Source organism: Barbatula barbatula (genome assembly GCF_947034865.1).
Source record: "Barbatula barbatula genome assembly, chromosome: 20".
Lineage (NCBI taxonomy): Eukaryota > Metazoa > Chordata > Actinopteri > Cypriniformes > Nemacheilidae > Barbatula > Barbatula barbatula.
The window spans coordinates 151,239-223,327 of record NC_136783.1 but is presented as its reverse complement, the minus strand read 5'-3'; the positions used below and the strand labels follow the sequence as shown (position 1 = coordinate 223,327).

The 72,089-nt window shown below is 40.9% G+C and overlaps 1 protein-coding gene across 4 annotated transcripts; it reads right to left on the bottom strand.

The window, feature by feature from the left end:
- Positions 1 to 29,860: 29,860 nt before the first annotated feature.
- sp1 (sp1 transcription factor) lies at positions 29,861 to 57,500 on the bottom strand. 4 transcript variants are annotated; one of them, XM_079482814.1, is made up of 7 exons: positions 57,384 to 57,493; positions 56,716 to 56,798; positions 55,524 to 55,606; positions 45,504 to 46,713; positions 35,294 to 35,432; positions 34,895 to 35,088; positions 29,861 to 30,893 (listed from the first exon to the last, which is right to left on the bottom strand). In XM_079482814.1, exons 3-7 carry the CDS (start codon positions 55,590 to 55,592, stop codon positions 30,604 to 30,606), a joined length of 1,902 nt encoding a protein of 633 aa, XP_079338940.1. In that variant the 5' UTR covers positions 55,593 to 55,606; positions 56,716 to 56,798; positions 57,384 to 57,493; the 3' UTR covers positions 29,861 to 30,603. The 4 variants fall into 4 exon arrangements, with proteins under 4 accessions (XP_079338940.1, XP_079338941.1, XP_079338938.1 ...); XM_079482815.1 differs by lacking the exon at positions 55,524 to 55,606 and having other exon boundaries at positions 45,504 to 46,103; positions 46,185 to 46,713; positions 57,384 to 57,485; XM_079482812.1 differs by lacking the exon at positions 55,524 to 55,606 and having other exon boundaries at positions 57,384 to 57,500.
- Positions 57,501 to 72,089: the final 14,589 nt, after the last annotated feature.

Below are 72,089 nucleotides of genomic sequence, written 5' to 3'. Positions count from 1 at the left end.
AAAGCGGCTGGTGCATTCATGAGCCCGAATGGGATCCTGGTATATTCGTACAGGCCCCAGGTTTACTTTTGCCATAAACCCCTGATGATAGGCCTTTCCCTGGTCTAACAGTGAAAATATGGTGTTTCCTCCAAGGCCATCCATGATATCCTAGACTCTGGGTATTGGTTGTCTGTCAGGGTGGGTCTTCCGATTTAACTCCCTGTAATCTATGCACAGTCGTAAAGAACCACATTTCTTTCTTACGCAAACAATGGGTGAAGCATAGGATGAGTGGGATTTCTCAAACCACCCTTGTGCAATCTAATAGTCCTTCATTTCCTTGTATAAAGGTTTAGGGACTGACTAGTAGGTTCGTTCTACAGGCTCAGGATCTTTCAAGGAGATTTTCAAATAGATCTTCTCAATACAGCCTATGTCACTATCTGATCTGGCGAAAGAGTTTGACTCTTCCCTCAGCATCTCACGAACAACCTTCCTCTGATTTTCGCCCAGATGGTTGAGATCGACAGGGGGATCCCAGAGCTCTGTACTTGGCTCCTGGTGCCAGCAGGTCATGACTGAAGTGCCCTTGAGTAAGGCACCTTACCCCTGATTGCTCTGAAGTAATGTGCCACTTATCCAAAGCGATTTACAAGTAGTTTTTTACAAAGCGTCTGCCAAATGAATAAATGTAATGTAAATGTAATGTCTTTGGTGTGCTGGGTCTGAAAGTTGTTTACATCAACAGTTGAGTGTGTTTCCTGAACAGCATTGAGTGGATATACAGATGTGACTGATTGTGCTGTACCGATAACTACTCTTCCTGTTAATGTAATGTCATGGTCGGTGACATTCTGTACACTCAGGATAATGTTTGGTTGTGCCCCTTTCCTGACCTGGACAAGTGTCTCACAAAATTCAAGTCCCTCTGGCCACTGGGGATCGTCATTGGGCTCAAATACTAAGGATGTGTCTTCGTTTAAGGGTTTCACATTTATCCTACACATTACTTGGACAGCACAATGCCTAGGCAAACTCGTTCTCTGGCTGGCACTAGGTACTCACTGCTATAATGAATGCCTTAGCTGTTATGCTCTGTAGGTCAGGAATAGCCATATTCACAGTATTTGTCAGTTTTTATGACTGTTAATGACTACACGTTCAATGACATTAAATCCAATAATGGAGCGGGCTGTAAGCTGCCTTTCATAACAAGTATAGGGACTTGAAACTCCTCAGCGCCTGCTGCTAGCTTAAAAGTCACTTCTATCCATCCCAAATAAGGCATCTCTGTACCATTGGCTGGCTCAATCTGCAAGGGATCACATGGATGAATTATCTCGGCTATGTCTCTCAGTCTGATGGAAAGGAAATTGTCAGCTTTCCATTCCTCATCAATTGCAGACACCTGTGAGCCGGTATCCCAGAGTACTTGGGTTCTCTTCCCTTGTAGGTAGCAGTTGAGGAGACATTTCTTTTCCACCAGTTCAGTCACTGTCGAATGTTCCTTTGTCAGCATGTTTCTCTTTCTTTCAGTCATCATCTTGCATTAATATGTTTGTTGTGTTTTTGGTTCAGGGTGTAAGGGTAGTTTACATTTTTCTTTATGTACTGGCCAGTGATCACTCTGACATTCTCTGGAACAATAAAGTGCTATTTTACACGCTGAGAATTTCTGATGTTTCTCTTGGTCTCCACAGTTAGTGCATTTTTGGGACTCTCTGACAGATCTGGTCACTCCCTATCCCTTGGGGGCAACCACTCTTCGTTTAAAGGGATCTCTCTAATAGCACTGGGTGGTCCTCTGTATCCTTTGCAGCCTGCACGAAAATGTTCGCTACTCCCACATCTGTAGCAATGTCTGTACTCCTGCACTGGTCCACTTGGCTGATGAAAAGCTGTGGCACTCTCTTTGTTCCAGGTCATGAACTGTGGCACATAACATACATGGAACATACGCTGGGTGGTTGGCTGCACTGAAGTCGATCTCCTTGCTAGTGACTCTGATCCTGGATCTGTACCCTCCACCACAGTACTGTGTGCATGAACATGCTGTGCACTTGTGCGGAGTCATATTTGAGGCTAGAATCAGCTTCCTGTGATGCAAACAATATTTTCTGTCTTAAGTCCATAGTTCTAATTTAAAAGATTCTGTGGAGTCTCTCTATTGCTCTGATCTTCTGTGGTCAGCTGTTTATATAGCTCAGTGGCACTCATCTCTTGGTAGTGTGAGCGTAGGATTCTCCTAAGAGTTGTCAGAGACAGATCACTTTTCCGTTCAAGATAGCTAAAGACGCAACTGGTATGTAATGTTTGGAATGATTTATTATGTTGCATCCAGTGTTTAGCAAAAACTCCATGTTTGATTCTATTAGGAGGGATGACCCTTTTTATTGTGAATATTTCCTGACTGCAGATAATGTGGCAGTTGAAGTAATTGATTGAAGTGTTAGATTAAATTGAGAAGTTTAAACGTTTACTTTATTCACAGCATGCTTTGTTGTTGTGTCATGCATTGTTTATTGTGTAAAGTAATGCATGTTTATTTTCTGTTTAAGGTTATCAACCTATTCCTTAGCCCCTAATCCTATGTCATTCAATTAATTTCAACTACTCTATTCAATGATTCAACTGTTTCAACATATGCAACTAATGGTATTAAAACCATCAGGAAGAAAAATAAAACACTAAAAAGGAATTGAGTTGTCCCTTTGCATCCTTCATGTGTTGAGCAAGCCTTTTTCAAGTTTGGGCAGAGCTGAACACATTATAACACCTAGAGAACTTGACAGAGACAATTCTCGATTTGATGAGCCAAGCTGGAGAAGGTAAGGCTGTCCTTTTGTCCAGGTTCGCCAATCTGACCAGAGATTTTATAATCTTTTCGCCATGGCGGGCTGTTTACAAGAACATGGGTTTGTGTGAACTGGAGTAGCTTCATTGTTTAAGGCAATCTTTGTGTTCCTATTAGCCCGTTCCTTCATTTCAGTTTCCTTCTGTTGTACCATGAGTTTTAATTGCCCTAACTCTTTCTTTAATTTCTCCTGATCCTCATTATCGTTTGCTTTTTCTGATATGTCATTTTTACTACATTTACATTTAGTCATTAGGCAGACGCTTTTATCCAAAGCGACTTACAGATGAGGAAACATTGGAACCAATTATAACAACATAGGCAACAAAATACATGACGTGCATCAAAACTAGTCCATTAAAGCCTAGCACAGTATACAAAGCTAAGAATAGTGAGGTTAGTATTTTTTTTAAAGAGGGGGAAAGGGAAACGAATTAGGATAAATCAATCTGCGATGTTTTTAGGTGTTTTTTAAAGATGGCAACTGAGTCTGCTGATCTTGTAGCAGCAGGTAGCGTTGGCTTATTTCCTCATTTTCAATGTACTGGATAATATGGGAAACAAGAGCATTACGAGTTTTCCCAATAATCTTTACTCGGTTTGTTCCTGATATTTCAAGTCACTTATCTGCATTAAATCATCTGTCGTGAGTTGAAAAAGAGCTCCTTTAACCTCAAAACGCAAACTCTCAACCTCTGGATCCATCTTGGCAGGTGAGCTACAACAGGCCTGTGGTGTGATGTGTTGCCTGTTACCATGGACACTGCATCTCAGGATACACACTTTCCTTGGCTAGGCTTTCACTCCAACCGTGACTGCACTCTCTGCCGCCTTGGTTACTTTTATTGGATGATCGATATGTGGTTTCTTCCTCTGTCTCGGGACACCGACCTCACTTCTATCATCCCAGCGGTGCCTCCAAATGTAAAAGCCCTGAAAAGGGGAATAATTGAATGAAAGATGCACAGACAAACTTTCTTCTGATCATGTGTGTAATGACTGAAGGGAGAAAGCGAGGTGCTGCACCGTAACATAGCTCAAATGTCCCCCCTGCTGGAGCTCTCTTGTAGCTACAACACTCTTGTTTACTCCTTACTGCTGCTGTTGTTAGAATGACATTTTGCACATGAAAAGTAATGTACTATAACTACTGTAACTAACAGTAACAACTCTAACCATACCATTAACTATGAGAGTGGCAACTGTTGAGGAATTTTCTTATTTCTTAATCTAGGATGAGTCAACTTTGACAAAATCGACACACAGAGAAAAATGGGAGTACTTTGCAAAGTATTTTATTGTCGTTTCATCTGCATCATAAAAAATCAGATGGTGCAGAGAAAAGGCGCTCTTTCCTCCTGCACACATAGTATATATATGATTAAAACATGACACCCCCTCCATCTTTCCCCTCGAGCAAGAACGCTTCTGTGGTCCACACAATACGTGAGGACCCCTTATCTTTAACAGAATGTCTTGTGCTTGGCTCGAGGACAAAGGCAGAGTGCAATGACGCGTATAGAGAAAAACATGATAACATTCCGAGAACATAGACAAATCATGAAGCAATACTAGAAAATTTCCAAAATACGGCAGTTCGAGTTCTTACTCATAAAAAAGTATGAGCATATTAGTCTGGTTCTGTCAACCTTGCACTGGTTACCTATAAAGCATCGCATTAACTTTAAAACCTTGCTTATTTCGTATAATCCCCTGCATGGTTTAGCTCCTCACTACTTGAGTGAACTTCTCTAGTATTACAGTCCTTCACGTGCACTATGCTCTCAGGGGTCAGGTCAGTTGGTAATACCTAGAATTTCAACATTAAGTACAGGCGGCAAATCATTTTCCTATCTAGCGCCTCCCGCCCTGTCCGGGAGGCAGACACACTCTAGTCTAGGTTTAAACTGACAAAGACGCATATTTTTAATATTGCATACACTACACTATCATAAAATATATATTCCGAAGGTTTAGGCTGCACTAGTTAGATCAACCGGAACCAGAAACACTTCCAATAACAACTGATGCATTTGTTGCATCAAAGCGTGCAGAACAGTACTCTACTCTCAGCCAGTCTTGTCTCATTGTTCCAAGGTTAGCAGAGTGGGCAGGACGCAGTCCATGCCCAGACCTGACAAAAGCTGTGATGATAAAGCTGGACAAAGGACTATTTCAGCCACTAATAGATTATTAATGATAATCTTAAATTGATTATTTTTTATTTTGCCTTGCACTGTCGAGCTTGTCCAGAGGCTACAGTTTTGGCCAGAGGGGAACTGGAATCCCCTGGTTAGGCCTGGTTACCCTCTAAGGTTTTTTTTTCTCCTCCAATGGAGTTTTGGGTTCCTCGCCACCGTTTGAATACTGTTTTGCACTGTTTGCCTGGCCGGGGGGCTGCTAGAATTTTATATTTTTATTTAATTAACACTGCATATAGGAATTTATTGTGTGTCTGATATTTGACCTGTGTTTTGACTTCCATAACCTTATATGTTTTGCTTATAGTCAATGTTTTCTTGTACAGCTGCTTTGTAACAATGAAAATTGTAAAAAGCGCTATATAAATAAAGCTGACTTGACTTGACTTACACTACTGGATGGTTACGATTCGCAAGGACGTTCATTTGTGACTCGCTCAGGCCAGTTAGTGTCGTTCCGCTGTAAATTGTGAAGTGGCGCAGCACCGTGGCGTTCTCCAGGGTAACCCCATTCTGTCAGTCTCTACACAACGTCTCGTTCCCTCCATCAGGGAACCGAGGTTACATACGTAACCAAGATGTTTTCAAATTATAGATTACTATCGAGTAAAATTCCCAGACTCCTAGATGACGGCGAGTATTTTATTGAGCATACGTCAATAGTTAAGCAGTATTCTTGGTTGTTACGTATGGGGGTTTTCGGTCCAATAAGTAACACTTTTGTTTCGTCCAAGTTTAAGCTTATCTCTAGATCACGCTGGAACAGTTCAGGATTTTTCGTTTAATATAATCAGTAACTTAAATTTGTTTCCTGCGTTCAATGAGAAAGAACCCGAAGACAGATATAGCATACAGTCATGCTTCTGTCCGTTTTAATGGGAAAAGCTATAGAGGCATATACTTCTCTTACAGTGGAGGAGAGAAGAAAGTATTGTTGTGTAAAATCAGCAATTTTGAAAGATTTTGAGTTGTTTCCAGAAACTTATCGCCAATGTTATCGTATTTGGGGAAAAGATTTGAGACAAACGTATGTGGAGGTTAAAAGATAATTAATTTATAACTTTGATCGTTGGTGAGCAATATCTAATGTACAGTCTTTTAGTGAATTGCGTGAAATGATTATCATTGAGCATATAAAAATTATTGTTGCCGGATCACATTGCAGTATATATCAATGAAAATAAACCAAGTACAGCTGTTGAGGCTGCATCACTAGCAAATGATTTTGTTCTCACACAAAAAAATGATTGGGAATCTGTCACGGTTATAATAACAATAATAAATGTTATTTGTATTACACTTTACACATGAAGAACACATCTCAAAGTGCTACAGGTGCACAGATAAAAACACTAAAACATAAAAACAGTCAAAAATAACATAAAAAAAATATTAACAAAATGCAATGCAAAATAGGTAGGTTTTTAAAAAATCTCTAAAGACTGTGGTGCCCTCGGGTGGTTGGGGAGGGAATTCCACAATCGAGGTGCGGCCGCCTGGAAGGCCCTATCTCCCATAGTGCGGAGTTTGAACTTGGGGACCTGGCGTTTGTGGCTTTCAGAGGAGCAGAGTTGTCGGGTTGGATTATGCCTATTGATGAGTTCTTTAAGGTATAATGGTACACTACCGTAAACACACTGATAGGTAAGGAGACAGATCTTATACTCAATCCTGAACCTAACAGGAAGCCAGTGAAGTTTATAGAGGATGGGTGTGATGTGCTCAGTTTTACGCACCCTCATCAGGACCCTGGCAGCGCAATTCTGGATGTACTACAGTCTCTGAAGGTTCCTGCCAGGGATCCCGATGAGGAGTGCATTGCAGTAGTCAAGTCAAGAGGAGACAAGGGCATGAACCAACTTCTCTGTATCAGAAAAAGAGAGAAAGGTGCGAAGTTTGTAGATTCCAGAGGTGAAAGAATGCACTCTTACAGATATATGAGGGTATGAGGGTGTTAAATGGTAGGTGGGGCTCAAATAGGTGTGAGAGGAATATCATGGCCAGAAAATAAACGGTCAGGGGGGAGGCTCGAAGTTGGTTTGGGGTCCCAATGAGTATATATTCAGTTTTGGAGCTGTTTAACTGAAGGAAGTTGTCAGTCATCCATGGTCTTGTCTCCTCCAGACAAGAAGTTAGAGTGGAAAATGATGATGCAGAGGATGTGGGGTCCAACCTGACATAGAGCTGAGTATCATCAGCATAGCAGTGGAAGGCAACTCCATGCCTGCTGATAATATGGCCCAGGGGGAGCCAATAGATGGAGAAAAGGGAAGGGCCGAGGACCGGACCCTGAGGCACTCCACATGTAACTATGTGGGGCCTTGACCTGGCTCCACCCAGGGTCACATACGCAACCCTGTCAGTCAGGTAGGAACGAAACCACTGAAATGCTGTGTGTGAAATACGGATAAAGGATGGAAAGCCCTGGTCAGTAGCCACAAGCAGATAATTTATGACCCTGACCAGAGCTGTCTCTGTGCTATGGGCGGGGTCCGGAAGCCAAACTGAAATTTTTCATAAAGACTATGTGAGTGAAGGTGATTGTCGATTTGAGTGTCGACGACTTTTTCAATGACTTTTGAGAGAAATGGAAGGTTAGAGATGGTCCGGTAATTTGATAGAATATCAGGATAGAGAGAGGGTTTCTTAAGCCGAGGGTTGATAAGTGCAATTTTCGGAGAGATCGGAAGATGGCCAGTTTGCAGGGAAGAGTTTATGATGGTGGTGATGAGAGGGCTTAAGAAGGTTGTATGTGATTTGATAAGGGAAGTGGGAAATGGATCCAATGAGCACGTTGAGGGTCTCATTCTGTGTATGAGAGTCTCAACCTGTCTGTGTGTGGGGAGAATAAAATGAGAGAATGTTGGTACTGAGGTTAGGGGAATGGATGGGATGTCGTTGCCAGGTGTTAGGTTAGAGCGGATTGTAGTTATCTTTGTGGTGAATGAATTAAGGAATTTATTACACTGGTCATTAGTATTGTTATTTTGCCTCAGGTTTGGTGGACTTAGAAGATAATTCTGGAATTTCCTGGAATATTATTGATGATGTTGGAATAGTATTGCGACCGTGCCTGACTGAGTAATTTGGAGTATGCTCTTTGGTACTCTCTATAAGCCATTTTATGGACAGTCAGCCCAGAGGCAACATAGCGCCTCTCAAGGACCCTCCCAAGCCGCCTTCTGTCTACGCAACGCACCAGTTTACCATGGAGCAGAACGTGTAAATGTTACAGTCCGTGTCTTGAGTGGCGCATGGGCATCAAGTATCTCTTGCAGTCCAATATTGTAATGGTCGACGAGCATGTCAGGAGCAGATTGATGGGAGAATATGACAAGGTTTTGTAGGTCATAAGACAGGTGTTCAGGGTTAATTTATTTTGTTTTGCGAAAGCAGATTTTGTGTTTAGGCTTATTAAGTGAGGTCAGGACTGAAAAATCTAATGATATGGTATTGTGATCAGATATGCCTAAATCATGTACATGAACATTGTTAACAGAAAAATTTGTTATAATGAGGTCTAATATATGCCCTTTTGTATGGGTAGGGACTGTCACAAGTTGAGATTGAGTGTATCAAGAAGTTGTAATAGTTCAGTGGTATTTAGGCTAGTGGGAGAGTTAACATGGATATTAAAGTCTCCAAGAATTTCCACATTGTTTGATGTGGTACACACTGATAAAAGTAGTTCAGTTAATTCTGAAATAAAACATGGGTGTGATTTGGGGGACCAGTATATGAGGATGGTTGTGAGAGGGATGTGTTTTTCACTTATAAAAGCCAAGCATTCAAATGATGACAGCTTTGGCAAGGTCACTAAGCACAGGTGCAAATCAGAGCAATAAATAACCGCCAAACCCCCTTCATGTCCATTTGTCATGAGTCTGCCTTCATGCCATGTCTATTCTTTGTCTTATGTTTTATGTGAGAGAGAGATGTCGTGACAGAACGAACGAGCCACCACAGAACCCAGCGGCAGCATGGACACTGGCCGATCAAGTCTGGCCCATCGCCTCTGCAGCCTTCGCCAGGGAAGTGAGACTGTAGACAAATATGTGGAGAGATTCCTTGACATTGCCGAGCAAGGCGTCTTCGGGGAGGAGGAGCTGGCGGTGCTGTTCAACACTGGTCTCAGAGAGCCACTCTCTCGCTCGGAGATGAGGGCGATGAGGCCGTTGGATTTAGACGCCGTGTGGATAACTGCCGCCGCCCGTTCGGAGTCCGCGACCTCATCGAACGCGCTTTACTCATCTCCGCTGGTAGCGATACCCGAGAGTGGTCCTCTGCGGATCGGTGTTGTGGGCATTGCAACGCACCACTCTCCAGCCTCTGCAGTCTCTCCACAACCACCCAGTCTCACTGGCAAGCGAGGGAGACAGGAATCCTGGGGGTCCTCGTCCGAGGCCTCCAATCCCGAGCCGCCCGTCCCATTCTTGTCGTTCCTGCAGCCGACCACCAGGCGGGTGGCACGGCTGAAGGAGAATAGGCGGTGAATAGTCCTGCCCAGCCGGCCTTCCAGCCGGTGTCAAGTCCTTCGGAGTCCTCTGCACCCAGTCCTGCCCAGCCGGCCTTCCAGCCGGTGTCTCAGTCGGCCTCTCAGACGGGGTACTCCTAGAGCCTCCGGGACTCCGCGCTCTCGAGCGCCTCCCCTCAGGGTACCCCTTGCTAAGTCCCCCAGGACCCCACGCTCTCGAGCGTCCCCAGGGACTAAGACTGCCCCTCCCTGTCCCAACCCCTTTGGACTTCCTCACATGAACTCTTGTTTTGCCCCACCACCCCTCCCATGTTTGTTGTTTTTATTGTCCCACCCCAACCCATTTATTGTTCTTGCTCGTCTGCCCCTAGTTTTGTTTTCTATGCTTTGTTTGATCTTGTCTGTCGCCCAGTCTGTCTTGTCTTGTTAGTCTTCCCCTTGGTGAACACCTGGGGGTGTTCATTAAAGGGGGGGGCTTCTGTCATGAGTCTGTCTTCATGTCATGTCTATTCTTGGTCTTGAGGCAGATTCATGACGAAGTCTTATGTTTTATGTGAGAGAGAGATGTTGGCCCGATCAGCTTTCTATGCTCTCTCTCCGGTCCGTGTCTTTGTTCCTGCCATCTCGTTTCCTTGTTAACCTTCCCTGAGTGTTTCAATACCCGCACCTGACCCTTGTTAATTATCCTTTTTCTGTCTCCCTTTAAAACATCCTCGTGTTCATTGTCCTGTGCTCGTTCGTTGTACATGTTTCCTTGCGTTACCTTGTCCTAGAAGCCTCAGGTATATTCTAGTCTTAGTGTTTGATAGTTGAGTTCTTGTTGAGTGTTTAGTTTATCGTGTTTGTTATTGTGTACTCTGTTTGTTACCCCCTCGTGGGTTTTTATTTTGTTCTTGTTTTATTATTTATTAAAGTCCTTGTTAACCCCTTCATCCCCGTTTTGCTGCCTGCACTTGGGTTCTTCCTACCACGATCGTGACACCATTACCGCTAGCTTTTTCCAGGTATGAGTATCCAGGGGGGCACACTTCATTTAGTGCAGAATACACTTCCAAGTTATTTCAGGTCTCAGTGAGGGACATAAAGTCAAGCTTCTAATCGAATATATAGTTGTGAATAAAAGATGCCTTGTTGGTAAGTGATTGACAGTTTAGCAGTTCTGTTCTAATTATTAAAGATGGGGTCCACTTTAACAGAGAGCGCAGCACAGTAGAGTCGACTCTGCGTTTCTAAGGGGACGCAGTGCATGATTCCTCCAGCAGGGGGTATGGTCTGTAGCAGTTTTTTAGACCTAAACCAAGGGTACTCTGATGACGTGTCCGATGAAGATGTTGGTGTGCGCCGGTGCTAGCAGCTGTCCACAGGCTTGGAATTAAGCTGTCGGTAATGCTCTCAGAGTAAACAAGACGTCGACGTGACCCTCTATGAACATAGTGGGGTCGGCGAAGAATGCCCAGTTGCTTGAGAGCAGAGATGTTTGATGGGGCGAGGCGAGTGTTAAGTTCCAAGAGTTGGTTTGGCAGGTACCAGAGCATGGTGGATGTAGGAGTCGTTGTAATGCTACAGTTAGAAGCTATCCATGGATCCAGCAAACGTGGATTAATGCTGAATATATAAACCAGGATAAGTGGCAGTGCCAGTATTAACCCAGAGCACATGTGGACTGTAAAAGATTTGGTTTCAGGACAGTATCTGATGATAGCAGCCAAAGAGCCTAGCCACGGACCAGCGCAGTTCGATGGACAAGAAAGCATCAGCCAACTACTATATTGTGTGGAGACGGGACTTTTGAAAATGTGCTCACAGTATCCCGATTTCTTTTCAACAGAAAATGAGATACTGCTAAATTTCAGTGTAGATGGTGTGCCATTGTTTAAATCATCCAATGTACAAATTTGGCCCATTCTTTGTTGTATGAAAAAGTTTAAGCCATTTATCGTTGCACTAATTTGTGGAACTGCAAAGCCAAACAGAGTTACTGATTACACGTCTAGTTTTTTAACAGAACTGAAGGCACTCCAACAACATGGGGTTGAGTTCCAAAATGGGACATTTAATTTAAAAGTGAATGCTTTCATTTGTGATGCCCCAGCGAGAGCATTCCTAAAATGCATCTAGTCCCACAATAACTACAGCAGCTGTGAGCGGTGCACCATTGAAGGACATGTAAGTCACAGGGTTGTATTCAACTACCAGTCGCAGGAGAAGATTGATGCAAGAACAGAAGATTACTTTATTAAACAGGCATATCCCATCCACCAAACTGGTTGCTCACCCCTGATCGTTGCAGGCTTGCAGTGCATACAACCGTTTGTGCTGGACTATATGCATGTTTTCTGCCTAGGGGTTGTCAGACGATTGCTGAACTTTCTAAAACGAGGACCTAGAGAGTGTAGACTGTCCTCAAGGCAAATTGGAGAAATTTCAGCAGAACTCTTGTCCCTCAGTGGAAAGCTGCCAAGAGAATTTGCCCGACAGCCACGAAGTCTCACTGATTGGGACAGATGGAAAGCAACGGAATTCAGGCAGTTTTTACTCTATACTGGACCTGTTGTTCTCATCACTTGTTTTTACCATCACTTTTTGACACTGTCAGTTGCCATGTCTGTACTGTTGGACTCCAATGGCATCACACGGATGTCATCCATTGACTACACTGAAGGGCTTTTAGTATATTTTTATAGAACATCTACCAAGCTCTACAGCCCAATCTTTCCATCATATAATGTCCACGCCCTGATCCACTTGGCTGAAGCCTTTCAGTCTGAAAACCATCTGCAAAAACTAAAGAAAAGTGTCAGAAATGCAAAAAACCCAATTGCACAACTATCGAAGAGGATAGCAGAAATGGACAATGCAAAAATTCATGTCTCACCAGTAGCACTTGGGACATTTTTGTCAACTAAGATGAAGGACTCCTGTTTTTTTAGGGGCATGCCTTTGCCCTGGTAAAGGAAAGAAGGCCAGAAAGGACATGTGTGTGTGATGTGTACAGGCTCAACGCTTTGGACAGTTTCTTCACCAGTCCATGCGACTCAAAACTGATTAACATTGCTGTACTACGTGATGAAAGAGGGAACCAAAAACGAGAAAAAACTGAAGCACAAGGCAGTTTGTCTACCATACAAAAGTGGCTACATATTTATGCCATTGCTTCATGGCAGTGAAAGGAACTAACCAGCCTAGGATAAGTGACAGAAGAAGATGAGTAACTCCACTAATAGCTGTTAATCTTTTAATGTAAGATGTTTTTAGTTATAATGTAATGATGGTTATTCACTTTAACTGTTGGATAGCATTTTTCTGATTTTCCTTATGTTTTTTCTATGGACCAGAAAAATGTGGACCAGAGCGGTTCGGAGAGAGGAGACCATGGAGATGGAGGAAGTGATACCATCATGTTGGGTTAAGGATGGTGGTGAATTGTGGCCTACACTAGGAGCTGCGAGAGCATTGAAGGCCTGCAAAGAACCAGAAGAGTCATGGGAGCTATTCCCGTTAATAAAAATTAAGATTCAGTCAGGTATGTGTTTTGCATGGCAGAGACTTTTGTCATATATGAACTTAAGGCAAATTTCAAAAGTCAACACATACATATGGACATTTCTTAATGGACATTTTCTCTTTTATATGAACATTTAAGTATCTCTATCTGTCCCTTATGTATGTTTGGTCATTTCTAGCCTGCTATAATGTCAGTTTTGCTTGTGTGTATTTTGGTGAGACTGTCTTATTGTTTGGTTTTCTCTAACAACAGCAAATAACCATAAAATTTAAAGTAACTAAATGTCTGAAGCACAATACAAAGTCTCATCCAGGTAAACACAACAACAAAATATGTTCGAGAGGGAACAGGAGGAAGCAAAAAGCTTATTTAGTCCTGCCCCTTCCTCACAAAATCATATCATATGGAATCAAAAGAACAATATTGTCATTCAATAGCCCGTTTATTGCTGAATGTTGGCATGCAAGATGATATCCGCTTATAAAAAATGAAACAAGTATTTTATAATAGCCGAACCTCAATTTTTAGCCCGTTGCTGTTGTATATTAAGACTTATTAATTTTATAAGTATATAAAGTATAAATTTTACCATTGCTGTATGTACTTTCAGATGACAAGAATGAATGCGAGAAGTATGATTTCACAACCACTGCTGAATTGAGTGGCTCAGAAGAGGAGTTACCGACGAAGAGGCGGCCAAAAAAAATGTATCCCGACTACCAAATTGGTAAGTAGTGCAATTTTACTAATTTGATCATTTGGTTTGTAAGACTTTTTTTCAATGTTGTGGAATATTACATTTGTAATTGTCTATCAAATATTTATTGACTTTCCTTTTTTTAGATGAACCTTCTGTCAATGAAGACAGTCAAAAAGAATCTTCTCCAGGTCTTATGATGAAGAGTACAGGTATGTATCAAATTTAATTTCATACCTCTGTCACAACAATGAGGTTGGAGTTGGGTTTAATAACCTTTTTCAATTCAATTAATGTCAGTTCAGACTAAGACAGTCAACACGGGTATGCTTAATTGTTTGAAAGATGACCACAGTCTTACAGAATGCTTATTACTCATTTTAGGTGAAAAGGCTACCAAGAAGATTCGAAAATGTATTCCTTGTGAAGGTATGTGTTCATTTTCAGGAACCAATGCACTGATGGCAATGTCTACATGACCCCAAGGGCTACATCATTGTAACACTGTATTTTTAGAGTAAACCAACAAAAGGATATCCTTGTGCAAAGCTAGTGTGATCGTCAGGTGCAGGTTGGTAGGAGGAACATTTAAAGTAAAACGGTGATATAGACCACCGCATGCTGAAAAACTTTACAGAATCTTTGTGAGCAAGCAACACGTTTCGCCTGTAGTTCCCTCTGATGTTACTCACTCAGAACAAAGATTCAGTAAAGTTTTTCAGTGTGTGGTGGTCAAATTTAAGTGTTTTGCTTTAATTGTTGTGAGATTCTAGAATCTTGGTCATTGATGGTTCCCATGAATGCCATGGTTCCCATACATTTACTCGCTGTAAGTAACCTAGGAGGATAATATATGTTTCCCCAGATGATATGTGCTTCCTTAAAAGGATGTATCTCATGGTGTTTTATAAGTGGCACCGACGTATAACCAAGCACTAATAAATTGTCCTAGACAGGAATAACTAACAATGTGTGATATATGTGCTGTGCACCAATGTGAGGGATTTGAGCCCAAATCTCACTTCCTCTTTTGCATATATATAAACTGAACCCATTTGTAATAAACTTTGACTTTGAGTGAACTGTACTTCGGTGTCTGTTTCATTCTTGGTCCCCGGGCTCGGTTCTTCTGATTGTTCCATCGACTAGACTCATCAACTCGTAAAAGCTATTATCTAGTTAGAGTTTGAGATAACATGTAGTCTATGTTGGAGCCAAAATGGGTGCTTTTTGTTTTTTGAACACTGGTTCATTTTGGGGTATGCCACACCTAAAGGGGGCAGTGACACCTTGGTGGTGGGTCATGTTACACAATCATGTCATATGAAGACGGGGGGTGGGCTCAGTATGTTTGAATCATAGGAGAGATGTAATGGTTATTAACTGCAAACTCACAACTAGTCACACTTTTCAATAAATATTGCACAACTACTGACACAATAAAAATAAGCCACTTTCTGCAGATACAAGTAATCAAAAATCAAGAGAAAAGAAAAACAACATTATGGGCGTTAAGAACACATCAGTGTAGCATTTCAATCACCACCAGTATGGGCTAATTAGTCACTACAGTTACTAGTTAAGTACTTTTTGTTCTTTTTTATTGATGACTGTCCCCTATTAATTACAGATGACTGTTTAATGACTGGAAGTTTTTTTGAAGTTTAGTATGCCATACCAGAACTGAAAGGTTACAACTTGAATTGAATGCCACAAAATATAAATTCCAATTGTGTTTTGTTAATGTAAACTATTAATGTTTCTTATGTTGATTAACCAAATACGTGTAAAGTCATTTTGAAATATTGACATAATCCTTTCCCAGTGTCTAAACAATCAAAAAATGCAGAAAGGACCCAAATGGACATCCCCTCAACCCCTCAATCTCAATCCTTGGCACACAGTGGTAGCAAGAGTCCCTCTGAGTCTCTTTCTAATAGTCGAAGGTATTTAATTTAAATATGATGAAAAGTGCAATATTGCCAGTATAAACGTAGCACTATTATTGTTGTTAGTTTTTCTTCGGTATGGACATCACAATTATAGGCACTGAGTGGTTTGCACTTCCAGATGTTAGAAAATGTTTGATGTACTGACCCAGTAAAAATAGAAATTGCGACACAAATGATAATTCCCACTACTTTGAATTTGACTTAAATTCTACAGCAGGTATTGCAATTTTTTTTTCACCAGATCAGATCATTCAGCCCTGGCCAAGAGAGTCTGTCCAGATCCCGTTAACAGAGAAAGTGTGGGGGTTCCTCAGGGTCTTCAACTCATGGACGGGTATTTAATTTAAATATAATCAAAAGTACAACATTGTCTGTATAAATGTGATATGTGGTATCGCATAGGGGGTCAGCTGTGGCCTAATGGTTAGAGCGTTGGGTTTGGGATCAGAAGGTTGCCGGTTCTAATCTCAGTGCCAGCAGGTCATGACTGAAGGGCCCTTGATCAAGACACCTTACCCCTGATTGCTCTGCAGTAATGTGACACTGTAAAAAACTACTTGTAAGTCGCTTTGGATAAAAGCGTCTGCCAAATGAATAAATGTAAATGTAAATGTAAATGTAATGGTACCTTGTTAAATTTGATATGCGATACAATATTGCTTAGTGTGTAAAATCTATTGCAATTATATTTTAAAATATTTAAAAATGAAAATTATATAACTGATTTGTTTCAGATTCTTTCTTGGAAAAGAAAGAATCACTAACTTCTGAAAATGACCATTAGCATTAAATAAAAAGTAATGTCACAAATCAGAAAATGTAGAAAAATAACCGACTGCATCTACGTGAATGATCGTTGAGACTGATACTATTTACATAATTCTGTGTGTGTTCATCTCCTCATTTGAACAGACATACAGAGTTGATCCGTTTTTTGCGTGCACTGTTTCTGTGTATATGCGCGAGCTTTGCACATGTGCGGCATAACTGAAGAGACACTGTGCGAGATGCGGGTTGTTGTGTACGCGCTTCAGGTGTGAGTCAGACAGCAAGACGAGACTGCAACTTATTGCACTTAACTCTTTTTAACGTCAAGCAAATCTTTGCTATGAGCGTGAAACTAATTAAAATGTTGCAGAAGATCAAAGTTTTAAAGTAGCCTATTTTTAAATGATTCAGATATCGCACGCTATTTCGATATTTACATTTGCGACATTTCGATAATTTAGATATATCGTGCAGCCCTAATATTTATATATAGATTTTTTTAAAGTAAAAACTGCTGTGCAAAATGATAATTCCCACTACTTTGAGAATTAGACTTCATTTGCAATAACGGTCATAGCAATGTCCTTTTTAATTTATGCATTTTTTTTAGCCGAAGTAGTGCGTTCAAGTCACTTTTGCAGAAACGGAGGCAGAGTTTCTCAGAGTCCTTCTCACGGCGTCAAATGCCTCTGAAACCACAAGGAGGTGAGGGTGTTGTTAGGAACATATTCTGGCATATGGAAAAAATACTGGAGCCCTTTAAGATACTTGTATCTGTCTTGGGGGTGCTTGTACATGACCATTATGGGTTGCATAGTAACCCATTTTCTCAATCAGTGACACCCAAAGAACGACTATCGACTGAAGCCTTAGGCAGCCTCCTGAGAAGTCTATGAGAGCTGAAAGGGATCCCCCAAATGCAGCCAAGGCGACGTCGATGCATGCACACTCAAACAAATTGGGGAAGGAAGACTTCCCGATGTCTGAAGAAAGTAGAAATGTTATTCTCATATTTCTGCTGACGAATAATTAGGAGTCTTCTAGTGTCTCTAGCTGTCCCCAACGTTTCAGTTGAATCACTCAGCTGTTCAATATGACACTTTGCTGATTCTTCAAACAAACCTGACTTTTCACATGGACACATGTAATGTTTTTTTTATTACAAGCAAAAAAATATTTGCTCCACTGGCAGATTTTTCTATTTATTTTATGTGAAAATTGTCTAAATACAAGTTACTTTTTAGGTGTCTTATTTTAAGTGTATATGATTTATTTTGAATAGAAATTAGACATTTGACTACAAATTATGGGGATATTTGGGTACGGCATCGTTTTCTCTTCTTGGCCTTGGGTGACCTTAGATGTTCAGTGGAAAGTGGGCCAGTGCACAACCATTTCTGGGGCCTCAGGGCCCTAGATCTTGGATTTTTTGCGCCTAACAAAGCCCGTGCCACTGCCTCTGGGCCTTTGGATAGCCCATGGCCGAGATTAGTCTTCGTTTGTTGTGCAAATCTGACCCCTACGACACAAATTAAAAACACATATTCCTGTTAACATACAACATACTCGTACAAGTGATGTATTTCCCCCACATTTTTAGAGGAGCACTGGGATTAAAGACACCCAATTTTGTGTGAAGGAATAGGTTTATACATGTACACATAATGTTTGGCGCATAGTAAACATGTTTGTTTACACATTTTCTCCACAAATAGTTCGTTTTTTTCAAGAAAGCTGTCTTGATTAAATTATTTAACCTCATTTTGCGCAATATATTTTCATATTGGAATTTTCATTCAATTCAATTCAATTTTATTTATATAGCGCCTTTCACAATTTGCATTGTTCCAAAGCAGCTTTACAGGGGAAAATAAGAAAAACCCAAGAAAGGGAAAAACACACTACATGGTGTTTTATATAATAAATCAAATTATTCTAGTAAATAATATCTAATGTCAGCATCTCCTGGTGATTTATTTAGCATATTTTGCATTAAGTGAATGCTTGGCTGTAAAGATGTGTCTTTAATCTAGATTTAAATTTGGCGAGTGTGTCTGATCCTGGAATAATATCAGGAAGGTTATTCCAGAGTTAAGGTGCTACGTATGAGAAAGCTCGACCCCCTTTGGTGGATTTAGTTATTCTAGGTATTATCAAAAGTCCTGCGTTTTGAGATCTTAGAGAGCGTGATGGGTTGTGGTGTGATAGAAGCTCTGTTAGGTAGGTAGGGGCTAAACCCTTTAAGGCTTTATAAGTGATTAAAAGAACTTTAAAGTCAATACGATACTTAATGTGTATCCAGTGAAGGGTTGAGAACATTGGGGTTATGTGATGGTATTTTCTGGACCTGGTTAGAACTCTGGCAGCTGCGTTCTGAACTAACTGTAGTTTGTTTATTGATGATGGAGGACAAACACTAAGTAGCGCATTACAGTAGTCAAGTCTTGAGGTCATAAATGCATGAATAAGCTTCTCCGCGTCAGCAACACATAGAATATTTCGCAATTTGGCAACATTTCTTAGGTGGAAAAAGGCTGTTTTTGTGACATTTGAGATGTGATTTCTAAATGACAGGTTGCTGTCTAATATAACGCCTAGATCTTTTACTGTATTTGTTGGAGTAACAGTACATCCTTCAACTTGCAGTTTATAATCAGAAATATTTGGTTTGCGTGTCTTTGGTCCGATAAGTAATATTTCTGTTTTATTAGAATTTAAAAGAAGGAAATTACAGGTCATCCAATGTTTTATATCTTCAATGCACTCTGCCAATTTGGATAGCTGGGAGGAATCATCTGGTCTTGATGAGATATATAGCTGAGTATCATCTGCATAGCAATGGAAGCTAATTCCATGTTTTTTAATAATGTTTCCAAGGGGAAGCATGTATATGGAGAACAGCACGGGTCCCAGAACCGATCCCTGAGGTAATCCATCATTTACTTGCGTTAAATTGGATGATTCCCCATTTAAATGGACAAATTGATGTCTGTCTGACAAGTCTGACATCTAAACCACTGTAGTGCCTGTCCCTCAATACCGGTATAGTTGTGTAAGCGATCTAGAAGTATGTTATGGTCTACGGTATCGAACGCAGCACTCAGGTCAAGCAGGACCAGGAGTGAGATGTTACCTTTATCTGATGCTATAAGCAGGTCGTTTGTAATTTTAACGAGCGCAGTTTCAGTGCTATGATACGATCTAAAGCCTGACTGAAATTTTTCGTGCATGTTGTTATTTTGTAAGAAGGAGCACAACTGAGTGCACACTACTTTTTCTAGTATTTTAGACAGGTATGGGAGATTTGAAATCGGTCTAGGTTTCCTAGTTCATTTGGATCTAAGTTTGGTTTCTTGATTAGAGGCTTAATGACGGCCATCTTAAAGGGTCCTGGGACATGGCCTAGATTAATTGACGAGTTAATAATGTTATAAATGGGCTCAATTGCAACAGGTAGTAGCTCTTTTAATAATTTAGTTGGTATGGGGTCTAGTAAGCAAGTTGTAGGTTTAGATGTTGCGATAAGTTGAATTAAATCTTCCTGTTTTATAGGTGAAAAATGCTGTAGCCTTTCTTTTGGAGCGATGGTTGGTGCTAATTCATAGGACAGATTTGGAGGTTGAGTTTTTACAATTTTGTCACGAATGTTTTCGATTTTCTCTGTCTGTTTATTTGTTAATTTAGCGACTGTGCTAAATAGAAACCTTGGATTGTCTTTGTTGGTTTCTATGAGGTTACGAAGATGCTCAGCCTTTGCTGCTTTTAGTGCCTTTTTATAACAATTTGCACTCTCTTTCCACGCCATTTTAAAGACTTCTAATTGCGATTTTATCCATTTGCGCTCTAGTTTGCCTGTTTCTCTTTTAAGGGCGCGAGTGGTGCTATTGTACCACGGTGCAATATTTTTCTCATTAATCTTTTTTGACTTCGTAGGTGCAACAGCTTCTAATGTATTAGAGAAAATAGTACCCAATTTGCTGGTCATGTCATCGAGCGATTCTTTATTTATTGGTATGGTTATTAACAGAGTCAGATCTGGCAAGCTCTTTGCGAAACTATCTTTAGTAGCGGAGGTGATTGTTCTACCCTGTCGATAACGAGTTAAAGGGCTGATTCCAGACGTGTGCAAAGTACCCGTTATAAGATAGTGATCGGTGACATCGTCGCTTTGAGGCATAATATCTATATTGGTTAGATCGGCTTCGTGAGATATAATCAGGTCTAGTGTATGATTAAATCGATGAGTGGGTCCTTTAATGTGTTGTATTACCCCAAAAGATTGTAGTAGTTCTGTAAACGCCAGTGCTAATGCATCGTTAGCGCTATCTACGTGGATATTAAAATCTCCGACAATTAGTATTTTATCAACGTTAACCAATAGGTCCGATAGGAAGTCCGCAAACTCTTTCAGAAAATCAGTATAGGGACCAGGGGGTCAATACACCGTAGCCAATGTAAAAGAAAGCAATGGTTTTTTACTTTTGTAAGGAATAATTATGTTCAACGCAAGCACTTCAAATGATTTAAATTTATGCTCTGTTCTCTGAGATACAGTAAGAAAGTTTCTAAATATTGTAGCGACGCCGCCACCCCGACGTGGCTCATGCATATAACAATAACTTGGTGGGGTACACTCATTTAGGCCGAAATAATCATTTGGTTTAAGCCAGGTCTCGGTAAGACAGAGTATATCAAAACTGTTGTCCGTGATCATTTCATTTACAAAAACTGCCTTTGAATTTAGTGATCTAATATTAAGTAGGCCGAACTTTATAAATTGGTTTTGGTTGTTTATTACATTGTCTTCAGGTTTAATCACGATCAGATTTTTTCTCTGACTTTTGCCAAAATGTTTACTTTGTAGTATTATTCGGGGGACACATATAGTCTCTATATATTTGGAAACAGTAATATTTATAGCAGTTGAGGCGCACATACTATGGTTAAAGTTTTGACTCACCTGAGGGAGACTTACCTGTGGGAGACATAGTCAACCGGTGCGTAGCGCCTTTGAGATGTTGTCGGACAGGAGAGCCGCTCCGATGCTACTGGGATGCAGGCCGTCGGGGCGGAAGAGCCTAGGTCGCTCCCAGAACAGATCAAAATTATTTACAAAGAGCAGCTTCTGTTCAATACACCATGACATCAACCATTGATTAAGCGAAAAAAGTCTACTGAACTTATCATTCCCTCGTCGGTAGGTAGGCAGCGGTCCTGATACGATAATCCTCGCTGTGGGCGATGCGTTGCGTACAGTCTCGATCAGACTCCTGAAGTCCCTCTTCAGGATCTCCGACTGCCGCATCATGACGTCGTTCACTCCCGCGTGCAGCACGACAGCTTCGACGTTAGCGTTGTCCTTCAGGATCGCAGGTACCTGCGCAGACACATCGAGAACACGCGCGCCGGGCAAACAGTGAGTGCGCACCTTACCTTTAGTAGATGTAGCGCGTATGTTCCGGACGATCGAGTCTCCGATGATCACAGCGTTGCATCCGGTCTCGCAGAGGGCGGCAAAGCGGTTCCTGGTCTGGATCTCGAAGACCGGTGGCGGCAGCTGAGTCATCTCACCGGTCCTGGCTAGCGCCTTTCGCCGTTGGTGTGCCGGTGCAGGAGTGAAGTTCATTTGGGCTGGTCGTGTTCTCGTAGCCCGGGCTCTGTGCAGAGAAACACGCGGAGTAGAAGTGGAAGAAGTATTATAATCGCGATGAAAACTTACCGCGGATTTGCGAGCTTCAGCACGGGATGTTTCCAGCGCCGTTATACGTTCTCGCAGCCGTGTTTGCTTCTCAAGTAAATCCTGGATCTGCTTCTCCACAGCCTCCAATTCCGACTGAAGCGCAAACGTTTCCTCATCTGCACTCAAAGGTACAAACACGTCTGAAGCATTAGCATTAGCCATTAGTGATGTAGTAATGAGAACAGCGAGTTAAGCAGTATGCAGGCGGATAATGCTAATAGCCTAAGGGCTAACACAGAATGATCCGATACAAATAATGTATCAGTACGTTTAACAACGATTTTTGTTTATGCTATACTTAAGGATAGGTTTCACTCTCACTTAATAACGATTTAAGACACAATTCTTCAAGATGTAACAAGAATAATTAGATTTGAAAGAGCTCCCGCTCAAACCACGCGCTCTCAGTAAACTCTCAGTGAACTCTCAGCAAACAGGAAATGACGTCACAGGATACCAAAAGTTCCATTAAGTACACATGCCTTAGGGGAGGATGTACATTCATGTTTATAACCGTTATTTTACCTTTTTATTGTTCAACGCGATCTTCGGTGGGCGTGACGTCATCCGAGGTCGATTTACACGTGGAAGAAACCGATCTATTTTTACTACTTTAAAGCTCATTTTAGCTATATGATTCTTTACAGGACACTCAAGGGAATTTCGTTTCTTCCGGTTTGAACGTGATGACGTCATCACTGACGCAATCACGCTCAAGATCGCTTTAACTATTTTTTTCACTCTAATTCATGTTTTATCCTTTAATATCATTCTTTACTCGACCGTAAGAAACTTTACTTACCTCCCGTGATCGAGTTTTGAAGCTATTTCGTCTCGAAAGGCTTTAAAAATACATTTAGAAAAACCTGTGTTTTTTTCAGACGCTAGGCTATATAGCGGACGCGGATGCCAGCGTGCTCTCATTTCATGCTATTCTCTGTAGACAGCTGGTCGCAGCCATTTTCGCTCCTCCACTACTACTTCAACAAATATTGTATTCAGATTGTTATTTTGTTTGTTGTTGAATGATTGTTCAGCACACTGTTTTTATTAAGTTCAAGTCAGCCTGAAGAAGGTATTAATTGTTTACCGAAACGTCGCGATTGACTTGAACAGTTTGGCCATTTCATTTCAGTTTATTTCATTTTATTTCGTTCTTTTTGTTCTAGTTCTGTTCAGAACGTTTAAAACTCTTTTGTGTGTATATATATATATATCTTTCTAAAAAACATAAAAAGTTCTAAAACGACCAAAAAAATCTAAAAAACATTTTAAAATCCCCCCCAAAAAATACACACACAGTTCATACAACATGGAACAGTTTCGTGGGAGGTCTACACAGAGGACCACACCACGCCTTAAAATCAGACACAACAGCGTGACTCCTGATTTTACATGCTTTAATTATACACCTCAGAACACTTCAGCACGTCCCCGTGTTAGGGAGCGTGGTTTCCCATTCAGGAGACCAAATAACACAGCTCCACAGGCCCGCCCTGCAAGAAATAGATACAACACAAATAACAATGGGTATCAGGACAGGGAATTTTACGGTGCCACTTTTAGGGAGGTGTCCAGGCCTGGGCCCTCCCTACATATCCCTGTTGTACAGGATGAGCATTATTATGGGCTTGAGGATCCATACAGATCTCCCTATGACGATGCCCATTACGAAACAGTTGCAGGCCCATACAGGCCTCCTGTTCACACTAATAGGAGTAAAAGACGTCAAAATGCTAGAATGAGGGAATCACGTCCTCACCAGGGTGATCAAGTACGGCGCAGACAGGTCTGGCGTGAAGGTTTCTATGGGGATGCAGAGACAAGGGATAGGCTTGAGTTATCTCGGCCACAACACCCTGATCCCCAACCTAACAGACAATTTGTTAGAAACCACCGCGCACACATCCCCTCCAATCAGAGACCCAGTAAGGTTTCTTTCACTTTTCATGGAGGCAGACGAGATGACGTTGACTTTCCCCTGCACGATGCTTACCTCACTAACAGGGACAGGGACGAATGGTATCGCCCCCCCCTCAAACAGCAGAACGAGGAATATACCTGCAAGAGAATACAGACAATATGTCAGACAAAACACCAATGTCACACCTGTTCGGGAGAGCAGGAATAATGCAAGACAAAACCCTAATTTCACACCGGCACCACCCCAGCTCAAAACAACAATTAAATTGTTCTATGAGCTCATCCGACAGGTACACCACATCAATAAGGTTACCACAAAAGTGCCAGACAACCAGCCAATCACATTCCAAAGGCTCACTAACCTCCTTATAGAGACGGTTAGGCCAGCTTTTACAAACGAGAGAGTTGCACAGCGACTACAGGGGAACGCCAAAGATTGGTCACACAACACACAACTGATTCTCGAACAGCACTACGATTCGATGATTGAAACCACAAAACAGAGCATACGTAGCCAGACCAATCAAGCTGATTGGCCTGAGGCATTCGAGGTGGCTTCAGATTGGGCGGACAGAAATTACAGCGGTAGGATCAGCCCAGAAACTTTTCAACAAGCCCTGGCCCTCATTACAGCGGAAAAAACTGTTAATGACAGTAGTACGACGACACCGGTCACCCCGACAGTATCCTCCGGGACAGAAACCCCTCGTACCTATGCTGCTGTGGTCACGAGCGCCTCCTCTAGACGGGCCGCCGCTTCGTCCTCCAGTCAAACACCCATACAGGTTCTGACGCCTTTACCGTCCAATACCACTTCTAACACTGCTCCTTTAAAACGCATAATATATCGAAGAGACATTGAAATACAAACCTCTCCAATGCTCGTCGAACGGGTTAAAGTGGCCACTCCTCCATGCAGAGGAAATTGGTCTTTGGAGGAGGAAGCTCCTCCCCAGGGCCTGCCTGAGTCCTTTCAGCCCATACAGGCTGGAGCGCCTCAACCCTTCGAACAAAGGAAGAAATTGCAAAAGAGCCGCCAAGAGGCCCCACCTGAGGCTAACCCTACCTCACTCAACCCTCCAACGGTAGACCAGGACGTTGGATCGACCCCCAATCCACAAACTTCAACCCCGATTGCTCCCTCGGAGGATTCCCGACATAGCACTATTTATTCAGACGATTTATTCAGACGAACAAAGTTCATCCAGGAATTTGACCCCCTTGAGGACCCGGTCCAACAGCAGGACAATGAAGAGGGCTTGGAGCGTGTGGATCATGGAGTCTTGCAACCTGCGCTATCTCCAACGATACCGTTACTGAGGCACAACACCAATATTGATCCCCAAATGATCAGCAGCCCATCCTCCACGGCTCCTAACATGCCATTTCCCCACGCGATCGCAAACAAAAAAACAGTGGATTGGAGACTTACCGTTACAAAAAGAGTAGTCATCATTGGGGAACGTTTCTAAATTCCCCAAATTTGAGGACCCTGATCTCCAGGTGGACGGCTTCCCAGGGGCGAAGTTCCATCACGCAATCGGTCTGCTGGAAAGGGCAGCATGGGTCAAAATACCGCAGATATTAGTACTCGCGTTCGGTAGTAACAACCGGAATCAAAGGCATAAAGATTCGGTTATAGCAGAAATCCAGAGGACCCACGACATAGCGAGAAAGATTCTACCAGACGCAGAGATTGCCATCCCTCTAATCAATTTCTCCAGCACATTGCTGCCGCATGAGCAGGAGATGATATTACATATGAACGAATTTATCGACCAACATATGAATTGCATCCCTCTGCTGGCTCCCACACGTTTTCGGGTGGAGGAGGACGGCTTTCATTGGACACCGTCCATGGCGAGGGCTCTCTACACACATTGGATCACACATTTAAACTTCTAGATTACGAGGCTAAAACCAACTTTCCTCTCACACTGTTCCTCTCATTTGGATGGCTTATAACTATTGATGGCCACCCACACTCATCCCTAACACCTAATGTCACTATCCCCTCGTGTATTACACCTGAGTGTACACCCTCGTCCCCTTTCCTAACACCTAATATCAGGACCCCCTTGTGTATTACGCCTAAGACCACACCCTAACCCCATTCCTAACACCTAACATCAGGAACCCTATACGTACTACACCTAAAACAAAAATTACAATGTTCGCACTTACCTTTTTAACACTTACCTCATCCTCCTGGAATCCAGTCCTGGTCAACAAGCCATTTAACAGGCAAAGGTTTGGCCAGTTACTGACACATATAGGTTGTTGGGATGCCTATACACATTACACACACATATACAGAATATAACATAACACAATTTGGTCAGCATCTACATGCACATACTAAATACTCACACAAATTATGGGGAAATTTGGGTACGGCATCGTTTTCTTTTCTTGGCCTTGGGTGACCTTGGGTGGTCAGTAGAAAGTGGGCCAGTGCACAACCATTTCTGGGGCCTCAGGGCCCTAGATCTTGGATTTTTTGCCCCTAACCTGTGCATGTTACACATGAGACCACACCCTAATCCTAGTCCTTTTCCTAACACCTACCGTCAGTAACCCTGTGCATATCACACCTGAGTGCACACAACCCTAATGCAAGAGAACCCTATATCATCTACCCCACTTACCTGTTTACCTGGTCCTGACAGCCATCTGCAGTGCATGCTGGACGTGGATGGACTTCTTTCACACGGCCCATGGTGCTTGAGCCCTGTAGCAAATATTATAACAAACATAAATTACAAATTTTCCAAGTACCTTCAAAAACCCTTACCTCGCTTTTCTGGAATCCATTCCTGGTCTACACGCCTTTAACAAATAAAGGTTTGGGCGGTTACTGAGGCACGAAGGTTGTTGGGGGGTGTATACACACATACATGGAGATAATATACACAAACATTTGACAACTCTAATTGTTCACGGGAATTGCGGGGACATTTGGGTGCAGCGTCGTTTCCTCTTCTGGACCTTGGGTTGCCGTTGGTGGTCAGTAGAAAGTGGGCCAGTGCATAGCCATTTCTGGGGCCTTAGGGCCCTAGATCTTGGATTTCTTTTCCCCTAACCCCCTTGTGTATTACGCCTAAGACCACACCCTAATCCCATTCCTAACACCTAACATCACGAACCCTATACGTACTACACCTAAAACAAAAATTACAATGATCGTACTTACCTGTTTAACACTTACCTCATCCTCCTGGAATCCAGTCCTGGTCAACACGCCATTTAACAGGCAAAGGTTTGGCCAGTTATTGATGCATATAGGTTGTTGGGATGCCTATACACACTACACACATATATGGAATATAACATAACACAATTTGGTCAGCATCTACATACACAAATTAAATATTCACACAAATTATGGGGATATTTGGGCACGACATCGTTTTCTTTTCTTGGCCTTGGGTGACCTTAGGTGGTCAGTAGAAAGTGGGCCAGTGCACAGCCATTTCTGGGGCCTCAGGGCCCTAGATCTTGGATTTTTTGCCCCTAACTCTAATTGATTCTTGCTCCATGTCTCACACACTTGGCACCTGAAATTCTAGTGTATGGCTGTACTCTCAGATGTTTGTCCCTGCGGCCCAACTTACACCTAACCCTAACTGCTTTGATTTTATTACATGATCTCTTACCTTCGTATGCTAGGGGAATCCCTTTTGACATTACAAAGGTTTTTTTTGGTTTCTTTGCACGTTGAGTGATGTGAAATGCACTTATACAAATAAAAGCACTTATATACTTTGACTGGTTGTGATTTGGTGTTCACTTTTTACATGATCAATGTCTTGACGCACTTATGTATTTATTCATCTATTTATTTATTTATGTATTTATTTGTTTGTTTGTTGGGTTTATTTATTTAATTAAATTTTATTTATTTATCTGTCCTACTGAGTTTTGTCTGGGGATTTCCCTAAGCACTTATGCATATTCTTTGAGGTTGTATAAGCAGGAGGCCATTTACCTGCTAAGCTAGTGGGACATGACTGAGCAAAGGGTCCAAAAGGTTAAAACATACCTATGTGTATATATATAAAATAATAAAGGTGTGAGTTTGCGAGCACTCAAAAATGTAGACTATGAAAACATCGTTTTCTTTTCTTGGCCTTGGGTGGCCTTAGGTGGTCAGTAGAAAGTGGGCCAGTGCACAACCATTTCTGGGGCCTCAGGGCCCTAGATCTTGGATTTTTTGTCAAAGTCATTTAAAAAAAAAATTACTTTGTGCATTCCCCTAACCCTAACAGACAAAGGTTTGGCCAGATATTGAAGCCTAAAGGTTGTTGGGTTGTATACACACACAAATAAATATATATATAAAGCATAACATAACACAATTTGGTTAGCATCTACATACACAAATAAAATATTCACACGAATTATGGGGATATTTGGGTACGGCATAGTTTTCTTTTCTTGGCCTTGGGTGACCTTAGGTGGTCAGTAGATTTCTGGGGCCTTAGGGCCCTATTTCTTGGATTTTTTGCCCCTAAGCCTCAGGGCCCTAGATCTTGGATTTTTTGCCCCTAACCCTCATCCCATTCCTAACGCCTACCATCAGTAACCCTGTACACATTACACCTGAGGGCATACAATTATAATTTTTGAGTGCCCTACAGCATCTACCCCACTTACCTGTTTACCTGGTCCGGACAACCCTCTGCGGTGCACACCAGTCGTTGATGGACTGCTATTACACAACTCATGGTGATTGACCCCTGGAACAAATAATTCATTCACTTATTTGCTCTTTTGGCAGTTTGAGGTTAAATGCCTCCGAGAAAAATCAGAGGACGATAACACCCCTTTTTTCAAACACACAATGTAAGAATACAGTATGATGCGATGTTAAGACCAAGGCACGTGACACCTCACATTGCGCAGGATCCAGTGTGTGTTATTCTTTACTACTTGGAAGTCGCTTTAGATGAAAGTGTCTGCTAAATAAGTAAATGTAAATGATTATTTGGTTTTGTTGTCTTTAGTTGCATCACCCATGTCTGGAACGAAATTTCTCTTTCCCAATGAAGAAAAGTTGTTTTGTGAATACTTATATTTTATCACACTTCATCAGATTTAGCACTTTAGTTTATCACAATTATGGTCTTACCTTTAAATGGCCTGTTGGGAGGGCAGGCTGTCACGTCACTGACAGAGAAAGGGGAGGACAGTGACTGTATACAAGTCAGATTTGTCATAAGAGAATAAACTGTTTTAAGGTAGTGTTTTCCTAATTATGAATACTTGCCAATGTTTCAATGAATTAACAGCACTAAACATGTGCGTCCTTGAAGTACCTTCACCAGTTACATGAGACATCGGATCTTTTTTAAAGCAACATTTTTCATGTTTGAACATAATACATCAGTGGACACACACAGGCTTCACAATTTACCAGTTTTAATCTCATTGGTTGTTGTGCGTCTCGTGACAACAAGCCTGTGTGCGTTGTGATATGTATGGTTTCATTTCAGAAGACATTTATTAATCCCTGGATTCGTGTGGATTACTTTAATGATGGATAAATGGGCTTTATTAGACACTCTGGAATGCCAGGATTTGATTCTTGTTAATTCAATTGTGTTTAGTTTAAGGAAAACGTATACCGCAGATGACTTTAGGGTGTGTAGTTGATGGGGTAAATGCCATTTCTGGTTGAACAGTTCCTGCAAATGTCTTATTACTTTGAGAAAACATGAAATACAAGACACAAAATCTTAAAAACGACAAGTGAAGATCTTCATGTAGTTCATCTTAATTTAATTATGAGTGCTTAACACCAAGAGTAACATTCACCTGAGTTAACATATTATGAAAAGTGTATAGCTTTGGTTGACAGATTCATAAAAATATCTCTCTAAAGCAGTTTAAGGCATTTGTATTTAAACTAATAAACAGGCTGAAAAAAAACGTTCCTGATAAATTAAAATGACTGTTTAAGACTACAGCGACCAAGAAAACTGTCACATTCAGCATGTGTTTACTGTAACTTAAAAGTTAACTGTTTAGAAAGACGAGGAAAAAACTAAGCACGTTATAGACCATATACAGAATATAAAAATGGCAACGTTTAAGACTGCATAATTCATACATCCACAAAACAAAGATCAATTTGCAGTTTTTTATACTTAGAAAAAATATAACTTATGTACAAAAAAGCGAAATGTATCAAAGTTGTATTTTATTACTGCGATTAATGCACAAAAGTCTGATGGCTTGTGAGTACACTTTTCAAGATTAAAACAGACAATTATGCTATCACGCTCCCACAGTTTTTAACCTTTCTGCGTTCATGTTGATAAATTTCAACCCAATGTATGATACAGGTTCAGATTAGAAAGGACAGTATACAATATACATGGAAGGGATGAGGAGGGCAAACACCTCTCTCTCTCTCTCTCTCTTTCTCTGTGTGTGAAACGGTCACAGGCAATTCCCATGCGTTCACATCCCAGACACATGTCACTCACTTCCGCTCAATGTTCATTAATAGCCATTGCTATTTAGATTAATGGAGTGAAGACCCGCGACTTGCACGACATTGATGCTACCGGGCGGAAAGCCCTCTGAAGACAGCGTGTCCATGGTTAAGAGCGTCTGCTGCTGGCCGGACATGTCGTTGGTATCGCAGCCGTCTGCGGTGGAGACGGTACTGTCAGCATTACTCACAGTCCCAGATGAACTTTTCTTATTCAGATGGGTCTTGATGTGCTTGGACAGGTGGTCACTACGCATGAAACGCTTGGGACACTCCGGGCATGAGAACTTCTTTTCACCTGGAAACAGTTCATACGGATTAGAAATGCACACAGTAGTGGGGTGTAACAATACTCAACAGCTGAGCAGTTTACTTAATTTATTGATTCGTTAAAACTGACACTTTGATGCAATTTTCGTCTCGTTGAAATCCAGGAATAGACATTTGGAATGAAAGTTGTTTTACAATAATTTTACATTAAATTTGAATTTATTTATATAACCCTTTTTCAATGTTGTATCGTTTCAAAGCAGCTTTACTGGAAAAAACAACACACTTAATCTCACTCTCTCTTTTTGTGCTAAGAATATAAAATGGAGAAGACCATCCTAATAAAAAAATGTGTCTCCCTGTGAGCCAATATAAACCACAAACTCTAAAACCTTTTAAGTTTTAGATTTAAAGATCTTTTATTTGTGTTACAGTTGGGTCTCGTTTGCATTTGATCAATTCCGCAAAAATCTATTTTCATTCTTGTTCCTTATAATTCATTAACTTCAATTCCACTGTTGAAGGAAAAGATTAAGATATCAACCTGTATGGTCTTTTAGCCTGCTTATTGACTGGTGATATTTATAAGCATGGTTTTGTGTATTTTTGTGTATTTATACTGTATACAAGCATGTTTTGTCTGATTCATTACAATCTGTATTAGCGGAGTTTAACTACATTTATATTTAGTCATTTAACAGACGCTTTTATTCAAAGCCACATACAGAGAGTTCAGGGAGCAATAAGTGATATGTCATACAGGAGCAATAGTACGATAGGTGCTAATACAAAGTTACTAGTTTCAACAAAAGCTAGACCACTACCTGTTGAGAGAAAGAGAGAGTTAGTGTACTTTATTTGTCTGTCACTATATATAGTACTATAAGTGAGAGGATTCTTAAGTATGCCCAGCGAGAGCGTGCATTGGTGGGCCATTTCTTATAATGTCATGCAAGAACTAGACATTGATTCCTTTTAATCATAGAAGCCCTGTGTCTAGGGCCCTATGATTTCCGCGATGCAGAAAACACGGACGGAATCGCGGAATCCAGTCATAAAAACGGAATTTACTGTATAACACGGATTGTTATGGAATTTGGCAAATTTTGGATTAAATCATTTTCAAAACCCATTATAACCCATTTACAAATACCTGTTCTTTGCCATGGTTTCATTAACTGACAAATAAAATGAATATTCCCTGTTTGTATGAGGCGCCGTATGTGTGATGACGTTACGTTAGTAAGGCGCGGAATTACACCATATTAATAAACATTTATTCAAAGTTGAGACGATCATGTCAAAGAGAAAATCTGAGACTGTGCAGTCTTCCAAAAAACTTTGAGCAACACACGCGGAAGCCGTACTGAACAAGATCAGTGGGAAGAAAATGTGTGTTGTGGACATTCGAGATCGCAGCGTTTTAAACATTGTTATAGGCAATTCAGTAATAATTGGGGATCGTAAACAGAATAAGAACAAAAGTTATCATCTAAAACTATATACAATTCATTTTTTGTACTGATTTCACTTCTGGTATTTTAAATTCAATACATAGAGGCAGATTGTTGCTGCTGCGAGAAATAAATAGAAAATGTAATACTATTATATAATACTACTATATAACCAATAGATGTAGTATAGACCCATATAAACAGCAACCTGTGAATATACAGTCCTGCGTAGGAGAAATGAAAACAGAAAAAACGGAATTTGGAAAGAATTTAACTGAATTTGGAAACAAATAAAATGGATTTCATAGAGCCCTATGTGTCCCAGAAGATGTCCTGGAAATTAGTGACGGGCATGAGTTCACTAGTTCACAGACACGCCAGCAACGATCGGTCATGAAAACAATAATTTTTGTGGTGTCCAAATTTGGTCCTGGAGGGCCGGTGTCCTGCAGAGTTTAGCTTCAACCCTAATCAAACACACCCGAACAAGCTAATTAAGGTCTCGCAGAGTAGAACGGTAGCGGCGTCCCAAATGACACACTATGCACTCAACCATGTAGTGTATGAATTTTAGAAGAGTAGTATCTTCCCGAATGGAATACTAAATGGTTTTATACTAAATCGGTTTCTCAGACGACCGCATATTACATCAATCAATGTGTGTGAATAATAATCAATTTATATATTGTACATTTAATGTAGTTTTCATGTGTTTTGTCCAGCATTACTTAAGTCATCATCAGATAAAAGGGATATCACTCTGCGTGAGAGTTTTGCTCAATCAGCGTCTGATAGCCCCACCTCACTTCCGCTGCGTAAGCGAAACTGTGACCCTTGAGTGAGTTGAAGTGTTCCACTCTTCGTATTATCCGTTGAAAAAGTGCATCATTCAAGTATTCAAAGTGCACTTATTTTTTGCAATTTTCATTGTGAACGTAGAATAGGATTTGGAACGCACCTAGAGATTATTATAGGGACATGGGAGGATCCGTAATACTTCCGATTGGTCGTTAGCATGAGCTGTTGAACTTATTTGGCTAAAGGTTGTGGGCCGTCTAGTGGCTTTAGTAGCAACTTCCAGACAGGTGTGTTGAGCCAAGTTAAAGCTAAACTCTGCAGGACAACCCTTTCTTTCTGATTGGTTATGCTGGAATTTAGGACTTTCCCTGAGATTTGATTGGTTAACATTGCAAAAGGTCAAGAGTTAGGACGGGCGGGCCAATTTATTATAATAAACATTTGGGAAGAGGGCATCCACAACTGGAGTTCTACTTTCTAGCTAGCACATAGCATCAAGTTCACATGCATTTTGTGTAGATAAATGCAATTTCTAATATTACGTTTAATTGCATATTATGTCCTATTATTAATTTGAATATGAATACGAAAAAAAAACTTGACTTTAATGTCAGTTGTGTTGCAGTTCTGAGAGATGGAGTGTCATTCACTTAAGGCGGGAAAATAAAGGTGTGTGTTTATTTAGATTACAACACGGTTATATCATGTCATGCGTCATATTCATTTTGTTAACAAATAATGTTAATAATACTCAAGTATGCGATCAGCCGAGGACAAAAAAGAAGGAAGACTGCACGCACCCTTGCCCAAAAATACACAAGAATAGTCCTTAATGTTATTAATAAGATCTTACATCATTAAAAAAGGTAACTATTTGCCAAAAATAAATATTTTTCACTTAGAAACACAAAACAAACCATTATAATTACACAATTCTTGACCCAGTTTCATATTCACCTATACAATGTTCCATCCAATAGGTTGATGCTGTGTGCTAATGTCAAATGCCATCCCTTCAGTACTTAACATTGCTTTTCATTTTTTTGTCAACAGCAATCAAATCACATCTAAACCTCTAACATTGGTCATTTAAAAAGACTGTTCCCTGCCAAAGACGAGTTACAACGGCCTGAGGTGTTTGCACTGGGAAATAAATTCTATTCGAGTCAATGGGGGGATGAGATCTGTTTGGTTCCTGACATTCTTCCAAAGATATGCCACTGTGTTCAGTAAAAAGAAATGTATACAGGTTTGGAATAACCTGAAGGAGAGTAAATTATGACAGAATTGTCTTTTTTAGGTAAACTATCCCTTTAAAAGCTAAATATATTTTTTTGGTTTTTATCAAATTAATGGATTAATAAAAAAAAAGATTGTCCGTCCGACTAATCGATGATCAAAACACCCATCAGTTGCAGCTCTAATGTTCATTATTTAAAGTAGCAGGGTGTTGGGTATGCCACAAGAGTTTGTATCTTGGGTTGGGTATGGCAGTTTTTTAGATCTGTTTTTTAGAGTCTTAGGAAAAAATGTTCTGGGGATGAAGCAGGGATAAAGGAATGGAGAGACAGATGGATGGATGTAAGGGATTAACTGATGGATGAACCAATAGATGATGGACAGAAGGGGTGAGTAATGGACAGACTGATGAATGGATAAATGTATGAGGGGACTGGTGATGAGGTGGAGGGTTAGATAGATGGATAACAGACGGGATAGACAGATAGAAGGGAGTGATGGAGTAGAAGTGTTTGTCTGGTGGTTGAAGATAACAGACCTGTGTGTGTTCTCTTGTGTCGCTGCAGCTCATCAGATCGGGTGAAGCGTTTCCCACAGAAGGACCAGGAGCAAACAAAGGGTCTTTCTCCAGTGTGCCAGCGCAAGTGTGCCCGCAGATGAGACGTCTTCCCATAGACCTTCCCACACCCAGGAATATGACAGATGTGCTGCTTCTTCTTACTGGGGTCATTGCTGCCATAAAGAAAAGAAGAAAAAAAGAGTTGACACCTTTAATGACAACTAAGCGCTTTTAGTGATTTGTTTTCATGAGGCTGCATTGTACAAATAAAAATAATTTAAAGTTATGTCCAACATTGTGTTGATCAGGGTTGGCATTGGCCCACACACCCCCCGCCCCCCTTCAGGATTTGAGGAACCCTTATAAAAGCAGACTTACCGTCCCTCTCCGTCCTTGCAGTATGGACAGGTGCACGCTTCCCTGCGTGTTCGTCTGCTGGCCGGTGTGGGACTGCCCTCTGCATTCTCATCCATCACACTGCTGCCGTCCTCCATAGCATCTCCACCCCCAGCATCACCTGCACAACACACCACATTTTAATATGACTCTTTCATTCTAATAACTACTGCAGATGACTGGAATTATGGATCATCAGTGGGTCATTGACGTACAAAATAATGATTGAAAAGACGTTGTTTCATACCCAGTGATGAGCTTTCTCTGCGTCAGCTGCAGCACCAACACAGATTGAAGCGTTATGTTTTTAGTGTACAGGTGCTGGTCATATATACATTTACGCATTTGGCAGACGCTTTTAACCGACTTAAAAGTAGTTTTATACAGTGTCACATTACTGCAGAGCAATCAGGGGTAAGGTGTCTTGATCAAGGGCCCTTCAGTCATGACCTGCTGACACTGAGATTAGAACCTTCTGATCACAAGCCCAACTCTCTAACCACTAGGCCACAGCTGACAAAATTTATAATGATCGAAATTAAAAGAAATAAACATTTGAAATATATCAGTCTGTGTGTAATGAATGAATATAATATACAAGTTTCACTTCTTGAAATGGAATTAGTGAAATAAATCAACTTTTTGATGATATTTGAATTATATGAACAGCATCTGTAATAGACACAAGAGAATCGTTGATTTTCATTAATGAGATTGTGTGGGGGTTTGAATCGAAATCGCAATCTTTTAACAATCGTGCAGCCTAATAAAGTATTTTTAGCCGTCAGTCAGTTTACTATATACCAGAGGTCGCGTTAAAGTGAGTGAGAAATCTGAAGGTTTCTCCCCGTTTTCTCATTTCATTAGAGCAGTGGTGTGTCGGTTACATGTCGGAAAAATGTCTCTCTCGGCGTCTTAGCTGTTCATTGGGCGGCAGAAGCAGCACATTCATGACAAGACCGCAGCTGAGCTTACTTGTGAGTGAGTGAGCTATTACAAAACAGCATTTACCTTTAGTCATTTAACAGACGCTTTTATCCAAAGCGACATACAGAGAGTTCAGGGAGCAATAAGCGATATGTCATACAAAGAGCAATAGTACAATAGGTGCGAATACAAAGTTACTAGTTTCACCAAAAGCTAAACAACTACCTGTTGAGAGAAGAGGGTTAATGTAGTTTTTTTCATTTGTCTGTCAGGTATTCGCCAAAGAGGTGTGTTTAAGTAGTTTTTAGAAGTAGAAGGAGTTGTGAAGGAGAATGAGCAGGAAAGGGATTTAGTGCCCTTATGAGAAGGCATTACAAGGCGCCGCTCGTTTGCTGTTCTTGATGGGGTGTAGGAGTGTAGTAGGGTGTGAAAGTATGCCGGCGCAGATCCTGTCTGATGGAGTACGGGAATAAACTCGAAACACATGATAGTAGTATACAATAGAAAAAAATAAAAAGCAAAAGGTATGTTAAATATACTAATGTGCATTGCAGGTGTCTTTGCTCGGTGGAGTCACGCAGGTAGTCGCAGTTCTTTTCTCTCGTCGGTCTTCACACGAGGGCTAACGCTACCACTGACGCTTACCGTGCCAGCACAGAGGCACTGCTTAGGCATGTGTTGAGATGAGCTCGAACCAAAAACAGCGATCAACTAGCTCAGTGCTTTTAAGTGAAAAAACTCTAATGTCTAGCCGTAGCGAGCTGCTAACAGCAACTTATCTGCATTAGCGAGTGGAGATACGATGGTGCAGATCCGGTGTTTGTCTTGTAGGCCAGGAGCATAGCTTTGAACTTTATGCGGGCGGCAACAGGGAGCCAGTGTAACCTGATGAAGAGCGGAGTTACATGCGCTCTCTTCGGTTCATTGAAGACCACTCTTGCCGACACATTCTGGATCATCTGGAGAGGTTTGATTGTGCAAGCAGGAAGTCCAGCCAGAAGCGCATTGCAATAATCCAGTTTGGACAAGACAAGAGCCTGGACTAGGACTTGCGTAGAGTGCTCCGATAGGAAAGGTCTAATTTTCGTAATGTTGTAGAGGATGAATCTACAGGACGGGGCGGTGCTGGCAACATGACTTGTGAGGTTAAGCCTATTACCACTCCCAGGTTTCTGGCTGTGCTGGACGGTGTAATCGTTGATGAGCTTAGTTGAATGGCAAGGTTGTGGTGAATCTTTGGGTTGGCTGGGATCACAAGCAGTTCCGTTTTTGCAAGGTTTAGCTGCAGGTGATGATCCTTCATCCAAAGCGAGATGTCACTCAGGCATGCCGCGATGCGAGCAGCGACCGTTGGATCATTGAAATGACAAGTAGAGTTGTGTGTCGTCCGCATAGCAGTGATAGGAGAAGCCATGCTTCTGAATGACCGAGCCGAGGGATGTCATGTAAATGGAGAAGAGTAGCGGTCCAAGCACTGAGCCCTGTGGCACCCCCGTGTTGAGCTGTTGGGACGCGGAGACCTCATCTCTCCAGGATACTCTGAATGACCTACCCGAGAGGTAAGACTTAAACCATTGCAACGCCATTCCAGAGACACCCATAGCACTGAGAGAAGCCAGGAGGATGTGATGATTGACAGTGTCAAAGGCAGCAGACAGATCCAGTAGGATGAGCACAGATGACATGGATGATGCTTTTGCCAGTCTCTGGGCTTCGATGACTGAGAGCAGTGCAGTCTCTGTGGAATGACCGGTCTTGAGTTCAGACTGATTGCTGTCCAGGAGGTAGTTTTGCTAGAGAAAGGAGGAGAGCTGGTTGAACACAACTCGCTCCAGGGCTTTGGCGATGAAGGGAAGAAGGGAGACAGGCCTGTAGTTTTCTAGCAGTATAGGGTCCAGGGTGGGTTTCTTAAGCGGTGTGGGGGTCTTTTGACTTGCGCCATTTTCTCTCAGCTGACCGGAGGCTGGCGCGATGCTCACGCAGTACATCCGATAACCAGGGAGCCGATGGGGATGCACAGGCTGGTCCAGATGTCATAGGGCATAGGTTGTCCAAGCAGGATGAAAGCGTGGAACACAGAGTGGCTGTGGCATTGTCTGTATTCAAAAGAGGGAGCTCATCAGAGGGGGGGGAGTGCAGAGAAGACAGCAGAGGAAAAACAGGAGGGAGGGAGACACCGCAGGTTGCGCCGGAAGGTGACCATCGGTAAGACATCTGCGATATCCGGAGCAGTGAAGTCGAGATCGAGGGTGACGAAGAAGTGATCAGACGTGTGCAGCGGGGTGACCTGAGAGTGATGAGTGGAGCAGTACCTTGTGAAGATTAGATCTAGATTGTTTCCAGACTTGTGGGTTGCTGATGTGGAAACCTGCTCGATGAGAAATGATGCGGTCAGGTTGACGAAGTCAGCAGCCTGTGGCTTTCCAATGTGGATGTGGAAGTCACCTAGTACCACCAGAGGAGTACCATCCTCAGGGAAGGATGAAAGAAGCACATCCAGCTCCTCCAATAAATGTCCAAGCTGACCTGGGGGACGATATATAACTTCAAAATGACTTTTAACAGGGTGGGTGATAGTAACAGCATGAAACTCGAAGGAGCTGTTGTCACACATGGGTGTTAGCTGATTGAATTTCCAGTCTTTGGGGATGAGTAGACCGGTGCCTCCACCCTTTCCTGTGATGGGAGGGCTGTGGGAGAAAGTGTGGTTATGGGAGAGGGCAGCTGTAGTGGCAGAGTCCTCTGGTTTGATCCATGTTTCTGTAAGTTCTACAATGGAAAGACCAGAATGTTTAACAAAAGCTGTAATGAAATCAGCTTTGTTCACAGCAGATTGGCAGTTCCACAATCCTATTGGGAAAGTAGAAGGGGCAGTTGCTAGCAGTGATACATTGTGAAGATTATTAGCATTGCGTCGCCTTCGGCATGCGGCAGATGATTTACGTGTTGTGATAACAGAAAGGATTTTAAAACACATATTTAAGAGAAGCAGAAAGAAAATAGGGAGAAATATTAAAGATAACAATAAAGGAATAAGTATTAGTGCAAACAAGTAAGACAAAAAGTGCAAGTGTTGATACGAAACAAAAAAGGTACAAAAGAAGTGCAATACTCAAGTGCCCTGTCGGTGTCACGGGCTCGGTGGAGCCGCCCTCAGATGACACGCGCACACAAAGCAAACAAATTAAACTAGCCCAAGAACAAACGAAGGAACGATACTACCCGCGGTTTCACCACGTGACAGAGCGGAAGTAAATACAAAGCGATTTCTCAGTTTAACACAGTACTTAAACTCAATAAGACACAATTTAAATACACTTACACAGTTCTGTACACTTCTGCTGCTAAATTGCTTCTCCTACAGATTGAACACTAATCTCCGTTTAAATAACAATGCTGGCGTTTGGCCCAGCCCTAAGATGACACGCGCACACAAAGCAAACAAATTAAACTAGCCCAAGAACGAACGAAGGAAGTTACAGTAAGAAAGTTTCTAAATATTGTAGCGATGCCGCCACCCCAACCAACCGGACGTGGCTCATGCATATAAGTGTCAAACAAATATCTGAATTAGGGATGCACCGATACCGCCCGATACCAAGCTCATGTACTCATACTCGTAAAAATTCCCCGATACCAAAGACCGATACCTCACGTGACGTAATTGACAGGACGTTCCAGTGCACACAGAGACACCTGCCGTAGCAGACACAATGTCATAGAGTTCACACCTAAATCGTGCTATTCGTGTGTAGTTGGACGCTTGAACATTTTGGGTTTACTCGCTTCATTCGCGAGTGAAATTCACGTCATGGGAGGGGCTTCCGGCAGGCGGCTTCAGTCTTGTTGCGAAATGGCAGACATGGATTTTGTTGAGCAGGTAGCTGCGTATTATGTGCTATGGAAGGCTGAAGATAGACATATAGACTTGTTCGGCGCCGTGTCTGGGTCCAGAGGCGCAGTCCTTCATTGTCGTTTCAGATTTCTGCCTCCGCTCGCTATGTCATAATCACGTCCCATCAGCAGGTGCCTGATTGATTAACGCGGTGCTAATTTTCGCCAAAGTTCAGATTTTTCAACTCGCCTCATTCGCGTGAATCGCACCACAAGTAGGTCTATCGCGTCTTTGCATTGACTTAACATGTAAATCACTCTCTCTTAATGCTTCATTTGCGCTTAGCAGTGTGGAAATATTTTTCGAAATCAATGATGACGACCCAGGCATGGCAATCTGCATGCTTATATCCTTGGTTTTGCGCTTTGGAGGTTATTGGACACTGTGAATTTTGGCTTTGAAAAGTTTTGATAAGCACATAAGATTTATTTATTTTTTCATAATATGAGTTGAAGTTGTTAAAAATAAAGATGCTGATATGTTCGTTAGTCTCATTGTGTTGTTCTTAGAAAATTGCCACAAACAAAAAAAACCTTGCATCGGTGTCAGTATCGGTATCGGCAAGTACCAGGGAAAAAGTATCGATATCGTACTCGATCCTTAAAAAGTGGTATCGGTGCAAATCTGAATAACCGAATATTCTGCTCCAGCCCTACAATATATATATTTATTTACATTTATTAGGAAGCATTTGTGCGCATGTGTGAATAATCGGCTGAAGGCGAGAATAAATCTGAAGGCCGTAAATTTACAATAAGGCCGAATTGTAATTCCCCTTTATGTCAAGTTGGAAGCATTCAATCATATTCTTGCATCAGAACGTAATCACAAGTGACCGGAGGAAAAGGCGCATGTTTCCCTCATAAATCATCCATTCAGGAAAACCCACGCAGGATCAATGGGGACTCGCGGGGCGGAGCCAGGCTCGTATATAAACAAGGTATTATAGACCATGACGGCGCACCAACGTCTAATTTGTCTCGCCATAGTTTAAAAACGACCTGAAAATTTTTGACTTTTTTCATAATAACACAGCGATAACATTGTTTGAGGCATTGTTTCTGGATCTGATTCTTCAATGCCTCCATCTGTCACTTAATCAGACCCCCACGTCGCGTGCTCACATTGGTAAAACATTAACTAAGTGGAAAAATATTCCTCTGCGTCTCTTCCTTTCAGTGAGCGGCGGAAGCAGCACATTCATAACCAAACAGCAGCTTAAAATGACTTGTAAGTGAATGAATGATTACAAAACAGCGTTTACAAGCAGCAATCATTATTACTGACTTGACATATGATTATAAACATTTGTCTGTATTATTTTATGCCTGGCAACAGAAACATTAAATATGTAAACGACTTCAACGATCACAAGAAAACCTTGATAACAACAAACAAACATAATATTATTCACAATATAAATGAAGAATATCATTTCAAAATTTCGACAATAAATAAACTCTAAATAAACCTAAACTGAAAAAAGAAATAAATTAAATAGTTAACAAATTAAGATTTTAAAATATTTAAAAAAAGGAGCATTTCCACATGCTGCAGGGATAATCTGGACCGCAGCCTGTTAACTGTTATGCCCGCGCTTGCGCAGCCGCATCATCCGACACCGCTTGTTCATCTTCTGTAGTTATATTCGTGTGTTGCTCTCTGTCTTTAGGTTTGTTTATTCTCTATGTTTACTCCTCACGCATCTCCCAAAACTGGATGTAAGCGCGTCACATCAAAGCACTCACGCGGCGAGCATCATCGCGCATTTCTATGCAAGTTTCACCTTGGCTTGCCTAAAGTTAAATTTTATTAAAGCTATTAACAGCAATACGTTTTGAGAATGAGCTTTTTTCTGTGTTGAGAATGAGCTTTTTTCTATGCTGGAGCAGATCCCTGCACGAGCACTGCGGGTGAGAGAAGAATCACCGGACTGGAGCGGATCACTAAACTACAGACTGAAAGAAGGTCAAAAGAATGTTTGATAGGTTCATTTGTTACGGGTGGATTCATTCATTAGTTTTTTTCAGAATAGCGCCCAATTTGCAGAGCGCCGAGTTAAACACGCCCACTTATTTACATTCCGCGGAATACACGGAATAGAAAAATCTCGGAACAGAATATTCTGCCCAGCCCTTACTGATAATATTAATCGGTCATAGGGTTTTACTATCGGTTAACGGTTAAACGATTAATATGAACATCCCTAATCTACTCATCTTTCCACATGAAATAACAACTGGAAGAAATTCCAAATTTGCAGGTCATACATGCGCAAGTAATTGTAAAAAATGCACATGTTGTCCACTTGCACATGTGCATTACAAGCTCTCTCATGTGCTGAAAACTCAAACCCTGCACGTAACTCTTTCTGACGCGTGGAAAAGCCGGAGCACTTTACAACTTCTCTCGCATGCAGAAAACTCAGACCCCATACATTACAAACTCTCTCTGGCTAAGCCATGTAGCTTGCAATGCAGCTCTCTTGCACGATGAAATGCGCAATGTGTGTTCAGGGCACAAGACTGCATATAAATGATGGCATTTTGAAGGGCTAACTCAAGTGTCACTGATATTTCCCACTGCCGTGGACGTTCAATATTCAGGTCGTCATTAAGACGTTTACACACGCACACAACGTGAGCGCATTACGAGTCAATGTTTGCTGTTGCACATTACTTGAACCCAAGGACGAACGATTAGATATATGAGAAGTTTAAAACTAAACTAACTGCGGGGGAGTTCAGGAAACGTCATTTATCTGTGGATGACTTGAGACCGGGCTGGGTCATTTTAACTCAGTTCACAGCAAGAACAAACAACAGGCGATGTTATATTTACATGTGTTGTGAACATGAGGAAAAGTGTCCTTAATACACAATAAAATCATAGTAAGAACTAGGGCTGCACGATATGAGGAAAAGCTGCGAAGTGCCATAACATTGTTTAATATTGCGATGACGATATGACGTGCGATAAATATTCAAATGTGAATGTTATCTATACCTAAACATTGAACAGCCTATTCCCACTGAATCAAAGTATATAGTATACTACAGTATTTTTATGTAGACAAAATATTACTTTCACCAGGGCTCCAGACAAAAAAAATCAATTAAGGATCCAAAGGCTACTATGGAGAAAAAACCAGGCGCCAAATAGTTTTTTAAGAGCCTCATAACATGAACTTGAAACTACTTTTAGTTTCCTGTTGTTTGTACGTCTTTCCCCTCATAGGTTTTGCTCACTCAGGTTTGTTGTTTTTCCTCATAAGCGAGTACATATGGAATCTGCAGACTTTTCATGATAATTCTGCACTAACATTTGGGAATATTCTCTGGAATAGTATCAAATGTGTTTTCATTTGTCCACAAATATAATTGTGTGTAAATGTGTTGAAATATAGTCTTAAAACGCTGCCTGTCTATACTGTATACTTTAAAGCAAGTTGATAGCAGATTTGGTTCTGCTTTTTTAAAAAGAGACAGAGAAGCTTTTTTATTGATTGATGCTTAAAACGACTGTTTAAACTCTGAAAACACCAGACCATTTGAACCAAAAGAAAAATTGTGCATGTAAAGACCATATTCATATATTATATATACACTATATGAAAGAGTGAACATTTTATTGCATATAGAGTTTAAAGCAAAAACAAAGGGGTTTGTGTTAATACGTTACTATGTTGATTTTAGTTTGTAATAATGACATTTTTCCTCATGTTCACAACACAATGTAAAGATTTTCATATCGTTTGTTCTCGCTTTGAACGGATTTTAAATGATCCGGTGGTGTCTCAAGTTATAGACGGATAAATTACGTTCCCTGAACTTCTCCATGGCTCATTTCGTTTTAAACAACTCAAATATTACATTGTTCGTCCTCAGACTAAATCGGTCACAGCCAAACAGCGCATCATCGTGATGGGCTTGTGTTTGTATATTTGTCAATAATGCGCTGAAGTTTCTTGCGGAGATCTGCGGCGCTTATTCCACGCTGCCTTATTGGGCTCTGGTGCAGGAAATAGCATGAACACGCCAACCATGTCTTCAGGGCTAAACGTGAACGGTCAAACGTAATTAGCGCATGTAATAAACTCTTTTCCCTTATTCATCGTGTGAGGCTGTCTGTTGCTGCGAGTTCATATCGCAATGACGATGAAAATTCAATGTATCGTCCAGCCCTTGTAAGAACAAAACACAAGCCTTTCATTTTGCTTTAATGTGTCACCCTGTAAACCACGAATTCAGATTACAGTCTCTCTATTTAGCACCAACCAATAACAAAGCTTCTCTGTAGACTCGGCCTCTTTTGAAATTAGAGGAACCAAATTTGGTGTCATCCAGTAATTTATTTGTTAGTATCAGTAATAATAATTTACTTGCGCTCCTAAAATTCTCAGTCTACAGTGCACCTAGTAAAAAAAAAGTTAGTCTGGAGGCCTGCGTGTTTGTAATATTAATTTGCAACATTTATTGGCAAACAGCCAACTATTGTCTAATGAATCAGCTATCGCCAACATTTTTGACTACCGTCGATCTGCCTCTCCATTCCCTGCTTTAACATACATTTAAAACCAAACGTGATGTAATGTTTGTCATATATTTGCATAGCGTTCACCGCGTCAGACTGACACAAGCTTGTCGTTGCAGTAGCGGGAGTCTTTAAAATCTTTCCATCATTTGATGAGCACATTACATACAGTACGGCGCCGATTTTGCTACGTTCAACATACTGTACGTGCAAAACGTAAATAGCGAAAGGTATTTTGGGATAATGGCATAAACAACTGTACACCCACTTTTATAAGGAACAAATCTGTATGTAGACTTGGTTATTAATATATGAAGTGCCCTTGAGCAAGGCACCTTACCCCTGATTGCTCTGCAGTAATGTGTCACTGTATAAAACTACTTGTAAGTCGCTTTGGATAAAAGCATCTTCCAAATGAATAAATGTAAAATGTAAATATTTAGGCTAGAAATAAATTTGGTAAAATATATATTATGTCAATTAATTTTGTTCTTTCAAGTTTTCCGTGGGCCACCTAGCTCCCTCTAGCAGCCCCCAGTTTGAAAACGCCTGCTCTAAACAAATATAGTTTGTGTGTGTGTGTATGTGTGTATGTGTGTGTGTGTATATATATATATATATATATATATATATATAAATATAGTTGTTTCACACTGAAGACACATTTCTTCAGTTCTACAATGTGAGTTTTAACACTTGCTCATCTGTGCATCACATTAGAAAACAAATAAATGCCCAAGAAAAGCCTTGTCTGTTCAGCAAGATTGAAACCATTCTCCACACACAGCACTGTAAGACATGAGATAACCTACAAAAGGTGACAGAAAACAGACAAACCTGTATTGCTGGCGATGGCAACGCTCTGAAGCTGATTCATCTGAAGTCCCGGGTTGCCGAGCGCATTGAGGTTGATGGTCTGAAGGCCGGACAGTTGCACGGTTCCCGTTGCACTGGCCTGCTGCAGAGGCGCCAGTGTGATCTGCGTATTAGCAGGACTCTGCAGCTGAAGGGTCTGCCAGCTGACCTGACCGTTTGGACCCACTGTTCGAATCAGGATGGGGCTTCCATTGGCGATGGTCTGGATCTGGACATTCTGTAGTCCATCTTGAGACAGCGTTTGCGTGGCGAACACCGGACCTCCGGCCGAAACAGCGGGGGCCGGCTGAACAGCCTGCAGGACCTGCTGCGGCTGAATGAGGATCTGAGTTTGACCCGCTTTCTGTCCCTCTCTGTTCTCATTCTGAAAGCTTTTCGCCATATCACCATTACTGCTATGAGTAAACGTAACGCCGCACGACGTAGCCACCTGCGTGCTGCTAGATGTGGGGCAGAACCCTCCCGGGCCCGAAGACGATACGTTCTGCAGCAGGTGAGAAGTCGCTAAAGTTCCTCCAGAGCTCACGTCGCCTCCAGCACTTCCAGCAGTAGCGGAACCGACTGGAAGAAGCGTGATGTTAGCATTCATTTGGACCGGCACATTGGTGAGGAACTGCGCCTGACCGGGCAGCATAGCATTACCCAGACTGAAGTTCTGTAGAGGTATAGCTTGTTGAAATAGACCCGGAACGGTTAATATGTTACCAGTGCCAGCCATTCGGTTGGTGGAGGTGGTGATGAGCTGCTGGTTACCACTGGGCGAGGACACAAGCTGAAACTGCCCGGCTGATGCGGCCGACACATCCTGAGATGTCTGAGCAAACTGGAGCTGCTGCCCGTCCACCGTCTGAAACTGTGGGATAACCTGATACTGGATATTTGGCATGACACCAGAGAGGGCCGTGAGCACCTGCTGACCCTGTAGGTTTTGTGATGATGTCATCACATACTGCTGTTGCTGGTGAACCATGGACGTCATCTGTTGGCCTTTCTCAGCCTCTGTGGGAGAGGTTGTGTTAGTGGAGCTGGTGACAGTCTGAGTGCTTGTCGGGACCATGTGCCAGCCGTTACTGCTGTGATGTTGCTGCTGCTGCTGGTCCACCGCATCACTTTCATCAATCCGACTGCAGGTCGCTGCCAGCAAAGCTAAAGGTGATGGCTGCTGTGAGTCCTACAAACACAAAATGAAAACATAAAGATCACATAAGTTTACATGCAGAATTTGAAACATGTAACAAACATAAGAGGAATTTCAAAAGACAAAGTTTGCCCTCGATAAGTTATTTTAACACGATAGAAGGCCTGATTGTCCTCTTGTACATAAGGAAACAAATGTTTTGCATTAAATGAGCATGAGTTACTTGATAGCTCTTGATTTAAAAAGATGAATGTCAACATCACACGGTGACAGAGGTCAAATATGCAGAAGATGCTGGAAAAGCAAAGAAGATTTTTCTTCAGGTCAGTGGACAGGGTAATGGCTCAGGACAAACAAGAAAGTCTTCAGCAACTTCCACAAAACCGGTCATGGATTGCCTAGGTAACAACACACAATATTAGGTGGATGTAAACTTTTGAACTGGCTTATTAGACTAATAACCTGAATCAGGAGACTCCAGGTAGGTTGCAGTTCTAAAATAAATGGTGGCACTGCGTTTCTCGTGGTGTCACACCGTATTCTAGGGCTAAGATATATCGATATCTTTTTTCAACGTGGTGCAGAATTAGACAATATCGTTAATGTCGACGGTGTGTTCGACTTGAAGTGGCTCTGTAGTGTCTGACATGTGCAGTGCGGACCTCGCCTGTCCACTCTACAAGTTTGCTTATGACATGGAGGAAGCCGCAGTGCCAGTCCACACAGCAGATGATCTGGTTTGTAAAAAACACAATGGTTCAGTTATTTGGAAATGCTCATCAGATTTAAATATCTGATGAGCAGCAACAACAAGCGATCTGTAAACAATGCCAAAAAAAGGTTATGTCAAAATGTGGAAGCACAACAAATCTCTTCCATCTTCCAAAATCACCATAAAGTGCAATATGATGAGTGCTTAGAACTTTGCGGCTGATGTTGTAGCAGACAAAGCACAAAGTCCAAGCAGCCCAAAACGTTTTCTGTATGAAAACAAAGCTCATAGGAAGCTTCAGTTACCTGCAGCGTGCCTTACGAAAATGTCTTTTTTTAACCCTAATCCTAAACGAGTTACCCAGTCGCACTGATGTCAGACTGGCACTTTCGGACCGGCTCGAAAAAGTAACTAATTTCGCACTGACAGCCGATATATGGTCAAGCAGAACATGCGAGCCATGTCCGAGTTTGACAATACATTTTATTGAAGACTGGGAAATGACAACGGCGTGTCTCCAAACCAGCTATTTTCCCAAAGACCACATCGCTGAAGCTTTACAGGATGCACTTGTGAACTAGAAACTCGATGAGAAGGGGCTGGTTGCTATAACGACTGACAATGGCAGCAGGATGCAGTGTTTTGGTCACAGACTTCATCTGGCCATTGGTGAGTGCTTTGTTTGAATTTTATTGGGAAAAAGGTTCTTAAATTGTGACTATGTTATGTCAGATTTGTTACAGTAATATCCACCTACAATTAAATGATTGACAATCAAGGTAATGCATGAAAAATGTTATAGCAATTTTAAACGTGTAGTAATTTTAACAAACACATCATCCAGATTAAACACCGGTGATGATCTGCTCATTTAAATAAAAGAAATGATTTTTAATTGTTACATAACATTTTTTATTCAGATGTGCAATATACAAATGCACATAAAACTATAAAGTAAATATTGTTGATCAATTATAATGTATGTATATACTTAATGTATACTTGATTTGTTTTCAAATTATTTCGCCATAACACTATAGTTGTGAGCTAGTTTGCTGTACGATTCATGCTTAACTCCAATCTTTGGTTATTTTTTATTGAATTAATTTATTTTGCAGATTTAGAATTAGTTTTCCTTGCACAAAACCTAAGAGATATATACTATAATACTTTGTTTAGTAATTAAGTTCCATGTCAAAAATACCCTACATGTTCTGACAAAGTAGTAGGTTTTCTACTGTTCTGTTTACATTAGGGTTACATTTACATTCTTGCATATCCACATAATTACATTTATGCATTTGGCAGACACTTATCCAAAGCGACTTAGATTTCATTGTATTATACATTTGTTTCTGACTACTGTATGTGCAATCCCTGGGATCAAACCCATGACTTTAGGATTGCTAGCGCCTGCTCTGACCACGAAGGCAGAGGAAATCTCAACGGTTTTGAGTGCAGTGCGATGGGTCTGCGGGCATCCTCCCCATAAGAAAAATATAGTAATTTTATGCATTCTGGCTCACGCTGACGAGAGAAAAGACAATATTTGCTCTAATTAAAAAAACGGTCACAACAGCCACAATTTGCTGTTCAAATTTTATTTCTTCAGTCTTTTGGCCTGCAAGTTTTTCAAGTGCACCATGTGACACCCATGGAGCATTAGCTGATCACATGATGTATAGTGAAATTTATACACAAATGAGACCTGTGCTGCCGGCATAATGAGTCGGAATTGGTTCTGTCTGATTTTGAAATATAAGACATAAAAATTAAGTTCATTGTCCTCGTCTCGCTATCCCAATGATCCAAGTCATAATTAAACTTCTTAAATGTACATGAAATGTTCCCAATACAAAGCAGTGTTTTGCAGCCCGCCACAAATCGATTTTTCAGGATTCCCCTTAAATTGTTTATTTTACTATTTAAAATAGTTTAAACATGCTGAAGTTGCGTGAAGCTGCGCCCTCAACGCTAAGTGCCACTCTCTTACATGACATCAACGAATAAAAATCAATATGGGCTCCTTCGTGTACTTGCCTTTCCTGACAGAGAATATGTCTAACCGAGTTTATCAGGACGTGACTAAAGGTTAGCAGAAAATAAAGTGTGTGCGACTGATGTTAAAAGAGAGATAAAGTGAAGGACATGATTGATGCAAGTTATAAGAGCTCACTGCTCCCTTTAAGCAATGCTTTTAACAGGCGCAAACATGACGTTTATAATGTGCTTTCCACGCTGTGTTTTGAATGTTCAAAGTATGCACCCAAGGACTCACATTTTATAGATCACCAAGCGCTCCCCCCTACTCTGGGAAAAAACTCTTCGGATATATACAATTGACAAAAATGGCATATTTGGATTCAAAAAGGTGAATTTCGATGAAAAGCTGCAAGTTTGCGGGTATGTAGAATGCTAAGTGCGATCACACATGGCCGTTTTTTGTACACAAATCCAGCTTGTCATAAAATAAAGCAGGGCTCCAGATTCACTTTTTTTACTAGGAGCAAACCTGTAGCCCTTGACTCAAAAAGCATGCAATGCAATTAATCACATTTTTATAAGAAGTTACTGGATGACAGCAGATTTGGTTCAGCGTATTTAAAGAGGCCGAGTCTACAGAGAAGCTTTGTTATTGATTGGTGCTAAATAGAGAGACTGTAATCTGAATTCATTTGAACCAACAGAAATTGTGCTTGTCAAAAAGTATATATTTAATGGTTTACAGTGTGACACATTAATGCAAAATGAAAGGTCTTGTATTATTTCATTATTACGATGATTTTGTTGCGTATTAAGGACTCTTGTTTCTCATGTTCACAACACATGTAAATATAACGACAAATAAAACTTAACAAGAGCATCCGCCTGTTGTTTGTTCTTGCTGTGAAAGGATTTAACTGATAAATGACGTTTCCTGAACTCCTCCGTGGTTAGTTTCATTTTAAACGTCTCAAATATCAAATCCTTCATACTCTGTAGGGCCGCAAAATGTTGCGTTTATTGATGTAAAAATTGTGATGTGCGATTATGATAAACTGGGTATAATGACTCCACTTGGTTGCTATCAAGGAAAATGCACACACAGATAACTGAAAATGCTGAAATTTGTATTTCTCAACTGAGATATACAGTTCAAACTAGCAACAACAACTAGAATTGCACAACGTTTACAAATTTAAATGTTATAAAATTAAATAGCAGTAACGTCTTTACATTAATGAATAAAATTAACTTATATATATATATTCTCAACAGCACAGGTAAATGAAACAAATAGAACATAAATACAGATGTACACATTTTTAGGAAAATGATCCCAACAAACGGATATTTAAGCAGATTGTAACATATACTTTTATGAACTCTTTTGAAAAAGAAACTGGATATAAATGTGTGGTTCACTCTGTAAAACTTAAACCTCTATAATCATTGTTGTTACTCAACCAACTGGTTGAATCCTCTTTCTAAAACATTCTATTTAGTACTTTATTTACAACTTTAGTTTTGCTATTGCTGCATAGTACCTCTCTGTGCTCAGTGTCTGATATCCTAAAACCAAAATATCGCCAAACAATAGAGGAAGCATTTGTTCTGGGCACTAGTTCAGTGTCGGTCTGCTCTGCATCTAATTCTCCCGTCTCCATACTGCGCACCGCAAGTAACGTAATCAAGCAATGCGCCACACAAGACGACTGGTTTTTTTCTCTCGCATAGAAAATGGGCATATATCTCTTACAATGGATGAACATATAATCCCATCATTTCGCTGTCATGTAATCGCATAACCTGACATCGCGATTGCGATATGATTAATCGTGCAGCACTAATACTCAGCCTCAAGAAATCCGTCACAGCAAGTAGTAATGCGCTCACCTTGTGTGTGTAAACTTGTCAATACCAACCTGAACTGTGCCTGTCTGCGGCCGCGGGAAACAGACACGTGAGTGACCTGCGCAATGGCACGCAGTTGACTGCACTAGAGGCGGGTTTGCGTTTTACTCGTCTTTACACCTGAAACAACTACCAGAACATAATTTGTAGGTCGCACACGCGTGAGAACTTGAAGAAAAGGCCTGCGCTGTCTGGAAAACCGGTTGCATAATGCAACCATTTAATCGCATATTGAGCCCTGTAAATGCATAAATTGCCCTGTCCCTCGATAAGACCATCGGTGAACCACGATCTGACTAAAGAGAATATCACCCAGGTCTATGATACTGTGAAAACACAGCCAGGATATAACAAATGAGAATTCTGTCATTGAAAACATTTATGCCTTTCCTATTAAAAAAGGCATGCAGCAGATTCATTCTGAAGGTCTGGAAACCTTGGCTGCTTTAAGTTAAAGGTCCAACCAAGAGGTGCCTTTGACAGGTCAAGCAACCAATCACCTTTCGTTTCGTGGCGATTCATGATTTTTAACGGTTGTGAAAATATCTCTGCTATAATGTTTATGGGTTCATGCCACGAATTTTAAGAAATTAGCGCTAAATTGATTGATGAATGTTTATTGACACTGAAATGTCAGCTCTCTTCATACATCAGATGGATTTATGTCGTTTCCATGTGTGTTGTTTAAGAACGGGACACACACATTGGTGAAGCGGAGCAACTAGCCTGCAACCTTACAGCTAACGCCTTCAACAGACCGAAGGAAATTGTAAGCGTTATAGACATTTCTATCTTTCTATCTTACTTTTGGAGCAGATTTTGATTGAATGAGCGATGTGATTGTCACATGGCACATCTACGGCCGAATTAAGATGAAACATCTGCAATAATCTCTCAACTTTGCAAGTTATCACAAATTCCGTGGAATTTTATCTAATTATGCGTTACATTTTGTGATCGCAAAATCCTGCAGAGACTGAATCTCTCTCAACATAGTGGAATCCATCATAATGTTAATTTTTTGACTTATTAGGTGTGTTTAACTTCAGACTGATCTTCTAATAACATCATAGTAATATGAGAGTGATATGCGAGCAAACATATCTGTATACTTGTAAATCACATCCACGTCCTTTAATATCAAAAAGCCAATCGTTGTACTAAGCATTCCAGAGGTGTATAAAAATTTAGTATTTCACTCAAGTACTTTTCAGAAGAAAACGCAGTCAGGGCTGTGAGCCTGTGCTTCCAAGGACAAAACATGAAAAAAGGGTTACATAAAGCAAAAGAGAAATGCTGTATCTCGTCTTTGAACAGCAAACAAGTTGTTTTCTATAAGCATATTAGCACCTATTGTACTATTGCTCTTTGTATGACATATCGCTTATTGCTGCCCAAACACTTTGTAAGTCGCTTTGGATAAAAGCTTCTGCTAAATGACTAAATGTAATGTATGCATACCTATGATGGCATTTTAATGCCGATAAGAACAGAGCACACTGCTGATGCTGACGCGCACAGCAAATTACTTTCGTAAGAGGTTAACTACATCCTCTCTCACCTGCTGCTTTTGCTCACACGGAGACTTTAATTTAGCCCGTCACAGGGCCGGACCTGCTGTTGAAACTTTAACCTCAAATGTCACTGGTTACATCCCTGTTTCTGGAACGTTGAATCAATGTTAATAAAAATTATTTGATTTGCCAATGTTTTTTGCACTAAATCAATATCCCTTTTGCACCGGCAATAAATGTTATGATGTTATCAAACTGTCAGTGATGTTTATTTGAAAATGGTGATGTTATTATTGTAAATGTACCTAAATAATTGCTAAATAATTGTCGTTGCGGGTCAGTAAGACCTCCTGTTTATTTTGTCACCATAGTGCAATTGTGAACCAGAACATTTAGATCAGACATTCAATTCAATTCAATTTTATTTATATAGCGCTTTTCACAATTTGCATTGTTCCAAAGCAGCTTTACAGGGTAAAAACGGAAAGAAAACACAAAAAAACGGGTAAAACACGCTACATGGTGTTTTATATAATACATTAAATTATTCTAGTAAATAATATCTGATGTCAGCTTCTCCTGGTGGTTTATTTAGCATATTAGCATTAAGTGAATGTTTGGCTGTAAAGATGTGTCTTTAGTCTAGATTTAAATTGGGCGAGTGTGTCTGATCCTGGAATAATATCAGGAAGGTTATTCCAGAGTTTAGGTGCTACGTATGAGAAAGCTCGACCCCCTTTGGTGGATTTAGTTATTCTAGGTATTATCAAAAGTCCTGAGTTTTGAGATGTTAGAGAGCGTGATGGGTTGTAGTGTGATAGAAGCTCTGTTAGGTAGGTAGGGGCTAAACCCTTTAAGGCTTTATAAGTGATTAAAAGAACTTTAAAGTCAATACGATACTTAATGTGTATCCAGTGAAGGGTTGAGAACATTGGGGTTATGTGATGGTATTTTCTGGACCTGGTTAGAACTCTGGCAGCTGCATTCTGAACTAACTCTAGTTTGTTTATTGATGATGGAGGACAAACACTAAGTAGTGCATTACAGTAGTCAAGTCTTGAGGTCATAAATGCATGAATAAGCTTCTCCGCGTCAGCAACACATAGAATATTTCGCAATTTGGCAACATTTCTTAGGTGGAAAAAGGCTGTTTTTGTGACATTTGAGATGTGATTTCGAAATGACAGGTTGCTGTCTAATATAACGCCTCGATCTTTTACTGTATTTGTTAGAGTAACCATACATCCTTCAACTTGCAGTTTATAATCAGAAATATTCGGTTTGCGTGTCTTTGGTCCGATAAGTAATATTTCTGTTTTATTAGAATTTAAAAGAAGGAAATTACAGGTCATCCAATGTTGTATATCTTCAATGCACTCTGCTAATTTGGATAGCTGGGGGGGAATCATCTGGTCTTGATGAAATATATAGCTGAGTATTATCTGCATAGCAATGGAAGCTAATTCCATGTTTTTAATAATGTTTCCGAGGGGCAGCATGTATATGGAGAACAGCACGGGTCCCAGAACCGATCCCTGAGGTAATCCATCATTTACTTGAGTTAGATTTGATGATTCTCCATTTAAATGGACAAATTGAAGTCTGTCTGACAAGTAAGATCTGAACCATTCTAGTGCCTGTCCCTCAATACTGGTATAAATGTGTAAGCGATCTAGAAGTATGTTATGGTCTACGGCATGGGTTCTCAACCCCTGGGCGCCCCCCCGGGGGGGCGTGGACAATCTCCCGGGGGGCGCGATCAGGCTACAGGATGGGAGGAAAAATACTGAAAAAAACTTGCAATTTTTTTAATCACTAAACTACTGTCATAAAAAGTTATAGTTTTGTATATACATAACTCCTGAATAAAAATTAAAATGTGTTTGGACCGATTTAACAAAATAGTATAGTGAGATAGTGAGCGCAAATGCAGGTGATAAGCGGTTTTATTAAGTGAGTCATCGAGTCGTTCATTCAAACGATTCGTTCAAATCCATTTATGTTGCTGAACTGTATTCAAATATTATAAATATAAAAACGCCACATTTTGAAATGTAACTGCAGTATGTCAATTTAGTTTATTTGTGTGTTCTGCCAAGAATTGAGGATCTGGGGTTAACTGGGCCCCAACTGCAACTAACCAGCTTTGGGGGGGCCCAGCTTGCGAAAGGTTGAGAACCCCTGGTCTACGGTATGGAACGCAGCACTAAGGTCAAGCAGGACCAGGAGTGAGATGTTACCTTTATCTGATGCTATAAGCAGGTCGTTTGTAATTTTAACGAGCGCAGTTTCAGTGCTATGATGCGATCTAAAGCCTGACTGAAATTTTTCGAGTGTTAAATACATTAACCAAGCCACATTAGATACAGGGGTTAAAGCAAAACAAAAATCCTGAGCCTGAACTTTTTTTTGCTGGGTTGCGAGAGTAGACACATGTGCAGGGTTATTTGTCAAAAAACATTATTTCCCTTGAAACTAACTAGTAACATGCTGCTTTTGAGCTTCCCAGACAGACGTATCTTAAACTTTGATGCTATGCCATGTGTGTATGGATCACAGAATAACTCGAAAAAGGGGGGGCATAATTATAACCCCGTCGCGTGTTCACATGCCATACACACTGACTTCTATGAATGAACAGACAAATGTGTCACAGTGACATTTTATCTACTTTTGAGTTGACAAAGGTCCCTGAGGTCTTACTTAAAGATACCTGTACTTACAATGTCTTTATTTGCAGCTTTGCCTCGTTCAGTCTGGAGGATTTCCATTGAAAACGTAATAAAATCCATTGCTCTCTTGTCTCCTGTGAGAATGGGAACAGAAACAGTGTTCTGTGCAGCCAACAACAGAACAGTTAGCATGCTTCGCTTACTTTTGCCATGGTGTCGCAACTAATTCACTTATGTCGCTTGCGAAAACTAAAATGGTAGCAGCGCCATGGGTGGACAAGTTCAGAAAAAGGATTGGTAATATTATAATAAGACTGGCTGCCTACGTCAGAAAGGGAACGAAACCTTAACTGCTCATTTTCTCACAGGCTTGAAGAGATAGGCTGACATATACAAGTTCCTGGGTTGTCATTTTACACGGTTTCAGAGTTTTCCAGATGCACCAGAAACCCGGTTATAGCACTTAAACATGGAAAAAGATTTTCATGAAATGGCCCCTAAAAGTTTCACACTCCGACACGGTTTGCGATCACACAATCCCATCCACATTGGAGCCCAACATATCGAGCTCGATCCCCTTTTCAAGCGGGCCAGGGTATGGTTAGCCGGTTGGGAGCGCTCACACTACTCAATTGAACCAGGCTTTAGGCGTCAAACAAGAACGGTTGATTTTGGATGTGAGCCGGCCCCTAGTGTCCATTCAACAGAAATAAATGGGTACTGAAGTTGTTTGGTTAATAACATCCTTCAAAATATCATCTTTTGTGTTGATATGACAGGAGGTTCTTTCATTTTTGAGTGAACTATCCCTTAAACAAAAGCATCCTATTTAATGTACAGAACATTCTGTGAGAATATCATCTTGATATTTTTATATGATTTCAACACGAGTATTATCATGTTAAAGACTGACATCAAACTTTGATGCTCATCATCGCATAATTAGATTTTGAGCCTGGATTTCACAGGCAGAGTCACATATACCCGGCCTGCCCATCACACCCAATCTGAACACCTGTACTAAAGTTAGGATCCCTGGTTCAGTAGCTGCTGGTGTTCCCTCCCACAGTCCGTGTGTGAAGCTGCTGAAAGCAGGAAGTGACACACATTCAAACATGTCTACATACACAACAACAAATGCTGGTGTGTGTGTGTGAGAGCCGAATAAAACACATCGGGTTTGAGTTGATGAGGAGACATAAGAAATGTCAAATGATGAATGTTATTGAAGTCATGAACTCACTGTTGCGGTGTTGACGGAGTTTCTCTTCTGAATGAAGCTCGTGTCGTTTTCCCCCAGCGCGGCCATTTCATCCTGCTGTTGATCTGACACAAACACACAAGAACAACAACACAAACTCAATATCAAGTGAAACTCTCTCACTGTCTGTGTAGTGTGCACTTGATCAAGTGAATGAACTAACGTCAATCTAATCTAACACGAGCTGATCGCGATGCGCGCGCGCGCGTGCGGCGGCACTTAGTCACACGTGAAAACAACTTTTCCATGAACATCATCAGAATCTCGCGATCGCTTGTATGCGTCGTAAATCGCTCTTTATCGACATTTAACGATTTTATGTAGCGAATGTCGATCATCTAAACTTTCACAACTTATAGAACAGCTCAACATTCAGTCGACTAACTTAATTCCCTCCCTGACTGAACAATAGTAAAAGTAAAAGTGTTCAGTTTGCGACGATCGCGTGAATGTTGTAATATATCCGTCAGGCATGAGGTACATTAGCTCGAGTTTTGGAGGGGGGTCAACGGTGTCAGTGTTTGACTAACGTTAGTAAGATAAAAGTCGCATTAAAATTCCTGAAATACACGACAGCAAACACTATCTGACTGTCGTTCCGTCTCTTGTTGGTGGCAGTTGATATAAGGTGAACTTTAAAGGAATCTTACCGCTCATAGTGCGTGAAGGCGCGAGTTTTTCACGCGTCTTGAAGTCTGACATGAACTCTAACACTACTCAACCGAACATGATGAACAGAAGGGAGGGACTCCGAGCGCATGAGGCGTTGAGCCAATCAGAAGACCAGTCGTTTTCTCCCTAGCCAATGAGAGTCATTGATTTGACTCCTTCATGTCCACGCATAGAAACTTTTTCATATCAGTTGCATGTGTGTGAAAGTGACGTTCAGCAGAACTTCACATGACGATTTAAACATTAAGTATCGTTTTGTTATTTCTTGACAGTTACAAGCATTTTAACAACACAAAGAAAAGCTACTGATGTTTTCTTTATATCTCTTTGGCCTCTGTGGTACATCTACTCACTGAAAATAAAGACGAAATTCAGCCAAGTTTTACATCTTATCCCAATTTAACTATTGTGACCCAGTGTGTGGAAATAAGTCTGAATATTCTCTAATAATGAGCAAACCTTAATTTCACAGTTCTTAGTAAATATGAAACATATCAAAGGTATATTTTCACAGAATGCTCTTGACGTAATTTGGTTAATTTTATGTAGGAAAAAACAGACTTAAGACAGAGTAACCTTTCACAACTAATTGGCTATTGTTTATTGAATTGTTAGTGTAAAATGTTGCAACCAAGAACTACAGTATTTGCGTTGTTTACTGCCTGAGAGCTTAGGGGAAGTTATTTTTAATTAAATAATTAGTTCATATGTTTATTTTTACATGACACTGTCCAACCACTGACCCTGCCTGTGTTTTCTACACTACAAACATACTGTAAAGTACATTTTGTGAAAGTATGATCTTGGTGTTGTATTCATGTGTTTGACATAAGACAATCGACTGTAACAGGTTGCTCATCTGTGTTCTAATTGGTCAATATGAGCTGTGGTCATATATGTAAATTGCCTAGTGAGAGCTCAGACATTCTGTTACAAAGAAACACGCTGCATGTATTGTAGTGATATAATGTCGTTAAATGTTTATTTTGATGGTCCCTGTAGTTTTTAACACTTGCTTAACCTTAAAGGCAGGGTGTCTGACTTCTTTTAGCCGTTGTTGATGTTAAAATCACCAAAACGGACACACCCCACCCATGTGAAAGATTGAAATCATACGTTTGAAATCAAACTCTGATGCTCATTATCAAATGCTCATTTGAGACTTTAGTCTGAATTCCACAGAATGGTCACATATTTTTGTTTACACTAAAAAAAGGCTCAAATCAAATCCCGTACTGAGCAAAGGTACATCCGAAAAGTACGTATTTTACTTAATGGACAAGTTTAAGATGGTCCTTACTGAACATGAGGTTGTAGGGGTGAGGTTGGATCCAAATCTAACTCCTCCCACTTTACATACTTTGCCGTTTTTATATGCCGTTTTACACTGGCTCCCTGTTGCCGCCCGCATAAAGTTCAAGGCTTTGCTCCTGGCCTACAAGACCAACACCGGATCTGCACCATCGTATCTCCACTCGCTAATGCAGATCTATGTTCCTGCCAGATCACTGCGGTCTGCAAAGGAACAACGACTAGTGGTACCATCCCAAAAAGGAAAAAAGTCAGTCTCCCGTACCTTCACTGGATCTGTTCCACATTGGTGGAATGATCTACCAGCTGCTACAAGATCAGCAGACTCTGTTGCCATCTTTAAAAAACGCCTAAAAACGCATCTCTTCCATCAACACGTTGCTGATTGAGTTTTTCCTAATTCTCTTCCCTTTCCTTCTTTATAAAAAAATAAAAAAATAAAAAAAACATTACTAACCTCACTATTCTTAGCTTTGTCAATGTGCTAGACTTTAATGGACTAGTTTTGATGCACTTATGTATTTTGTGGCCTATGTTGTTATAATTGCTTCCAATGTTTCCTCATCTGTAAGTCGCTTTGGATAAAAGCGTCTGCTAAATGACTAAATGTAAATGTATATGCTATAGCTACTATTATCAATACATATCTAGTTGTTTAAAACCATGTGATTAACTTCACAATCATAACCAGCTACAATAACCACGCAACACATGTCGCTATTAATTATGTATCTTTTTATTTAGTTTAAAATTAACATAGCTTTGACATACCATCTTTGTATCTTACTGGCATCTCCTGTTTGTTTGTGTAAAGGAATTTTTGCCACAATTGTGGGGTTTATATGAAGCTATGACAAAGGAAGTCAATAGGAAGTGGTTCGGAGTTTGAGTTATTAATTTTCAGCTGTTAATATGACTATACATATTTTGCCAAAGTTAGCTAAAACCATAGAAATAATATTTTGTAATTTTCTAGTTTTATAGATGTAACATTTCGGCTGTTTTAAGCATTTATGGCATATTCCCCTGAGTCACCTGAGGGACCAGGTGTGCGACCAAATCGTGCTGGAGCAGTTCCCAGAGAGAACGCACCCCAGGTTCATCGGCACAAGCAGCAGATCTGGTGGAGACCTTCATGGCTGCCAGACAATCCAGAAAAGGCTATCACCTGGGTCCACAACAGCAGGACTGGAGAAAACCCTACCAAGCAGTCCAGAGAGAGCCAGAGAAGACTGGTAGGTCTATGGGTGGTAACAGTCGTGTGTTTAACCAACAGCCCCAATAGCCCCAGTGTTAGCCCCACTCCAGCTGGAACACCTAGAGTGCCTGTATGTCACGGTTGTGGTCAACAAGGTCACATTAGGCCCAATTGTACACTGAAGAAAATGTCTGATTCCAGACTATGTTACCTAACTGGCCCTAGCAAGCACTTACCCTGTGTGTCTTCTGATGTTACTGTCCCGGTGAAGATAAGTGGAAAGATAGTGCAGGCTTCAGTTGACTCAGGAAGTAGTCAGTCTTTCGTTCTTCAATCCTGTTTGAGGTCTGATTTTCAGCCTGTGGGCAAAGTGAGGGTTCGCTGCATCCATGGCGATGAGTCTGAACACCAGACCAGTGAGGTTCTCATAGATTTTAATGGCCAAAAATGCTTGTTAACCATAGGGATTTTGGAAAAATGCCCTTACCCAGTGATTTTAGGCCAGGATGTGCCAGTTCTCACAGAGCTATTGCAAAGTGTTGACACAGTCAGTGCTTATGTTACAACTAGAGCGCAGGCTAATAATAAAGCAGACTCCAATGGGTGGTCAGAGTTACCATTTGAGGCTTGTCCTGATGACAAAATTAAAAAGTCTAAGGCAGAGAGGCGTAGAGCAAAGGTGTCAGGTACAGCTGTACAGGAAAGTCGGTCCTTCCCACAACTAGAGGACACTGAAGTCTTTGATGAAGACTTCAAGAAGCTTCAACAGGAAGACCCCAAACTTAGCTCTTGCTTTTCTTCTGTTAAGTCCGATGATGAGGCTAGAGAAGCCATGAGGGAGGGTGACATATGTTTTTTTTTCAATAATGAAAAACTGTATCGAGTGAGTGCAGACACAGAGCAGTTAGTTGTTCCTAAGACTCTTAGAACCAAAGTGTTGCACCTAGGTCATAGCATTCCGTGGTCAGGACATCTAGGCAGGGAGAAGACTGAGAAGAGAATCCTGCAAAGATTTTATTGGCCAGGTTTCAACAAGGACATTGCAGAGTACTCTAAGTCATGTCAAGAGTGCCAATTGTCTACTCGCTCTAAAAGGGATTTAAAAGCTCCCCTCATCAATCTCCCAATTATTGACACGCCTTTTAGTTGCATTGCCATGGATGTAGTTGGTCCTTTAGAGAGGAGTAGGGCAGGGCACCTCTATATTTTAGTAATTTGTGATTACGCAACACTAAGGCAAGGCAAGTGGCCAATAGTTTAATCCAACTTTTCTCTCGTGTGGGTGTCCCTAAAGAAATCTTAACCGATCAGGGAAGTAACTTCACCAGCAAGGCATTGAGAAATGTGTACTCCCTGTTAGGGATTCGGGGCATTAAAACAACACCTTACCACCCGCAGACCGACGGCATGGTTGAGAGATTCAATCAGACCCTGAAGTCGATGCTGCGGAAGTTTTTGTCCGAATCAGGAGCTGACTGGGATCAGTGGCTTCCTAATCTATTGTTTGCATACAGAGAAGTACCGCAGGCATCCACCGGGTTCTCCTCCTTCGAACTCTTGTTCGGCCAGGAAGTGAGAGGCCCACTTGACATTCTCCGAGAGAGTTGGGAGGGGGACGCTCCTCACCAGCCAACCAACATTGCGAGTTATGTCCTGAAGATGCGGAAGAAGCTGGACCAGCTGAGCTCCAGGGCCCACCAACACCTGGCCCAGGCCCAAACGAGACAACGTGGTATGACTGAACAGCACGCACTCGCACCTTTATGTCCGGACAGAAAGTGCCGCTGCTGTTGCCATCATCTGAAAGCAGTTTGCTGGCTAAGTGGCAAGGTCCTTTCAAGGTACTCCGCAAGGTCGGAGAGGTGACCTATGAAATCTCAATGCCAGACAGACGTCTCTCCAAACAGATCTTCCATGTGAACCTCCTAAAACAATGGATTGATCGACCGTCTTCTATACAAGACCAGCTGTGGGCGCGGACCGTGGAAGAGGAAGAAGAGCCGTCGGAGCAGCAACAGGACCTGTTGAAAATCATCCCAAACGGCCTGTTTCGAAACCAGCCGGGGCGAACCAACGTCATCACCCACGACATCCGGCTGACTTCTCCAGGCCCCATCCGGCAGACCACCACCAGGGTTCCAGCGCGACTGATTCCCGCGCTGAAGCAGGAGGTGTTGGCGATGCTGGAAATGGGGGTGATCGAGACATCACATAGCGAGTGGTGCAGTCCCGTGGTCCTGGTACCAAAAAAAGACGGGGTGCTCCGCTTTTGTATAGACATTTTTCGAAGCTGAATACCATCTCAGCTTTTGACCCATATCCTGTGGAGCGCCTGGGAAAGGCTGAGTTCCTTAGCACCTTAGACTTGTGTAAGGGGTATTGGTAAGTGCCACTCAATCCCCAAGCACAGGAACTGACTGCTTTCAAAGCTCCATCTGGCTTGTTCCAGTTTAGGGTCATGCCCTTTGGCCTTCATGGCGCAGCAACAACATTCCAGCGTCTCATGGATGATGTGCTGAGGGGTGCTGAGGATCATGCCGCGGCTTATATCGATGATGTCATCATTCACAGTTCGTCATGGGAAGAACATCTTCAACATCTCAGTGATGTCTTCCGAAGGATTCGGCAGGCCGGGATAACGCTGGAATGTTGTTGCTGCGCCATGAAGGCCAAAGGGCATGACCCTAAACTGGAACAAGCCAGATGGAGCTTTGAAAGCAGTCAGTTCCTGTGCTTGGGGATTGAGTGGCACTTACCAATACCCCTTACACAAGTCTAAGGTGCTAAGGAACTCAGCCTTTCCCAGGCGCTCCACAGGATATGGGTCAAAAGCTGAGATGGTATTCAGCTTCGAAAAATGTCTATACAAAAGCGGAGCACCCCGTCTTTTTTTGGTACCAGGACCACGGGACTGCACCACTCGCTATGTGATGTCTCGATCACCCCCATTTCCAGCATCGCCAACACCTCCTGCTTCAGCGCGGGAATCAGTCGCGCTGGAACCCTGGTGGTGGTCTGCCGGATGGGGCCTGGAGAAGTGAATGCTAACAAATGCCAGCTTGCCTGGTCTGAAGTGTGCTACCTGGGATATGTCAATCATAACCAGTTACAATAACCACGCAACACATGTCTTCGTTAATTATGTATCTTTTTATTTAGTTTATTTATTTACTTTCGCCTGATTGTTTCGGGAAAAAATTCGAAGCATCAAGAGTGTCGAGAACAGCGCCATCTGGTGCTTATTTAAAACAAAGCAGCCAGAAGCCTGTGGAAGAAGCTCTGTCAGTTGAAGCAAACACAACACACTCCAGTTTCATTTTTATGTTCAAATAAAAGCTCCTTGTCACATACCAGGCATCTCACCTTCTGAAAATGGTCATATGAAAGTAAGAAATTACATACAACAATAAAATACGTAAAATAATAAATTCATATATACATACATTTTCTATAGTATATACATATATATTGTTTTCAAATTGTAATCTTTTTTTAATGCAAAATATTCCCAGATTGGGGATATCTTTCTTTTTTTGGCTGCTGCCATTGCTGCCTTACAAACCCTTCACCAAATACCAACACCCTATTCCCCTCTCCCCTAATCCCACCCTAGCCCCAAATACCAACACCAAATTACCTAAAAAAACACCAAAAGTGCAACGATTTCACAAAAACAAAAAGACACAACAACAAAAAAGTAGTTGTTAAAGTTCAGGTTCCTTTCAAACAATAAATCTCCTTAACACTTTCTGTGTTTTGGATCACCATTAAAATGTCAAATCATAAATCGGTTGGATGTTGTAAGAGATTCCTTCTGCAGATCTGGGAGCACAAAAACAAGACACAGAGAGGCATCAAGCTTTTGAACTCATTTATTTTAAGAGGTACAAGTATTTATATATGGTAACAAAAAGACATCCCGAAGGTTTCATATGTCCAGGGATTCACAGAATGACCAATAAGCAGGGCCAGAAGAAATCTGCTGACTTTTTTGTTAATTCTGCGCAGAATCTTTTCTTATTCTGCGGAATAGTTTTTAAATTGTTTGAAAGAAAAAAATGTAAAATAAATGTAAGATATGAGAGAATGGGCCTTTAATGGGACTTGAATGGGACTTAACAAAATAAAAGTATTTACAAATCAGCTGTCAAAATTGCAATTAAAACTAAATAAAAATGTTATGAACATGTCATGATTCTCGAGTGGTGAGACACGGAGAGAGGACCCAGGTGCAGACAGCGGGTAAGGGGTTAACATATATTTAATAAATAATAAAACAAAGACCCACGTGGGGTAACATAACCAAACATGGGAATATTATGACAAGACAGAACAGGGGCCCGTTCTTCGTACGTCGCTTATTACATCCGAGATCAAAAGACACATCCAAGATAATATCATCGTGCTAATCATGATCCGGCTAATTGGGTTCTTCGAACACACCTGCCGCTTATGATTAGTATCGCTGGATTGAGTTATCTGAGATAATTGCGCGTTCTTGCGTTTGTTTAAAAGGGGATATGTATCGATAGTAGAAACAATGATCAGCAACGCTGTAATTGGCTGTTCAGCATGGCTAAAGAACGCGCTCAGTTTTTCTCCCAAGCAGAACAAGAGCTTCTAATGGAAGGTTATGCCCAATTTGAAAGTTTAATTAAAACACCAGGGAACACCTCAAAGTGTGCAAAAGCCAGGAGAGAGGGCTGGCAAAAAGTAGCAGACAAATTGAATGCGTAAGTGGTGTCGATGTTAGATGTTTCTATCACTTTGTGTATTTTTTTATTTTTTTATTTTTTTTTTTATTTCATAAAATATTCATTTTTTTATTTTATTTCATAAACTTTATTCTTTTATGTCAGAGCAACCACGGGACCCACTAGAACATGGGAACAAGTAAAAGTGAAGTACAAGAATATTCTACAAAATGGTAGCCTTTACTTCTTATACAGTCCTTATTTTAAAAAGCCACTTTTTTCCTCTTTAAAAGCCACTGTTGAATGATGTGTTTGTCTATAACAGCCACCAAGAAAAAGGCTGAAAGAAAAAAAACAGGTGGTGGTCCTGCACCCCCATAATATACCCCAGCAGAAGAGCTGGCCCTTGGGTTGAATTCAAACCGACCCATTGTGGAGGGCATCCCTGGGAGCAGCTCTTCCTTATACCCAAAGCCAGGGACCAGTAGCAGCAACACCTTCATTACTGGTAGGCTAAATGAGTTTTCAATTCTCTTAGTACACTGTAAAATGGTTTGTTGCTGCATTAAATTAAGTATAATACAAATGGCTGGTACAGTCATTTGAAATGTTTGTGAAAGTGAAAACTTCAACTTATATTTCATATAAAATTTTGCCATGACTTATTAATCACAATTTTGTTTACAGTGTAGTTAACTGTAATGACATTACGTCCCCCCTCTTTTGTGCAGTTTTAGATAAAACACCAACACTTTTACCTGTTCCCAAGCAAGTGGTGGCTGCAGCATATGCAGTAAGTTGTGTTTTTCTAACTTTTACATCAAAAGGAAAGAGTGCAACACTTTGTAATACCCATTTATATCTATTGCACAGGACAGTGAAGAAACCCTCTCTGATTGTCCTTTGGAGGAAGAACCTGTAAGTGCATAAATAACTTTACCCTAATTTGTATTTACTTGTGTACCTATTCTTTGTGTGCAACATGAGTTGCAGGAGTCCACACCTACAGAAAGGCTCACAGAACAGTCTGCACAAAGAACTGCTGATACAGAGGTGGGCAGTGTTGTACTTTTACTTTTGTTGCATGAGGCATGTTTTGACCCTTTTTTTCCCCACGAAATTACACAGGGTGACATCCGTACCCTATATAAACGGCATCCTAAACAGAAAATAGAGTATTTTGAGTTGAAAAAAGAGAAGAAATAGAACTTGACAACTTGAAAAAGAGAAAAATTGCACTGGAGATAGAGATGCTTCAAATGGACCTTCAGATTAAGTGCTAATACACTATTTCACACATAGTAGTATTTCTGACTTAACATATCTAGCTCTTATTGCAGGCAAAAGATGACTTGCTGGCTTTTCTTTAGAAATAATCTTTTAAATAAACTCAAGAAACTAAGCATATTTGTCTTGTCTTTTATTATATTCAAAAATGGTGTTCCACAATTCTGTCCCGTGCAGCTCTGCCACTAGGTTGGTCCAAGTGCACTGGCTGGAAGTCATCATCAGGCTGCATCCCCACCACAGGGGTCCTCTCCTTTCTGATGGTGGCAATGTTATGCAGTATGGCACATGCAACAATTATGTCACAGGCCCTGTCCGGTGCAACCCTCAGACTTTTCAGACACTGAAATCTTCCCTTTAGTTGCCCAAAGGTCATTTCAATGCGTGCCCTTGTCCTGGATAGAGCTGCATTGTAACGGGTTTGTGGTCCAGGGTTTGGCTCAGGGAAGGGCGTCATAAAATACTGCCTGCAGGCATAGCCCCTGTCTCCAAGCAGGATCCCGTCACAATCCCCTGTATAATGGAAAAATGCAGTTCTGTGTTAGGCTCAGCATAATACTGTGTATAATACTGTGAGCTTGAAATGTATATGTTCCCTTACCAAGTTCAAATAATGTGCATAAATGTGACTCTCTGAAAATTCTTGAGTCATGCACTGATCCTGGCCATTTTGCTTCCACATTTGTGATATGGAACATAGAGTCACACACCATCTAAGAGATTTTAGTCAGTCAACTGCATACCTTTTGATTTCATTACTTTTTTTTCCAGTAATATATTACTAATCAGGAATATTATAAATGGAAATCGTAATTTACCTGCACATTTACACTGTGAACCCCCTTTCGGTTCACAAAATCCCCTTCATTGGGGCCTGGGGGGGCCTTGATGGGGACATGTGTGCAGTCTATGGCACCAATCACGTTAGGGAAGCCTGAAGGACACATACTGTTAGTCATACTTATTGGTATGGTTATGATTGCATGTCATTAACAATTATAAATGTACTTGCAATAGCAAAAAAATCCTACTTTACAACCTGTGGTCTTAAGTGGCTTGGAAATACCACAAAAACTCCTAAAAACTGCTTGAGCGCCAGGTAAACTTTGCGAATGGCACGACAGAAAGCACTTTTCACCAGTTCTCTGCATCTCCTATAGTGTAAAGGAAAGTGCCACTCGCAAAGAATCTCAGGCCAATGCACACAGTCTGTGCTGTTGTTAAAGCCCCGCTCCTCCGTGTTGAACACGTTATGTGTGGTTCCAACAAATTAATGATGTTAACACCCTCACGAGAAAAACGGTATCTCTCAAAAATGACACCATCGCGCTGCGCTAAAGGATCCTGTCTATCCCGCAATACGCGATTAATTCGAAAAGCTCTTCGAATTACTCTAGCACCTTCCGCAACAGGTTGCTGTCGTAAAAATGGACAAGACATGGCTGCGACAGACTTACCTATCTCCTCTGCTTATAAAGCCGCAATCTAATCCTGTTTACATGAAGTTAGCCTGCTCCCGAGCAGGTTCAAGCTTACGGACCTGTTGCTATGACAACAAGTCCAGGATGAGCGTCCAAGAACCGAACAATCCAAGATCATGCCAAATCGTCAACAATCAAATCCAGCTAACCGAGTTAGCGACGTACGAAGAACGGGCCCCAGGACTAAAACTAACTACACATAAACAAGACTTGAATAAACTCTTGACAAAAACAAATAACAAATAACTAACACAACACAGGAACTCACCACACAAACCACAATGAACCAGCACAAGACAGAAGACACAAGGGCATTAAATAAGGGAGCAAATAAAGAGGGAAACAGGTGAAGGGCATGAAGCAATAACGAGGGTAACGAGAGGATGGGAACAATGACGAGACCGGAGAGAGTATGGAAGGCCATAAGAACAATAATTGTCTCTCTCCACATTTAACATGAGGTTCTGTCATGATCCTGCCACTAAACCAAGAGAAACATGACATGATGCGGCAGAATCATGACAGAACATGTTTTATAAACACCATTATTGAATATAGACCTACTTGTTTATTTATAATATACATTTTACATGCAGAATGACATATTTTTATAATGATGATCATACATGTAAACGCTATTCACAGCTTTAAACTATGATGATCTGAGTCGTGTTTTTGATTACTTCAATGGATCTTTCAGTGATACTTTTTCAGCACATGAGATGAAGAAGAAAGGAATTAATGTGGAAAAAAACATAAGCGCTTTAACAAACTTGTTCGCTCATTGCATTGTTGTTTGTGTCTATAATTTACCTTTATTTATTTTTATTCTGCCTTGTTGTGCAAGCACCGTCAAGCTTGTGCAGAGGCTGCAGATTTTGCCAGAGGGAAACTGGAATCCCCTGGTAGGGCCAGGGTTCTCCTGAGGTTTTAATTTTCTCCATTGGAGTTTGCCTGGCCGAGGGGGGTGCTTTAGAATTTTTAGGTTTTCTTAATATGACATATAGGAATTTATAGTCTGTTTAATATTTGACCTGTGTTTCTCTCTCCTTTATCTCAAATGTGTTATTCTCAGTGATAAACAGTGGGCCTGTGTATGCATGCATGTCTATGTGTGTGCGTATGTCTGCGCATCCCTCTGTGTGCGGATTTGTGTATGTCTATGTGTGTGGAGTTTTTTGTATGTGGGTGTTTTTGAATCGGGTTGTGTATGTTTGAAAACTGTTATGTTCTAAACCCTAACCCTAAACATAAAAACAGTCAGATTTACAGATTTACAAACATACTGCTGTTAAATTGGACTGATAACATAGTTGACAGAGACTATTTTTAAAACATTCCAAATATTCAATTCAATTCAACTTTATTTATATAGCGCTTTTCACAATTTGCATTGTTCCAAAGCAGCTTTACAGGGGAAAAATAAAACATAAAAACCCCAAAAAAGGGTAAAACACGCTACTTGGTGTTTTATATAGTAAATTAAATTATTCTAGTAAATAATATCTAATGTCAGCATCTCCTGGTGGTTTATTTAGCATATTTAGCATTAAGTGAATGCTTGGCTGAAAAGATGTGTCTTTAATCTAGATTTAAATTGGGCGAGTGTGTCTGATCCTGGAATAATATAAGGAAGGTTATTCCAGAGTTTAGGTGCTACACTGTCAAACATTTTAAGTTAGTTAAACTTAGAAACTAAAGTTCATCTGCTGCCTTAAAATTGTGAGTAAACACAACTTTAAAATATATTTTGTTTCAACTAAAAGAGATACATTTTCCATGGTGTTAAACTAATGATAATTTGTTGTTTCAACTTGATTATCTGAGTTGAATCAACTTGCCATGTTACATTAAGATAAAGTGAGTTTTATTTAATTGATAAAGACAAATCCCCCACCCATATTATTTAAAATAATACTCATATTGACTGTAAATCACACTGAATCAAATTACAACTTAAGTTCAAAAATATACAATTTATTTTAACAGGAATTATTAATTTCATATCAATTTTTGAGACATTTCAAGGGTTTCTTAAACGTTAAAAGGTAATGATGAAGAGTAAGAAAACAGAAATTGACTGAACAATGTCAGCATTTGGGACTGCTGTTTCCTTAGTTCTGCCACTAGAGGTCATGTCACTCACCTGTGGTCACTCATTTGTGTAATTATCTTCACCTGCACCTTGTTTCCCCTGTGTATTTAAGTTCTGTCTTTGTTATACTTTGTTGCTTGGTCTTTGTATGAGATGTCTGCCTGGTGCCTTGAGTTTAAGGATTTGAGAAGTGACAAATTATAAGATTACTTTTTCTTTAAGTTATTTAAAGAAGTGCTTTGCATCCGTCTTTTGTTTGTCTCCCCTCGTGGAGGTTTTTTTTTCCTTTTTATACCTTGTGTGGAGAAGAACCTTTGTTGGAGTTTTTTCATCTTTCATTTATTAAACCTTTTTATTGAGACCTCGTATCCGGTGTTTCTATTGGTTCCTACCCCTGCTTGCTGGTGGCTCAGTTGTATTACCGCCTAGCGATTACACCAGAAATGCCTCTGTTGTAGTAATGCGCGGATGGCGGTTAAATCCGCGGGCGCTGCGGATGATCCGCGGGTCGGGTAATAAAAATATATTCTGATTAATTGCGGGTGGGTCGCGGGTTGATGAGATCATTCGTTGAAAATACCATTATTTATAACAAAATTTCTTTAAAATACGAATGTGTTTTAATAGCAGTTTCAACCAGGCAACCGGCAATTTTGCACTCATGTAAAAGAAATACGCGGGTGTCGACAGTGGAGGGGGGTCCTTTTCTTAATGCAGAAATTGAGGCGAAACAGATCCCGGAGAAACTTTCAGTTAGATGAGTCCTCAGAGGAAAATGTGTTATTCTGGGACAAACAAGATCGCTTATTCCCACGACTGCAGCGCCTTGCTAGGAGAATATTGTGCATTCCTGCAACAAGCTGTGCAAGCGAACGCTCATTAGTGCAGCAGGCCGGGTTTTAGAGGCGAGGCGGAATCGTCTGAATCCAGGCACAGCAGATGCTATTCTGTGTTTGCACAGTGCAAAAGAAAAGGCCAAGTAGCTAATGCTGAATTGGCACCGTTTTGTTATCGGACTTTGTTCTGTTTTCTGGAAAGAAAAAAAGTTTTTTATTGTTACTTTGAATATCTGTTTTAGGAATGTTCCAGTATATTTCAATTTATTTGAGCTGTGTTTGTGTGGCCGAAGCCAAACTTTTTGTTATACAAATAAATGTTCATTTAAAAGCATTTTACGATTAGCGTATCATTTTAATATCGGATGTTGACAGACTAGTTCTAACGTCACTGAATCTGATAACATCATGCTTAAAGAAAATAATTAGATGTATTAAAGTGACGGTCGGGTGCGGATATCTATATCATAGAAAATTATACGTGCGGGTGGATAATTGATTTGAAGCAGCGGCTGCGGGTGACATTTTAGCTCATCCGCGCATCTCTACTCTGTTGCCAATTAAACCTTTACAGTGCAAAACAATCAGAGAGTTTTCATTTAACTAAACGCATAATTAACTGACTTCAGGAACAATTCATGAAATACTTACTGTCATTTAGATTATAAAAGCAATTAACAGTTGTTTACAAAAAAGTGATATCACTAAAACCAAGTAAAAAAAATCCCCAAAATTTCAGCTGTTCATACGTTTTAGAAAATAAGATTTGTAAAGCATAATTAAAAAATGTAATGTTAATAAAGAGCTTTCTGCATTCACGTCTTTACAGTATTCACATATAATGAATAAACAAAATATTGAAATCCTTTCTAAGGTCAGCACACAGTCTCCATCCCGTTAAAGGATAGCTTACATAACATTATATAACGAATTCACCCTTGAAAAGTAACCGTTACACTAAAGAATGGAAGCGATCAACACTTGGCATTAAGGTATATAAACTATGACAGAATGTTCATATTCTTCTTAGGCTTGGCACCAGATCTATAAAGGATACCTCAGCAGCTTGTTTCTAACCCATGTATTCGAGCTGTACAGTGGTCAGGTTTAATCTTCATGACAACCTTCTGCATGAACTCAAATGAGTACTCCATATTGTGAGGATCCTCCAGATTAAGGCAGTAGATGGTTCCCATCAGCATAGCAAATGCAGTAGGCACATCTTTGAGGTTATGAAGAACAAACGTCTCTGTAATACAGTTCGTAGAAGTGTGGAGGAAAAGAGGCGGGGTCGGCATGGCTGGGAGACCAGAAATGATATTTATTAAAGTAAAATATAGCACCACTGCGCTTCTCAACAACGTATAACTCTGAATCAACTTGATATCCAGTTCGCTCGTAGACTTTATGGATTCGTTCCGTTCCACACGAGCAGCGCACAGATGTCTCCCAGCCAGTCTCGCTCAGCTTTGTCTGCTGACTGCTGGCATTTTAAAGAGTCTCCTCACCAATCACTGTAACGAGAAACAGGTGATCTTAATATGCATTTGACCTACTTACTCACCGTCCTTCCCGCGCCTCTTACCTTCGGTGCAGACTCCGTTAAACCTCGCCCCCCTTGCCACAGTCTCCTCTACCACCACGGCCACATTGAAGATTTCAAGAGGAACAGCATTATTGAGAACACCATCATATCCAATCAAAAGGCCAACACGCATCCCCTTCATGATGACATCCAGTGTTTCACCATGAACCTAAAACAAACAGATTAATACTAAATTG

Excerpts from the sequence above, each read along its gene's own strand:
- sp1 (XM_079482812.1), bottom strand. The coding sequence starts at position 57,435 with ATGTCAGACTTCAAGACGCGTGAAAAACTCGCGCCTTCACGCACTATG. Across the intron at positions 46,714-56,715 it reads ACTCCGTCAACACCGCAACA|GACTCACAGCAGCCATCACC; the intron begins GTGAGTTCATGA and ends TTGTGTTTGTAG. Across the intron at positions 30,894-34,894 it reads ACACAAGAGAACACACACAG|GTGAAAAGAAGTTCTCATGC; the intron begins GTCTGTTATCTT and ends AACTGTTTCCAG.